The sequence below is a fragment of the Crinia signifera genome, chromosome 4, assembly GCF_055691185.1.
Source record: "Crinia signifera chromosome 4, ASM5569118v1, whole genome shotgun sequence".
NCBI classification, from domain to species: domain Eukaryota; kingdom Metazoa; phylum Chordata; class Amphibia; order Anura; family Myobatrachidae; genus Crinia; species Crinia signifera.
In genome coordinates, this window is record NC_139220.1 from 183,009,718 (window position 1) to 183,069,087 (window position 59,370).

Consider the following 59,370-nt stretch of genomic DNA (forward strand, 5'->3'; position numbering starts at 1 on the left):
TTTGCAAAAAGTTTGGACACCCCTGCTCTAGGTAATACTGTACTAGTGGGTGTATTTGTTGTTAGAAATGGGATTCCAGATAATGGGCCTTATTCTGGTTCATTCTTTCGGATACGTGTATGCACACATCCGACTGATTGAACCGCGCACACACACGGTGAGCGAAGTCACGCCTACAAGGCCACCGATTCCGTTCGGACAGACCAACACATAAAGAGGAGTGGCGAATGAATGCATGTGTGCACACGGCGCTCTCAATGTGGGCACGGACTGCCATCGTAACCTCCAGGGTGCGGACAACCGACCGAACGCCCTCTGATAATTTTTTAAGGCCACAGCACGATTCCGCACGGAACTCATGCTCTAACCCATTACCCAATTATCCAAACTGTAATGTGCTGAGGGGATGCAGTTACAATCCCAGCGTTCAAGATCCCACCGCCAGAATCCCGACCGCCGAAATCCCTACCTTCCTCTGTGGGTGTTCACGACACCCATAGAGGGAGAATAAATTAGTGTGCCTTGCGTTGCCTCACGTCCCCCCCTTGTCGGGATTCCGGTGTCTGGATTTTGAACGCCGGGATTCCCACCACCGGGATTTAGAACCAATCCCGTGCTGAGAGCATAATGGTTGTGTCTGCGTGGAAGTATATGACTTGACACGTCGACTTTTTGTAATTCTGTGAAACTTGAGACTTTCTTTTTTTTCTTGATTGTTTTTCATGTGATAAGCTCTGACCGCTCAGAAACTCGTGCGAGGCGAACGCCCAGTACTTGTTGTCACCACCCACATGCACGCCCCGGTTATCGCCCAGTTTTGCCCACTTTTGATGCCACGCCCTGTGATACAACCACATTACGCCCACTGTGTCAGACCATGCACAGCTTACATTTATTTGGTCGTTGTGTTTGATGGTGGGTGGCCGCACATGCACATAGCGAATGATACGCATGCGCAGTTGGCTGAAAAACGCACTCCGTCCGAATTCTTAGCCGTCTGACTCAATCAGAATAAGGTCCAATATGTTTGTGGCAACATGCCTTTGAAGTATTATTACTTTATATGTTCCAATGCAATTATTATCTATAAAGTCAGCAAATCAAAATTCTACTTGGTGATTTATTTAAGTTAATTTGTTTTCTTTGTAATGATCATTTGTTTCGCAGTTTGTACTTATTTACCTGTTTGGATGTAATATCATGGCACTTTTTTCCCATCTGTTGTGCAGTACATAGCAATAGATTTAGTATAAATTAATTGACAAATAAGATTAGTATATACATTTTTCTTTTCAGTCACCCAACCACTAATGACACCGGGGTTCTAACAATGGACATGTGTATGAAATCTATGCGAATGGACCTCTTTGTACATTATTCACTTATACCTGCGGTAAGATATGTAATATTTCTTCTGTCATAAATAGGTGTCTTGCTATATCTTCAGCATTCTTACTGCATTTAAAACACTGCTAATCCTTATTATGAATAATTCAGCACTGAGGGATCTAAAATACTGTTTACATACAGTAGAAATAATTAAGGTTATACACTGGCATTGTGTTTAGGTAAAGATATCTCCAACACAACCTCAGCACTAGGTGCTCCTCACAAAATGACCCTACAATCCCCTCACTTGCTCCAGTTATGTACGCAAAGCATATTCCTTGATAAATGGCAGCTAAAGGGACTACTGTTATAGCCCACTGCAAATCCATTAACCATGGTTAATTGGATACCAGTTAATACGTTGCATGCTCAATAAACAAATGCAAAGATTGGACAGTTACAAACTACAGTTTTATTAGTCAATTATAAAACTTAACTTTTAATCAGCATATATATTTTTTTAAATTAATGAGCTGTGAGGTATTACAAACATAAAAATTCCATATTGAGGTAAATTCCTGTAAGGTATAGATATATTTTACTTGAATAAACAATGTATGGGGAGTACTATGTCCCCACAATGAGGCATGAGGTATTATAAACAAACCTATATTCGATATTGAGGTAAATTCCTCTATGCAAACTGCTGCGGTACAGTCCTCTTAAATTCCTCTACCTTCTCAAACTTCTGAGGTATAGTCCTCCTTGTTTGAATTAAAAAAATATGTGTAGGGATACTATATTCTAGGGATGGACGGGTATGGATCATTAGGTAACCAGCATTTAGGTCGACAGGGTTATTAGGTCGACATGGGTAAGGTAAAAGTAGATTTATTTTTTTTACCGCAATGACAACACAGTCAACATATCCACTAAAACGTAGTAGCGCATCCCCTCGCATGGCTCGCTGCGCTCACCATGCTTCGGGCACTATTTTATTCTCCCAACATGCCCTAGTGGATAGTAGGGCAGGAAATACCACCTGTCGGCACATGTCGTGTCGACATGGACACCGAAACATAGCACCACGTCCCCTCAAATGGCTCGCAATGCTTTGGGCATAGTGCCTCGCAACGCTTGGCACACTAATTTATTCTACCACCATGCCCTAGTGGATGGTAGGGAATCAAATACTGCCTGTTGGCACATTTTTGCTCATAAAAATAGGCTATAAAATGTACAGTACAAGGTGAAAATTATAGTAATGCACCAATTAGATAGCCATCCTAACCTAGATAGCTAATGTGAGATTTTTGGGGTGTTAATTTCTTGGTCGGAGTTCGCCAGCCTGGCATCTAATTCAGAATCAAAATCATCTTTATTGGCCAGGTATACTTGCGTACAGTGTTCCCTCTAAGCTGTGCGCACGTGCGAGCGCACACAACTCGACGAGCGTGCGCACAGACATGACCACAGAGTGCACAAAGCAGCAGTGGTCCCTTTTTGCAGTTGTGGACTCAAATAATGTGTGTTTCACCCATTAACTACATTGTGTGCTGTGTTTTGAATGTTTACATGTTTAATATCATTTTGAAGTAAAGTTAACACAAATGCTGAACGTCATTTTCCAGTTATATATAAGTGACGCACAAAATTCTACATTTCCTTCCAAAGTTGCACAGCCAAATTCTTTTGCCGCACACAGCCTTCGTAAAATTAGAGGGAACATTGCTTGCGTATGCTTGGAATTTTTTGTGGTAACAGTGCAGCATCAATCAGGGAACACAAAGGAGGTGGGAGAGAGGCATAAACATACATCACATACATTTCACATATATCTAGAACAGTTCGAATTAGTATTTAGTATTTGGTACGTTCAATACGGTTTAGTTGGTGGACAGCTATTGGGAAGAAGCCTTTTGTAGTTCTTGTCGTCTTTGCTGGGATGGACCTAAAACGTCTGCCTGACGGAAGGGGTTCAAACAGGTTGTGGCCAGGGTGTAGCTTGTCGCCAAGATCATTCCTGCACGCTTATTGACCCTGGCTAGGTATAGTTCTTGGACAGTGGGGAGCTCCGCCCCAATGATCTTTTCTGCCATCCTCACCACTCTTTGCAACCTTCGTCTGTTCTCGTTTGCTCCTCCGAACCAGATTGTGATCGAGGAGCAAAGGACAGACTCTACTATGGCAGTGTAGAAGATGAGCAGCAGCTCCTGCGGGATGTTGAATTTCTTGAGTTGCCTCAGGAAGAACAACCGCTGCTGAGCCTTCTTGACAGTTGTAATGATGTTGGGACCCCATTTGAGGTTGCAGGAAATCTTTGTTCCTAGGAATTTGAAGGAGTCGACCCTCGACACTACTCTGTCAGATATTATGAGTGGGTGCATGGCATTTGGTTTTCTTCTGAAGTCCACCACCATCTCCACCATTGTGTGCCAAATGTAGAGCATGTGTAATAACGGTAACATACCCGTTTAGAGACCAGTGCTAGTTTAGTGGTAAGCAGCTACATACATCAGCTAGGTAGTCAGATTCAGTGAATTTGTTTAAAATAATAATTCTGTAACTGGTAATATTATCCTGGCCATACAACAGACCAGCGTTTAGCCATGTAGTTGGTTGGACAGAATAAAAATCACACATGGCGTTTTTTTGGGGTGTGATGTGATGCGCGCTCCCGCACACATCACATCGCACCGCACAGAAAGTCTGTGCAGCCTTTGCTTTTAATACTAGATTGCATCATATCTAGTACTAAAAACAGGCTGTGCTGTAGCACACTGTAACACACTGTATGCTTTTTTTACTAGATCCAATACAATCTGGTACAATAAGTACGGAGTTCATCGCACCATGTATGGACACTCAAGACCTGCTTTTACCGCACTGCACAGTTACAAAGTACACTACATACTATAAATGTACAGAAATCATGAGACAATTATAACCAATTCTGTGTCATTCTTTTGTCTTTGTTAGGTTCTAATTACACTTCTATTATCTTATCTCCAAACGCAAGCAAAGCATCAAAAATCTGTGGACAAATTAGCACTGACCAAGAGATTTGGTATAGTTGTGTAAGTACTGCCTACCCTTCTTAAGATGGAATCAAATAGGCAGGAGTCATTCCAGGATTAGCAAGTGCACATGATGCACAGGGTCAGATTTTCACTCATCAATAGACTGTTCCAAATAAAGGTCCTTATTCTGGTTGACTCGCAAGGCTGTGAGATGCCACCCGTATAGCTTATTTGAATGAGTGAGATTAAGCAACCTGACCTAAGCTTTAATGAAATTAGCAGTTTGACGTGTTAATCATAGGGGCCCATTTATCACTGATCCTATATTCAATGTTAGCGCCCAAGATTGCACATTGCAGCATGAAATCACTGTGGTTTGATGTACGATTAAGCACCCACAGCAATTAGTGCTCCAAAAAGACCCCGTCCCTGAGACTGTGGTGCTGCGTCTAATGCGCATAGATTTATAAATGATTTCTAGTTGTCTATTTTGATTTACTTGAGAAGATAAAGCCAAAAGACTACATATATAAAGTGCTCCTCATTGTTTGTTCATTTATAATATGACCCATTCTTTTCATGATAACTCTGCACTGTTGCATTCAGGGCTGCCAAGAGAAATCCTGGGCCCCGGTACAACAGCGTCACGGGGCCCCCCTGGAGTGGCGAGCAACAGAAAAGAGGTGTGGCCATTAAAGGATATAGGGGTGTGTACCACACCATATACCCTTTATGCAACACAATAGTAGACCCCTTATTCTTGCCCCTTACACATTATGCTACACAAAATTCAAATCGATTACTTCCTGCCCCGTTCGTATGCAGCAGTGTGGATAAAAGCGTGGGGTGGTGGATATGGGTTGCGCCCATGGGAGTAAGGGGTCGTGGCCATGGATGGGCAGATAGCGGCAGGGTCCCTACGGAGGATGGGAACTAGGTAATAGCTCCCATCCTCCGCAAGGACCCCACTGCTGTCTGCCCATCCGTCACAGGGACCCTCTGCCCCCCTGCGCTGCCCAGACCCCTATGCCATACAGCAGGGGTGGCCAGCCCACGGCTCCTCTCCCCAAGATCTGTGACTGGCACGATCATCCCCATTTGAAGCGCCGCCTCTGGAGTATAAGGATCCCAAGCTCACACACGCAGCAGGGAAAGCGGCAACAGTTCTGGCAAGAAGCAGCAGATGCCACTACTTGCAGTATCGCCGAGCTGAGCTGCCGGTATCTGCTGTGTCCCCCAAAGCTACAGATCCGGCGCCAAGAGCAGCTGCATTGTGATGGCCAGCGGTATGTGCACCTGGAGGGAGAGGGGGGATTGTGTCCATTAAACCTCTTTAATCTCATGTGATCCTGGGCAGCATGGTCCCACCCAGATCGCATTCCATATATGATCCGTCATAAATGGGCCCCATGTAGCCTGTTCCCTTCACACACATTGGAGGTCATTCTGATTGACCACAAAGCTGCAAAATTTGCAGCTTTGCGGGTCATCTAAATACCTCAGATTTCACGCATGCGAACGGATGTTTTACATCATCATCGATTTGCAGCTTGTGTGCAGGGCAGTGCGGTCGCCGACCATCAAATGATTTCTCAAGCGCTCGCAGATCTAAGTCAGTCTCTGCTGTCTTAGATCTGTGGCGCTCCTGTACGAGAAGAGGTGGGCAGCTGACATCCGGTGACATCAGCTGCCCTCCCCCGGCACCCACGTCATGGGAGTTCCCATGGGCGCAAACCATATCCACCACCCCACGCTTCCGTCCACACTGCTGCATGCGATCGGGGCGGCAAATAATCGGTTTGCTCGCTCACACAAAGTGGCTGCACATGCACAACATCGCTCCCCTGTGTGACCGTGCGGGGGAGCGAACCAACCTGAATGAGGGCCATAGCCTGTTACACACACACATAGCCTGTTCCTTCACACATACAGTACATAGCCTGTCACACACACACACATATACATACATAGCCTGTTACACACACACATAGCCTGTTCCTTCACACATACAGTACATAGCCTGTTACACACACACACACACACACACACACACATATACATACATAGCCTGTTACACACACACACACATAGCCTGTTACACACACACACACACACACACACATATATACATACACAGCCTGTTCCTTCACACATACAGAACATAGCCTGTGTTACACACACACACACACACACACACACACACATATATATATATATATATATATATATATACAAAGCCTGTTACACACACACACACACATAGCCTGTTACACACACACACACATATAGACATGCATACATACATAGCCTGTTACACACACACACACACACACACACACACATAGGGCGGGATGTACTAATGCTTGCCGCCGCGGAAGTTGTCTTTTATCTCCGCGTTCCTGCGTTCTCGAATGCACTAAAGTAGCGGTGGTTTTGTTCTGCTCTTCAGTAGCCCGTCGGGGAGTATCGCGGGACACCCGCGACGAGACTTCCTCCTCATAGACGGCTGAGTAGAATTGTCACGGCTCACATGCACTAACAGCTGCACTGTTTGCTAAAAGCGATTAAAGCAGTGGGCATTAACGCCACAATAAGCTGGCGAATTTCCTCATTATTTTCTTGTATTATTTGTCTACAGCATATTTATTTGTATATATATATATATATATATATATATATATATATATATATATATATATATATATATATATATATATATATATATATGTAATATTGCCAGCACTGGTACTTGGTGGATGGATAGGAGTATGTAAGGATGTAATTAAGTATTCTTTCATATTGGGTTATACAGAACCCTTTGACATTTTGCAAATCCCTTAAGGTACCGTGACCATCAACAAGTGCGCACTGCGCATGACGGCAAGGAAATAAACCTGCGCATGCGCAGTACAAAAAAAAACACACCATGACGGACGCACTGTCCGCAACTCCAGCAGGGAAGTCTGAAGTTAAGAGCATGAGGCGGACGAAGATGCACCAGGCAAACATAACGCAGCATACAACAAACGTTAGGTAGGCGAAAAAATAATAATAAATTGCGAAATTTAGTACATCCCGCCCTACGCCTGTTACACACACATATATACATACACAGCCTGTTACACACACACATATACATACATACAAAGCCTGTTACACACACACACACACACACACACACATATAGACATACATACATAGCCTGTTAAACACACATAGCCTGTCACACACACATATATACATACACAGCCTGTTACACACACACACACACACACACACACACACACATATATACAAAGCCTGTTACACACACACACACACACACACACACACAGCCTGTTAAACACACATATATCCATACATACACAGCCTGTTACATACATACATACATACACACACACACACACACACGCTTTTTGTCTGTTCCCCCTGTCCATAGCCATGCATTGCGGGCGGCATTACCTTTTGGAACAGGAACTTGGAGCAGGAGCAGGACAGCCATCGCTGACCGGGCTTAGGCAAATTCGGGGGCGTGGCCTAATCGCGGACCCGTGGCCACGCCCCCTTTTAAAAAAAAACCCGATTTTTTTTTTTTGTGTGTGTGTCGGGGCCCGGGCCCAGGTAAAATGTACCCGCCCCCCCTGCCTCTCGGCGGCCCTGGTTGCATTGTCTCAGGTTTTGAGCTGTCATCACTCTTTAACTCCTAATTCTGGAGCACAACTCTCCACGGTACTGACTTGGGTGCTAGTAGCCTCAGGTGAACAATATTGAGCATACACACTGAACAATATCATTAAGGATGTTGTTCAGTGACGTCACAGGGACCCTGCTGAACAGGCAGGTTGTTGGCTACATTGCCAAAATTGACCTGCGTGCTCAGATGATGCATGCATAGTTATCGATATTGAGCATATACACTCCCCTTTTTTTTTATTTTTTAGAAGAGGCCCTTCTGAGCAATATTTTTTATTTTTCAAATAGTGTAGTGCAGGGGTGGCCAACCAGTCAGAGGTAGTGCAGGGGTGGCCAACCGGTCAGAGGTAAAGAGCCCAAATATATCAGTAGTCAAGCTAAAGAGCCGACATCATGCGCGCGCCGAAGGCGCATGCACCAAAAAAAGGGGCGTAGTTTATTTTGACCCCTTGGGTGGGTGTGATACAAATATGCCTCCAATAGTGCAGTGCCATACAGTATATACATATGCCCCCCACGGTGCCAGGAATGCACCACACGGTGCCGGGTATGCCCCTATGGTGCCAGAAAGCTGGTATGCCCCCACAGTGCCACAAACTGCTATGCCCCCACAGTGCAAATTTCCCAGCAGCAGCACTCACCGTTGTTGCTGCTGCTGCCGGGCGGGGAGAGGACAGTCTGGTTTCCCCCTGCAGTCCTCCTGTCATGTCACTGATGGGAGGAGAGCACAGCACACCGCGCGTCTCCTTCCCCCTCACTTCCCTGTGACTGGGCTGTCCACCAATCAAAGCTCGCTGGCTGGCTCCTGATTGGCTGCTGGCCCGCGAGCTCTGATTGGCGGACGGCCTAGTCACAAGGATGCACAGTAAGGGGTAGGAGAGATGCGCAATGCGTGCTCTCCTCCCCTCAGAAGGAGAAGGGATTCAGGGAACCGGCAGGAGGGGGGACTGGGACGGACAGTGGGCGGCGAGCAGCAGTGGGAGCAGGAGCCTCACTTTACAAGGGGGAGAGCCGCATGAGGCTCAAGAGCCACGGGTTGGCCACCACTTGTGTAGTGCATACAGGGCTTCAGACACCCTCAAATTAGACAGATATTAAACTAGCCCAGGGGTGTCCAAACTTTTTGCGACGAGGGCCAGATTTGGTGAAGTGTAAATGTGTGGGGGCCGACCATTCAGCCTGACATTCTTTGAATCATTAATCACATCAGAATGGTCCCCCACTCTGCCCCCATTCACTCTATGTCCCCCAGCCTGCCCCTCCTTCACTGTATGTTCCCCGCTCTGCACCCATTCACTCTGTCCCCCAGCCTGCCCCCTTCTCTGAATAGCCATCAGTGCCTCCATTCATTGTATGTCCCCCAGCCTGAAATCCTTCACTGTATGTCTCCCACCCTGCCCCCTCCCTTCTCTGTATGTTTCCCAGCCCCTTGTGTGAGCAAGAGGACGGAGAGGCAAAGAAGGCAGTGCAAGGACAGGAGATGCTTGGGCTCCCACTGCTGCCCTCACTGTGATTGTGGAGTAGTTTGATATACGATTGCAGCAGCAGGGGTAGGACGCCAAACACATCTGACTGTGGTGGCCGGCACCTCCTCACTGCAGCAGACAGCAAGGTAAAGGTGTGCTCACCGGGGCCCCACCTTTAGTGTCCTGTGCCCGCTTCCAGTTGGAGGCTGCGGGCCGCTTAAAATGACAGCACGGCCGCAATTGGCCCCCGGGCCTGACTTTGGACATGCCTGAGCTAACCTGTGTGCTTTCACAGCACTTAGGACCTGAAGCAGTTGTACACATAATAATAGTGAGCAGGTGCAGCAGCCCCAGTAACTCCTATCCATGGCTCCATCAGATATCACACATATGAGAGCTTGTAACTCCCAATTACATTAGGATTGCACACCTCAAAGTAAGTAATTGATTAGATGCACGTCTGAATTGTCCATTTGTTACTTTATAATGCCTATCGTCTATGACAGGCATGTCCAAAGTCAGGCCCGGGGGCCAATTGCAGCCCTTGCTGTCATTTCAAGCAGCCCGCAGCCTCCAGCTGGAAGCGGGCAGAGCATCAGATGTGGGAAGCTCAGCACAGGACACTAAAGGTGGGTCCCTGGCGAGTGCGCCTTTACCTTGTTGTCTGCTGCAGTGAGGAGGTGCCGGCCGCCACAGTCAGATGTGTTTGGTGTCCTACCCCTGCTGCTGCAATCGTATATAAATCTACTCCACAATCACAGTGACAGCAGTGTTTTGGGAGGGGGGCAGCAAGGGGGAAGCTTGTTCCCATAACATGCATAGTGGAGGAGGGCAGCAGCCCAAGCATCTCCTGTCCTTGCAGTGCCTGCTTTGCCTCTCCTTCCTCTGGCTCACACAAGGGGCTGGGAAACATACAGAGAAGGGAGGCGGCAGCAGGGGGACATACAGTGAAGGAGGGTCAGGCTGGGGGACATACAGTGAATGGAGGCAGTGATGGCCATTCAGAGAAGGGGGAGCAGGGGTAGGCTGGGGACATACAGTACTTAGTGAATGGGAGTCATACAGTGAAGGAGGGTCAGGCTGGGGGACATACAGTGAATGGAGGCAGTGATGGCCATTCAGAGAAGGGGGAGCAGAGGCAGGCTGGGGACATACAGTACATAGTAAATGGGAGTCATACAGTGAAGGAGGGTCAGGCTGGGGGGCATACAGTGAATAGAGGCAGTGATGGCCATTCAGAGAAGGGGGAGCAGGGGCAGGCTGGGGGACATACAGTACATAGTGAATGGGGGTCATACAGTGAATGGGAGTCATACAGTGAAGGAGGGTCAGGCTTGGGGACATACAATGAATGGAGGCACTGATGGACATTAAGAGAAGGGGGCAGGCTGGGGGACAGAGAGAATGGGTGCAGAGCGGGGAACATACAGGGAATGGGGGACATACAGTGAAGGAGGGGCAGGCTGGGGGACATACAGTGAATGGGGGCAGGCTGGGGGAAATACAGTGAAGGGGCAGGCTGGGGGACATAGAGTGAATGGGGGCAGTATGGGGGACCATTCTGATGTGATTATTGATTCAAAGAAGGTCAGGCTGAATGGTCGGCCCCCACACATTTACACTTCACCAAATCTGGCCCTCGTCGCAAAAAGTTTGGACACCCCTGGTCTCTGAGCTCCGTCTCCAGGCAATAACTTTGCTGCAGAAGACACACAAAGATTCCGGTCATGACACAGTATATAGATCTAGCTAGCCCTAGGATCATGTTCTAATTTTTTTTTAATGGTTCGCGTGAATGAGTGTTTAGGGGCCCCTCTGCATTGCTTCTCTCACAGACTACAATGATGTTAAGGTGGCCCAGTGCTTCCAAGTATATATTATCTCTTTCCTTTCTTACATTAGAGTTATAAATATTACTCAGTAGATACAAAGTGCTCCTTTTATTTGTCGCCAAATTCTCAATGCATCTGCAAAGTGTGTGTATGGTGTATATTATATACTTTATTGCATGGGTCTTCAAACTGTGGCCCTCCAGATGTTGTGAAACTACAAATCCCAGCATGCCTTGCCACAGTTCTAACACTCCCTTATAGCAAAACTGTGGCAAGGCATGCTGGGATTTGTAGTTTCACAACATCTGGAGGGCCACAGTTTGAAGACACATGCTTTATTGTTTTACTTAAACTCCAATGCATATTGTGAAAGAACAATTTAATGAAGGCATCTTGTTTTATGTGTTGTATGTTCTCAGGCCGGTGAACTTCATAAGCAGCTATTCTAACAGATGGTCCTATGGGGCTGCATGTGGAGCCACGGCTACAACAGTATTTCTGTTATTCATGAATGTGTATCCAAATTACTTCAACTTCAAAGCTCCACCCTGGGCCACAGGCAGGTATATTTATACTACTTTGTCTACTTACACCAGAAGCAGCCACTCTCAAGTACCAGGCATATCCGAAAAATATTATAATATAAGCCTCCACTTAGTAGAATTACCCCATAAAGCCTAGCAGTCCCAGGCAATCAGGACAATGGGCCTGATTCTGGTTGACTCAGAAAGCTGCGAAGATTGCACCAGATGAGCACCAGAGAGCCTACCGCCCCCTTCCGCCGGTTCCCCCGCAACCATGCGAGGGGAAGTGTTACAAAGACACATCCCCTCGCATGCTGCCACTGCAGGCGAAATCCTAAGATGGTCGCGGACTATCAAAGGATTTCTCCTGCCTTCCTAAATATAAGTCAGTTGACTCATATTTTCGGCCACCCGGATGAAGACAGTGCAATTGGCTAATGTCATGTGATGTCAGCCGCCCTCCACTGGCAGGCATCGGCCCACCCACGTATCCATGGGAACACCCAGCATTTTCATGGGGACGCCCATAAAACGCTGGGCGTTCACAAGGCCCAGCATGGCACCGCCCATGTCCCTCCCCTCTGCGAACTGCCTTGTGAGTGAGTAACTTGCCGCGGCCGTTCACAGTTGGGGCAAAATTCGGATCACTATGAATGATCCAGAATCGGCTCCTATGTCTTGACTGAGAGATACAACCAGACAACTCCTTCAAGGTGGATGTACCCTGCCAGAAGTGAGACACCTGTGAGGTATGTTTGTACAACATGGAGACACAACAGTGGGAATAAAAACCCTGCTAAAAGGATGAAAACTGTGCACAGATGTTGATGCCAGTAACCAATAGGCTAAGCAAAAAAAATAAAATAGGTACAGTATATAGTAAGTAAGGTACCCTCGGAATGATACCAGTTTGGGGCCCTTCTCTCTCCAACAAGCCATAGCACTATATTGTTGCTGCTCACTGCAGATGGCATCGATAGAGTACTTTGGCACATGAACAGTCTACCAACAGATGATCAGCTGAGTGAACATTGGTACTGTGTACAAATCTGAATTAGGCTGTAGGTCTTTTGGAAGTAGGCTTAATACCAGTGTCACAATTAATGTAAACTGACTGCCTGCTTTACTTTTTATCCTATCAAAGAACATGCGCATTGTGCAGGTCTATGTGATGTCATAACAGAGGCGTAATTCCCAGAGGCAATGGAGTCACCTGCCTCCAGGCTCCAAGCCCTGAAGGGTCACTTGCATGTACTGCAGCACCTGTGTGCTCTGCTGTGCACACGCTGCTGTGTAGTTAATTTGCTCTATTCCAGCAGCCCTGCGAACACCTGTAATAGGGAACAGAACAGCTCCAGCAAGCAAAATGGGACCCACCAGTAAATGCTAATTCTCATATATATGACAGGGAAAATTCAGGGGGCCCTAACCTGAAGACCTTTGAGTGTCTTTGAGTGATAATCTGAACATATAATAAAAATATTTTTTTCAAAGCGTACATTCTTTTTTTATTATTGTAAAAAGAATTTCACACAATTTAAAATGTGATTACACAAATAAAATCGGCACACTGTTGAGAAATAAAGTTTGAATTTTAATGTATTAAAGGAAGTCTGGTGATTGCGCTCTTTTGGAAATATTGGATGTATAATATATAGTATATCATAATGAGAAAGTGCTTTGCGGGAGACAGCGCCCTTTCCGAGGCTAAGTCCTGGCATGCAAACATTGTTAAGTCAGAGATAAAAATTGCAAAATATATTGTTATTTTTCCTGGTAAAACCTAAATAAATAAGAAATAGAAGCAATTGTCTTAGTACCTGATAAAATTGATTCCCAATGGTGAAAGTGCTCATCATAAGCATCATGTCCAGCATGCAGGAACACCATCTATACTCAGGGCCAGATTAAAGGAGGGTCATCAGGGAGACAGTCTTGGGGCCCCCACATACTGCTGTGTCAATGTCCTTTACCAGCTCAGCTGTTCATGAACTGTAGCTGCCGAGGATCTCCTCGGTCTCTTGGAGCAGCAGGCGCAGGCGGCACAAGGTCAGTGTCTGTCGGGATTTCAGTTCACCACATCTCGAGACACTGAGCCTGAACTGCTGGCGTCTGCTGCTCTGGTGCACTGCTGCTGTCATATCCAGGTCAGAGTGAGAGTCATTTACACTGTCACATAGGGGGCCCCCAACACCTGCCTTGATCCGTTTTTGCCCAGTGTGTGTGCTTGGCATGTGAAAATCTCTGGCCAGAAAATCGGTTAGTGCATACACAGGTGATGAACCGCTTTCCATACGATTTTCACAGGGGGTGAACCACTTTCCACAGCAGCAGACTGTGGAAAGTTGTTCACTTGGACGGTAAAACAGGCCGATAGATTGCGACGGCCAGCGATGATGCGGGAGCATGCATCAGTGGTCATCGCCCGCCCATACACACTAGGTGATTTTGAGCTCAAAGTAGCTCAAAACGCCAAAAGTGAGTTACTTTGAATTTAAAATTGCCTAATGTGTATGGGCCTTTATATTTAGTGCAATTACAATAATAATAATAATATTTGCCATTGATATATACAGAATGTAGTTATTCAGACTTTCTCTCTGCTCTTATTTTTAGCTTTAGTTTACCTTCTGTCTGCAATGGAGGTTGGGCTGGATTATTATCCTTTCTTTGCCTGCTTATCAACAGACAACAGGCTCATAGGTGCATCCCTTGGATTCCTCTACTCCCTGTGCTGGTAAGTGATATCCCGCTCTCTTTAAACACTGCATAAATATGTTAAAAACCCATTCCATCAGTTAATAAATTACATTTTCTGTTTGCATGACGAGATACAAAATAGTGATGGTGATACATTACCTTACCATGACAGCTAGTTCTAAATGTAGCCTATGCATTAGCCACACAATTTTTGTGTATTTTGTTAGAATATAAATGAAGAAATTAAACAACCATCAGTATTTACATATATAAGCGTCTACATGACATGTACAGTAATACATTTACAGTTCACACAATACAAAAGTTTTTATACAAGTTGCGCTAGAACAGACTCTCGCCACTGCAATCCATTGTAAATGCTGCTGCTAGGCTGATCTTCCTTGCAAGACGCTCATCGTCTGCTGACCTGCTCTGCCAATCCCTACATTAGTTGCCTGTATTTTACCGTATTCCATACAAAATACTTCTACTTGCATATAAAGCTATTAACCATACTGCACCAGCTTATATCTCTTTACTTATCACAAAATATCTCTCATCTCAACCACTCCGCTCTGAACAAGATCTGTGTCTCTCTTCTGCAGGGATCACCAGCTCTCATTCACTATTACAGGACTTTCATCGGGCTGCTCCCACCCTATTATTTTATTTATTAACAGTTTCTTATATAGCGCAGCATATTCAGTTGCGCTTTACAAAAAGAGACCCTATGGATTGCCCTTCCAATCCACACACAATAAGACTCTCCACTACTCTCCAAACTTTCAAGCTTTCCCTGAAAACTCCCCTCTTCAGGCAAGCCTATCATATTTAAGTTCCATACACATAACCCTCTGAGGCACTTATGTATTATATAGCTTCCCTTCTGGACCTACAAGCTATGCTGTTACTAGATGTAAGCTTGCAGCAGGACTCTCTTACCTCCAAGTCTGTCGGTTGTTACCCAGTTTGTTTTATCTCTGTTTACAATTGTAAAGCGCAACGAAATCTGCTGCGCTGTATAAGAAACTGTAAATAAATAAATATCTTAGCTGCTTAGCACTGGTAATTAAGTTCCACCAAACTTTAAATACCTTTACATTTACAGTTCAAACAACTCCATTACTTCTGGGTCCTCCCAGTGTGGATGTAAATTACATTCTCCTTCTTCTGGTTGTGGAAAAATATTGAACTTCACCTCTTCTGATATTCTTCTTCCAGTGGCAGAACTTGCGAGTGGTGGGTCCAGATACAAAAATATACTTTGGTCCCCCACCTCTGCCACACCCCAAGTTCATAATATACCACACGCCTGTATGTGACAGGCAGGGCCGCCAAGAGGTATGCCGGGCCCTGGTAAAATTTTGGTGGCGTGGCCGCCTCCGACGATTAGGCTACACCCCCAAAATACTTAGGATGGGTGAAAAAAACACTCTAAAGTCGAGGAGGGAGTGTTATTATCACCTTCCCCCCCCCCCCCTCAGCAGCAGCAGCACACACCTCTACATCATGTGTTGTGCTGACAGCAGGCTCAGCATGAGCTCTCACCCCTCCCTCACACACCCGGCGCTGCTGCGCCGGGCTCTCCTCCTCCCTGCACCCGGAAGAGGATCAGTGCAGGGAGGAGGTCACAGGTCCGGGCAGCACAGCTCTGTGCTGCCCGGACACAGGTGAGGGGGGGAGGGGGCGGTGGGGGGTCGGCGTAGGGTTGCAGTAGAAGTGATGGCGATGCCCCCCGCCGTGGTAACCCGGCGGGGGATGCTTACAGCATCCCAAAATGCGGTAAAAACCCCGTTAACAAGGTTTTTACCGCATTTTTCGCTTAGTGAATCTCCACCACTGTCAGTTAGACGCTCATGCTGAGCCTGCTGTCATCACAGCACATGCTGTAGAGGTGTGTGCTGCTGCCCGGGAGGGAAGGGGTCAGACCAGGGCCTCTCCAGTAAGCCGGAGCCTGGATAATTAGTTACTGCCCCCCCCCCTCTCGGCGGCCCTGGTGACAGGTAGAGGCAGAGGGTAAAAGGTAGAGGGTAACAGGAATCACTCAGTCCTCAACACAGACATGTGCTATATGGCGAACCTAATGTACATCCCTCTGATGTACCCTGCTGGGGGTTGAAAGAAGAGTGCACTAATGCACAGACCCTAGTCTTTGTGTCCTCCACGGAGGCCTCATGCCTTATCCCAGGATGGCCACCAACATTACTACTTAGCACCTCTAGTGGGGGTGACCAGCTTACATTTAAATATTTAATATCGGTGTTGTGTCCTTAACTGAAGAGAAAGTATTATTATTGTTGTTATTATATTGCCTTATATATTTTAAGTTAATTTTAGTAACATATGAGTTCCTCATTGGCAGATTTTTCCTTGGTTCCATCATTCTTCCTGTAAAAACTGATTTATTGTACTTACCCTACAGGTTTTGTGTGCAGCTGGCAGATGTCTTTGAATGTCGGATAATAAGTCATGTGAGTTTGTGCCATTGTGCATGCTACAATTATGTAACGTAATAAAATCTGGGTGCAGTCGTAATTGTAATGTTTCCATAGCAGCATGTCCTAATACTGTATATAAAGACATCTGACATACAGCTTGCTCATCTAGTTAATTTGAGGGTAATCCAGAAAGTAAAAACCATTTAGCCATTTGGCTATAAAAAAAACAGCTAGATACCTTTATCTATTTATCCACATTTAAGTATTTACAGTATCATGTCTGTCCACCAGCTGTAAAATCCCCTTGTTGTGCTTGGTCACCTCCAGTCCATTGAACATGTTGCTTACTGTAAGCTTCAGTTCATCATCACTTCCAAAACTTTATCCACTCAGTCACTCTCTAGTGAAAAAGGTTAAAATCACTTGGAACAAGGTCCAGACTATAGGGTGGATGATTCAAAATCTCCCAACCCAATCCTGTGACCTTCTTGACAGTTTTGCTCATCCATTACTGAACATTTAACATCACTTTCCCACGTCACCATATACCTGCTGCTTTAATCTACTATAAATTTAGTACATTCTCACATTTTGCACATTCAGAAATTGAATATCACAAATGGTTAGCAATACTGCGGTTTCCTCCCGCAATCCAAAAATATACTGGTAGGTTAATTGGCTCCCAACAAGTGGTAGGGAATATAGATTGTAAGCTGCACTGGGGCAGGGACTGATATGAAATATTCTCTGTAAAGAATATGGGTGCGCTATATAAATAACTGTTAATAAAATAAATAAACGATTACTTCAAAATCAGATGTATTCTGTATTGTACCCTATGGTTAATTCTAAAAATGCGCAAAAACAGCTATAACAGCACACCCCTCTCACAGCACTTATTAACCAGTTTATGGAGACATGAATAGCCTGCATAGCGGGAATGCACAAAAGATATTTACTTCAGGATTACCCTCAAACAAACCAATGTTGGGTAATGAATATATTAAGTGCAGTAATGTACTCCTGTAACATACAAATGCTGAAAACCTCAAAAGTGACTTGAAATAAAGACCTCAAAGGTGACTTCACTTTTTTTTTCATTTCACAACAGGAAACAAATATTGTATAAAAATATAAAGTGCAAGATGGTTGTTTTGAGAATATATAGCAATGCCTGTAATCAAAGCCACTCAGGAAGCATAATGATTAATATCTGAAGCCTCATCTAGCCAATTATGTACCATGAGACCCAAACATATACTGCCCATATGCTGTGAGGTGTTCGTGCTCCAGGGCGGGAGGCTGGAGAAACTTCCTTTAGGAAGTTTGTGTCCTGAGTTGATTTTTTATTGGAAATTCTGTGTTCTGTATAAAAAAAATAGCTTCAGGTATTTATCTACATTCCTTTACTTCCCATACTGCTCAAATATAATTAAACTGGTTGTATTAAGGTGCTGGCAAAATGTCTGTAAAACACATCTGTGGTTCATATTTATTTTATAGTTAACAAAGTAAATTATATTTGCAACGCTCCCCCCAAATAACATTGGATATACACTCACATGGGGCGACTCTACTGTTCATAGTCCCCATATACATCATTTATGAATCTTCCAAGTACGTTAAGATCCTTATAAATGTATTTATTATGGCAAAATGGACATAATTCGGTATTGAGTTATCAATGTTCCATTTGTGCAGTGTGATATACAGGATCTAAAATTCACTTCCAGCTGGAGGACTGATTATGAGGTTCCGGGGGAATTGACCATAGACCTTATTGGGAAGATTCCCAGTAGGCCAGTGCACCTGTGAGGCCACCTGTTAGCCAGAAATTTTTTTTACTAAGATGTGGCCCTGTCCAGAGTAGTGGCCCCATCCTCCTTCTGTCTCCCACACAAACAACTTTTAGCCAGTTCACAGAGAAGAGTATTGAGCGCTACAAATACTAATTTAAGGTAGGGTCCCATGTATATCCAATGAGACATCTGTTGAATGCACAGAATGTGTGTTTCATGGCTCCACTGGGGGAGGGGTGGGGATATTTATGATTTTCAGGGGATTATGGTAATGAGTTGTCTGCTTGATGGAGGTTTTGGGGTCTCAGTGGAGGGACGTTGGGTATTATTTGCAATATAGACGCTTGTGTGTCACAGCAGCTTAAAGTAATGGGGGCCATTAGACTGCCAACGTCTTTCACAGAGGTGTAGTGATGTATTCATCCAATTTTTATGTTTTTTCAGTGACATTTGATTTGGCCACCTGAGGCCACTTCTAGACATTTTTCCAGGGCCACTTTTAGTTCCCAATTGGCCCCTGATGATGGCTATAGAGGGACAGAATATAGGTATTAGTATAGAGGTATATGCCATTGTCCAATAAAATAGAGAGTGATAAACCATCAATCAATCAATCAATCAAACACAGCCTGTAGCATGGCAGATATGAGCTGATTGGCTGGTGGTTTATCACTCTCCATTTTATCACTTTTCAAGCTTAGTACATCTGGCCCATAAAGAGAAGTTTGATTCCCAAAAAAGGCTTAGGAGGGGGGAGTTTGGACCACCAGGCAAGGCACAGAAACAATACCCAGTCTGCAGTTAGATGGGGAAGACAGGGGCATTGAACAGACATAAGAGTGGAGGGGAACACACTGGCATCACTGTTACCTTAATCTCGATAAACATCAAAACATATGCAGATCCCTACTATTCTGACCTTTACCAATCTGATCATCTGTAGGCATCAGTCATCATCATCCTTACACCTGTCCCATCTCTAGCTTGCTGTCTATTTCTGATGGGAAGATTTCTACAAATGTGGGTTACAGCAGCCCTCTCTCATTACAGACAAGATGAAATAAAGGTAGGTTGACTACCCATTGCTGTCGTATCATGTTTGGCACAATTGTTATGGAGTCCTGTTTTATATGCCTAAAACTGAAAGTTTATTCAGCTGGTGTTTAAGTTACACATACATATTTTTCATGTCATTTAAAATAATGTGTTATCACAGGAGGAAGAGGAACCTTTGTTACCCAAACACTTAACAAACTATGTCAGACAGATACTGAAATCTGCACGCAAACCGTGAGTTTTTCCTATGCACTCAGCTGATCACTCAGCCGTCTTATTACTGTATGTCCTAAACAATTATCAAGTTATGCTGCTGTTCCCTACAGCCATACTGATGGTAATTCTATCAACTTGGCACCCTATATCTGTCTGTGTGCCCCCCAAAGTACAATGAAAATACTGTTGAAGGGCACACTTTTCATATGTACTTTGTTTGCTTATATGACGACTGTCAGTCAGGTTATAAAACCCAAAAGGAAAATTAGGATTAATGAATTCAGTACTCAGAACATATTAACTATCTGTCCATCAATATATGAGCCTGACTCAGAGATGTACACTAATGTTGCCTCAGCTGTAAATGTGTATACTGCATCTGTGCGAAGATATTGAAGATATTGAAATGCCCCATACAAATATATCAGTCGCAGATCAGTTGATTACGTTCTGCAGTTACAGGAGCCAGGCGCCACCGTGTGATACTCTCCTGCAGCATTTGGCTCCTGACACATACACCCTTACCCCTGTGCTGCAGGGGTAAGGGTGTTGATGAAGAGTGCGCATCTGGTGTCACCCAATGTCAATCACTTTGTAAACATATCTTATCTGTGAACGCCATGGGACAAGCACAGTGTGACTTAGACCCCTGAACAGTCAGCCGATAAAGATTCAACTGTGTAAAAATTGGGTTTGCATAACATTTTATTTAGTCTAGTTCTGGCTTTGGTACATGCTGTATAAATATGTCAAATTAATGACATTCAGGACTAGATTTACCAAGAGGAGGCTATTGTTAAGATGTAGCTACAATAATATTAAAATGCAAAACATGCCTGCTTTGTATATATTATTATTATTATTCATGACATTTTGCATTTTGAGGTCAATTTGACTAAGGGGTATTCAATGTTTCACGATCATTCCTATCAGCGGAAATATTGGGCCGTCAGTATTCAATTCTGGCTGTTTTCACCAGGATTGCCACTGCAGATTCGGCTCTTCAAAAGCCGGATCTGCATTCCTGGAAATAGCCATTACATTTGCGAATTAACGTTTGTAAATGTGTAAAAAGATTTGTATTTTCAGATCCACGTCCAACAGTCTCCCACCTTTCTTTTCAATATAGGAATGAGCAGATTCCTTCAAGCAAATGGAAGATTTATACGTGGGACCGTTATTTTAAATTCCCCACCCGGATCATAGTGACCGCAGTGCTTTGCCTTACCTGTTTGTACAACGTAAGCCACACACAGAGTACAGTATTACCGCTACTAGTCAGCGTGGCCCACTGTCAATTGGGAATTTGGGAACATTGAGATATATATATATATATATATATATATATATATATATATATATATATATATATATAGGAAGAACAGGCGGCACTCCAAGGATTTGTGTAAAAATTCTGTATTAAAGCTGATAGGACACCAACGTTTCGGGGCCCAAATGCCCCTTTGTCAAGGTGGTGAAAACGAGCAGTGAATGTTTCACCACCTTGACAAAGGGGCATTTGGGCCCCGAAACGTTGGTGTCCTATCAGCTTTAATACAGAATTTTTACACAAATCCTTGGAGTGCCGCCTGTTCTTCCTCTACATACCTACTTATCACGGAGGGCACCAAGGTCATAAGCAGCTGAGGGGTGAGTGCCGGACCGCAAGCCATATTGTATATATATATATATATATATATATCTATCTATATATATATGTATAAATAATTCCTAAGGGAAGAGGATCGTATCAGGCTAAGGATATCTCTGTATGTACTCAGCTAACCATAATATTTCTTCCAGTTTGTCCTGGTAGATTTGTCTCTCTCACCAATAGCTGTGCAAAGCCTGGAGAAATTGATTCTCGAAACAGTTAACATTTCTTTTTCCGGCCAGACGAGATGGTACTTTATGATACTGAAAGGTTAGGTTTTGGAAGTGTCAATAGATATTTTTCATAGCTGTGCAAGTTATTACTACTACAGTATTACATTTGATTTCTATCTCTACAGAATCCTGGTTTTATTCTACCTTTGCGGCAGCCATCACTAGTATCATCTATGTCTTGCATATGCTCTCCTGCTACAGGTAGCACTCTTCTTTTCTGATTTCTCATAGAGTTGTTGTTGCTAAGTTCTAAAATGTCATGAATGAATGAATCAGGCCTTCTATTTATCTTGGCTGGCTGATGTCATGATCCACAGAGCTAAAAGTGTGTATGTTCAGACCATGTTTGAGGCTCAGAAATCTATGTCATGCAGGAATTACCACAGTGTGGAAGTACTACTATTTGGCCATGATTCTGGTTCACTTGCAAAAGCAAATTCTCTCTCCAATGGACAAAACCATGTGCACTGCAGGTGGGGCAGATGTAACATGTGCAGAGAGTCTTGATGGTGATTTGAAGCCTAGTTATATGAAGCTTCAATTCACGATTATTATTTTGAGAGAAAGGTATTTATCCGAGGGCAGACTTTCTATGAAGGAGTGATGCATTTGCAAGCTGGATACATCGCCCTATACAGTGCATTATTGGGATCCCAGACTGCTGCACAGCTCACAGACCTACCTGGCTCTGTCTTACACATTTCAAGAGGAGATGTGCTATGGACCATGCCCCCATAGGATTGATGAGTAGATGGGACAAGTTGTTCTTCCTCTTGTTCTATAGTCTTAGTTCTGTCCAAGAAAACACTGAACTCCCGGGGCTTGGGCTCTATGTTTGTGTATTTATTTATGGTGATATGTTTAAACTTTCCTGACCAATTATCTAATTTAAGTTTGAAATAGCCTATACTATAGACCATCTGTACTGTTAATTAATAATACTTTGTCATACAGTATCTAGTGTATAAAAAAACAATTTTTAGGGCTGTTTCCACTCTCTCAGACTTCCGTACTTACTCCAATGCACTGCAGAGTGGGATCAAATACTGTGTTTCTATGTTTGTTGGGACTTTATTAGTATTTTTCTGTTTACTTTCAGAAAAGAAATTAATAAACTTTATAAAGGTGTATCAGAGATTTCAGTAAAGGGTCGTCCACCTGTTATCCTGGTAAATAAATAATCACATATTACCTTTTACACAACCATGTTTTCTATTTGATGTTCCGAACAGGAATTTCTATAGAACACCATTACATTACTGTTTTATTGCCACAGTGTGTCAGTCTCTCTTCATTTATCTTACTGTCAAACAATAATTGTCGAAGTTCATTGCTCTGTATAGTTTGGGCGAAGCCTCAGTCATGTCATATAGTGACCTTCTGTGACTTTTGTTTCCTGTGTGACTGCAATAGGTGCCAGTCCCATTAATCAAATGTCATTTTCTTGAAACCAGAAAAGAAAGTCTTCTAGATGATGAGCTTTTACTGTACTGCAGGATACAGTGCCATATCCAAGTATTGCTATAGTCAGGGAAGACTGGTATTACTATAATTAGGGATGTCCTATCCATAAGTCTTCAAGAAAATGTGCTACCTTGGTTTGCTTATCACTTGTCAAATCTATCTTCCTTTCTCCTCTTTGCACTCTTTAGCAGCTGGAGTACCACAAGGCTCAGTCATACTGTATGTCCTCTGTTTTCTCTATACACCTCTCATGGCAAACTAATAAGCAATGTCTTATTTCAGAATCTTCTGCATGCAAATGATACCCAAATCTGCCTATTCTCAGATCTCTCACCATCTATGTTGAACCATGTTTCTATCTCCCATGGCTTTACATCTTGTATATCATCTCTGTCACCTTAAACTCAATCTTTCAATAATGCCAGCCAATTAGTGAGCATACATATCTATTTCTGCAGTCAAAAAAAACTACCCCTCATGCTCACTGCCTAGGAGTCATTCTTGACCCTGGACTGTCCTTTACTCCCCACATTTGACTTGTATCATAATCCTATTAAATATATCTTAGAAAGCAGTTTAGATCCCAACAGTCAAAATACAGACAGCGAGATCCCAACAGTCAGAATCGCTATGGAACCCTGGGGGGAACTTGGGGTTATGGCTGGGAACAAGAAGGGAGGTTAGGGTCAGCCAGCTGGGGTAAGGTAAGTTAGGGTTAGGATGCAGGAGAGGATGGTTAGGGTTAGGATGGGGAGGATAAGGCTAGGATGTGGGAGATTAGGGATAGGGATAATGTGAAAATACTTGCCATGATCTGCCAGGATTCTGACTGTCTGTGATCCCAATTGCTGGGATTTTGTACCCAGCCACTAGGACTCATTTCCAGAATACAACCATATGTCGCACAAAACACTGCCATATCCATCTATTAGTTCCTGCATTACTTATTGCGATCAGAGGTGGAACTTGTGGGCTGTAAACGCAGGTACAAAAATATCATTTGGGCTCCCTCCTCCACCCCAACCCAAATTCACAATATGCAACATGGTAGTGGGTGACAGGGAGAGGCAGGGAAAGGCAGAGTGTGACAAGGATAAACAGTGGGTGACAGGAAGAGTGTGACGGGGCAGCAGTGGTCCCCTTAGTCCTCAGATTCCCCGGTGCACTGCACCTGCTGCACCAAGGTAGCTCCGACTCTGATTGCAATAGTCTCCTTACTGGTCTCCCAAAGCCAAAATCCTTACCATACCACTTGGAATAGTCCATTCAAACTATATTGCTGTGTATGTACACTCTCTACCTGGGAATGTATTGAGATCAGGCATTCCAGCTGCATCCCAATAGTATTCCGAGTTGTAGGTATGCTAACCCTTACTACCTGCAGCAGTGCAGCCTAATCCTAACCCCCCCACCCAACCAAACAGCCTAACCCTTGCTCCTTAGTGCCCAACCCTAACCCTCCCTTCTTAGGGTTACAAACCCCCCCCCCCCCCCACACCCGAGCAAACAAGTTATTTACTATATTTTGTTTCTCTATTTCAGGCAGCGAGCATCAGATATTCAGGAAATCAGATTGCCTACTTACTATGGGGTAGGTGACACAGAAAGCCTGCAGAGCTCATTTTGAATTGTATGACACATGATTAATTTTCCATGTGGCTGAATCTTTGTACTTTCTCTAATATTTAAATGCAACAACTAGCCGTGGTGTGTCTCACGTCTGTGCTACTAAATGCGCTACCATCACAAAAAAAAAAAACGGGACGGTCCCACGATGAACAGGACAGTTGGGAGGTATGCAGATATACAATGGCCAATAAAGCACCAAGGGCATGACATATATTGGTGGGTTCACTGATACATAAGTGAAAACCATCAAGTACAAATGGGACCACTCATCTGACAGACAACATTCTGGCTTACTGTATAATAATACATTATTTTTGTCTCCTTTACATATGCTTCTAGGATACTTTCTACTGCACATCATGTTCTTCTTAATAAGCCTTATTATAGCATTCTGGTTAGTTATCCCGATACAGCAGGGAAATGGAATGATGATTCTACAGGTGCTCGGATACACAATGTAAGAAACCTAACATAGCTTGTCTGTATTTCTCACATACTGTTTGTCATACTGCAACTAAAATAAATGCAGGGTTATTTACTTACATCCCCAAATACGACCAATGCCGGGTATGAATTCATATGACCGGCATCAGGAAAATACAATTCGTAAATAGGGCAGATTTACTAATTTGCTGTGTTTACAGATTTGTATTCTCCCGATGGTGTAAGCCTTCGTATTTAGCGACTCATGATGTGGAAAGCTGATTTTGGTAAGGTCAGGGGTGTAGCTAGGTACCACAGTGTCCCCCGTCCCCCCCACAGGCTCTCAGATGGACACCCCGCAGGCTCTCAGATGGAAGCCCCCCCCCCCCCCCCCCCGGTGGGTCTGGGCCAAACTGCCATTTTACTTTCTATAGGGTACAAAGACCAGGGGCACGCAGATAAACAAACCCCCCCCCCCCCCCAATACCTGCAGGTGTCCCCAGAAGAGCAGTGCTTTCATTAAGCAGTGGGGCCGGGAGTGCTGCAGGAGATCTGCCTGGCGTCAGACTCGGTACATAGTCCTCTCCCTGATCTTCCTCCATCAGCTCTGGGCAACAACAGGTCCTCAGACTCTCCCTCCGCCACAGAGACTGGCTTGGGAGGGAGCATCTATGGGCAGCAGCAGCTCATCTCCTCATCCCTCTCTCCCTGCTGCCACTGCTAGCACAGAGCGGCAGCAGGTCCTCTCTCCCTCCTCCAGTCCACAGAGACTGGCTTGGGAGGGAGCGTCTATGGCAGGCATTTCCAACCACGGTTCTCAAGGCACACCAACAGTGCAGGTTTTAGTTATATCCAGGCTTGAGCACAGGTGACTTAATTAGTACCTGAGTGATTCTGATTAAACCATCTGTGCTGAAGCCTGGATATCACTAAAACCTGCACTGTTGGTGTGCCTTGAGGACCGTGGTTGGGAATGCCTGGTCTATGGGAAGCAGCGGGTCATCTCCTCCTCCCTCTGTCCCTGCTGCCGCCACCAGCACAGGGCGGCAGCAGGTCCTCTTCTGCCGCTGCTCTCCCCATCGGAGCAGGTAGTTACCGGCTTAAGGCACACAGGGAGGGCAGGGATGCCATTGCGGTGCACGGCTCCGGCGCCCTATGAGCTTTCGGCGCCCGGAACTTGTGCTCCACCTGCTCCACCCTCCCTATGCCTCTGTGTAAGGTAATCAGGCCCAAGGTTATTACAGAATTTCTCGTATAATTTTGGCTATATCTATTGAGGGTGATGAGTTTCCTGAAATATGTGCAAACCACTGAATTATTTTTTGCACATATTGGGGTTTATTTACTAAGTGCACCTGTCCTGTTCTTCCCTTCCTCTACTTCATCTTCAGTCTCCTCGACAATTTCGACACCTACTTCAGAACTGATGCTGATTTTAGTTCTACCAGCTATATAAATGAACTACTACTACTACTACTAAGATGGGAGTTCTGTTGAAGATGGGATGTTGCTATGGTCATTCTATGATCTTCTCGAAGATGTGAATAAGATGTGATAAGTCGATACTGATTGGTTGCTATGGTCAACATCCCATCGTCAATAAAATTTCTATCTTATTAAATAAACACCATTGAAAGAACAGTTAATGCCACCTAGTGTCTAATATTTGTATGTATTGGATTAAAAAAAAGTGCTGTAATAGATACCTGTAAACATCAAGAATATTAAAATGATACATTTAATACAGAACAGGAAAATTCTACCAGTATAGTTTTCAAGACACCTAGGCATTCTATACATAGAAGATTAACATATTATATTCATATTACTACTGTTCACTTTTTATACTTCGTAGTATATCTTTGGTGTTTCGGGTTTGATGTTAGTTTTTTCTAACTCTATTTCTTGTTGTAGGCTGGGAATAGTCCTCATGGTAGCTGTCACTATTTCCCAGATCCTGGCTGCTCAATTTCTTTTTCTACAAGATAAAATATCACCCACTGATAAGAACAAACCATTGGCCATCAACAACAGGTACTTCTTACTATGACCCTTGGAGGCTGATGTAGAGTGGAACACAAGTCAGTTTTGTGAATAGAGCTTGTGTGTTTTTCTCTGCTCATGACCTGGAGCTGAGCGTATTAAACTATGGGCAACACTAATGGGGCCTACACCTAGTAGCAAGTGTGCAGAGCGATCTGAGCAATGCTAGATCGCACAGGTGGCTCAGCACCCAGCACTGCTTAGCACACACACACACAGAGCGATGTGTAGCGCTGTATTCTGAGCAAGCTGTATTGCCAGTGTTCTCCAGTATAAGAACACTGGTGATGACTAGATTTATGGTCCCTGCTCATTCTTATTCTACCAGCGATAGCAATGTGTGGGGCTGTGCACCACTATCGCTATGGCCCCTACACACACACAGCGATGTAGGGTGATTTTCTAAGCGATCTAGTCAGATCGCTTAGAAAATGGCTAGAAATAGCTATGTGTGTAGTCCCAATAAGATGTACGCAACTGAGTCATATATCCAATTGAGGGTGAAGGGGCACAAGTGGATGCAATGTAGGCAAAAATGAGTGAGCCAAACTCCATTGCCCCGCAGACGTCCGTGAAAGTGGGCAACCTTGGGGCTGAATTGTATAATAGGGGACAGGGCCGTGATGACTCAATAACATGTGCATGATCCTGCACCGCCCATTTATGACTATGCAACACCCCCTATGCTGGAAAATCGATAAGTATGACTAATAATGAAGACTGTTATGACACCAAGCATATGGAGTGAATCAGCACATTCAGTAAATCAGTGGTATTAATTACAGCCAACTTGCATTTAACTATATACTGGCACCTCACAATATATTCTAGCATGTATTCCAATATTTCCAACAAGAAAGCAGCAAATATGTATGTGGAAGTTCTAATATGACAGCAGCATTAGAAAATAGCATTACAGCAGGATATTCTAATACTATTAGCTCATCCTGTCCATCATCTAAAATGTTTTACTAAAGTGAGAGATTACCTTAATCTTCATGAATATATTGGCACTCATTGTTGTGCACCCCTATATGGTGCAACGTAAAATGGTTAATGTTGTGATTGTAATGTATCTCCATGATATGCATTCCTATATCATTCCAGCAGCACAATGCCATTAATGCTTGGCATGGAGTTGCCCCCCAAAATTTGGCGTTTAGAAAAGAGAAGCTTTTTTAGTGCCCATAGTACCCTTTTCATGGGCTGCACCAGGGACAGAATTTAATTGTTGCAGCAAGAGGGTATCAGCTGCCTATCAGCGCTGATGACTACAGCCTCGTACTGCCATTAATTTGCAGAAAGCTGTCAATTCTTCCTGAATCACAGCTGTATGTGAAGTAAAGTCCGCTTCCAGCTAGTGTAATAGGTGCTGTCAGATCCTGCTTGCCTGAGTTCCAAATTAAGAAAAGCAGAGGGAATGGGGACCCCTCTCTCTGACAGGGCAGAGGACGCTGTGTTTCTGCTGTTGGAAATTATTTGTGTGCAGGAGTTGATATTGCAGAGATATACAGGCACGCACCAGTGGATAACTCACTCTTACATGTACACTAGTGGTAATGGAGTGGAGCTTAAGCAGATCTGGATTAGGGATGGCCATAGACCATCAATGATTAGAAAACATCGATGGCTGATGGCCGATGTCTAATAGTTTTGCCATCAATAGGGGAGAACCAGATGGTTTCCCATCATCGATGTCAAGGTTAAACAAATAGTTTTGTTTTCATTTTTCCTGATACACAGAGTATAGCTCCGCCCAGGACACCCGTGCAGCCGGCCCCTATATTTTGATTGGCCCACAGGCCAATCAGTCAGAGAAAATGGATGACAATCTATATGTAAAAACATAGATGGTCATCCATTGCATAGTTATGGACCATCGATGGTCAGTTGCACTTTTGCCAACGATAGTAAACATCGATGGCAAAGGCAACAATGGCCATCCCTAATCTTGATTTTATCCAGCACAACAGATGGTGAGTGTATATGGTTAGCTGTACAGGGAGGCTGAAACCGTTGTCTGGCCGGTATTATACAGGTCTTTCATAGGAGCTAAGTCACTGCACAGTCACTGCACAGTCTTACACAGTAAAGAAAAAAAGATGACATGCATATGTTGAGTAGTGCTCTCAGTGGCCATCTTGGGATATGGCATCCCTGGAAGACAGAGACTAGAGTCTTTGCAGTAGCGCACTCTTCTTTCAACATCCATCCCAAGGTGCACCCCCTGTTCTCTACATAGCACAGGATTGTGTGCAGGATTGTGTTCTTGTCACCCACTGACTCTCCTTGTCTGCCATCGCTACTACTTGTCACTATGTGTCTCTATCTGCCATCGGCTGCTTCTCCCTGTCACCCTCTGCCTCCCCCTGTCACCCACTAGAAATTCTTACTTTGTCCTTGACAGTTGTGTTTTTTTTTTGTCTAGGAGAGGATTTCAGAACTTCAGCTATTTCTTCATGTTCTATTCGGCTGTCGTTGGATTGGGAGCATGTTTGATCAGAGTCATATTGAATACATTGTTGGGTAGCTGGCTGCTAGCAAGAATTGACCGCCCACTCTTCCCAAGAGGATATGAAGGTGCTGATATGGGTAAGTACCATTCATCTTGAACCTACCTAATGATATTGTGGTCCTGAACTTTTGCACCCATACAATTTAAGCTATCATAGTATCACAAGACAGGTCTTCAGGTATACATTAAAAACTCAGTCACATGATTAAACCCAGAAAAGAATATGCCTCCTCGTTGGTAAGCAAATTATTTGTACCCATTCTCAACTTCTCATAGTGTCTTACATTGTGTTTAATTAACATGCTGCTTGGAAACCTGCCTGTCTGCATTAGTCCATTACATGTTTGTGAATTCCTTATACAATTTACTTTGATGAAAATTAAAAATGCTATTACAAGTGAGTGACTTGAGCATCATTCTTCTTATTAAGACTGCACTAATATGTCTCTCGTCATGTCTAGGGACTCGGATAGACACTTGACAATATCTGCATACCAGTATAGGAGAACATCAAATATAGGATATAAGCTGATTATGTTCTGTTTCTTGTGTCCTAGGATATAATACATGGATTGGCATGCTCAAGGTGGACCTCTATCATACTCATCCTGTAGCTCTGTCCTTTTGCCATTTTCTTACACAAGATACCCTGTCAGGAAGACATTACAAACCTCCAGGTATAAATCAAGATTGATTAAAAAAAAAAAAAGGACCAATAAAGAATCCAACAAAAATTTTTTTATCAGTACATCGCTCACAAACATTGATAGTCAAGGAAATTATAGTTCAACAATTTGGCTAATGTAAGGCAATCTAAATATAGGATAAAGCAGTTATAATATCTGCCCACTGATTTTTAATGAGGTAGGAGGTTCAGTTCTGGGGAAATATTATGAAATAATGGAGGTGGGGTCAGATCTGACATCCTAGAGCAAATGAGGGGTCAGTTTTGGTGTTTTATTTTAAATCCGATTATTGTGTAGAGGTCAGATAAAAGCTCTCTGTTGCCAGTAGGCATTGTATGTTTTATAGTTTTTTTTTTTACATAACAGTTTGATATTTTTTAATGACCAAATGCCACCCACATTAGGTATACCACACCAGCACGGCTTTTGTCAAACTCATTCTCTGTTGCAGTGTGCTGGTAGAAAGGCTGCGGACACTTACTTGTGCTTGCCTCCTGGGCTGAAAGTTACCAGCCACTGCTGCATATGCACATAGGCCCTTATCCACATCTGATTGCAGTACAAATTTGTTTGGAAAATGGGCAAAACCATGTGCACTGCAGGTGGGACAGATGTAACATGTGCTACATTTGGGTGGGGTGTGTTGAAACTGAAATCTAAATTGCAGTGTAAAAATAATGCAGCCAGTATTTACCCTGCACAGAAACAAAATAACTCACACAAATCTAACTCTTTCTGCACATCTTACATCTGCCCCACCTGCAGTGCACATGGTTTTGCCCATTTTCCAAACAAATTTATACTGTGATCTGAATAAAGGCTATAGTTTGTGACAAGTAATCAACCTGTATATGCTCATACCTTATAGTATGTGCTAAGGATACAAATGCTAACAGGTGTAAATATGTGTTTACACAGATGAGACCCTGCCTCATCTGTGTAAATATTGCCCCACTGCATACCTCCCAACTTTCTGGTCGACCAACCCGGGACACTGCTGATGTGCGCCAAAATTTTCGGGGGGGGGGGGGGGGGGGGGGGGCTAATTTCAGGGGCGTGATCTATACTCGCAGCTCTCCCGTGAGGCCACACCCCCATTTTGCCGCTATGGGGGCATGACCCAGAGGCTCTGTGAGCCTCTAGCCCTGCCCCAAGCCCCCTGGCTGGGGGAATAGAATAGCGTTTATTCCCCGCTGCTTAGCAGCCGACAGGGGGGAGTCCCAACAGCCCCCCCCCCTCTTTGCGGGACACTGCCGCCCGCGGGTGGGACAGCGGGACAGGCCATAATAATCGGGACTGTCCCGCTAAAATAGGGACTGTTGGGAGGTATGTCACTGTACTCGACCTATGTTAAAATGCCTGTCCAGCCTCTCTACGTGCTAGCAAATGTAAGTGGAAAATTACACAAGTAGGCCTAGACACATATGTCGGTATTCACTATCTGCTCAGAATATGTGCTACACAAGCTGGCATAGTGCTCACTACACATCAGCCCCAGATAGTGCATCCATTTGATGGGTGACAGGCAATGTACGTTTAAGTAATAGAAAATACATTTTAGGTGTGATTAAAATTTATGTAATTTATCAATGTCAAAAGACAGATGCAGCAGGAATATAAGTGGGTTTAGGGAGATCCTAAAACAGCCATTGATATTATAAATCCACTTGAACTTTTGAAATTCCAGGTTGTGAGGTAAATTAGAATTTTACTACAGTAGAGGTAACTGTCAAATGCAATCAATGTAATCTTTTTTTTGGTACTTATGTAGTATCTGGGCGTCCGATTTAGAAATCGGATCGGATCGCATCGCATGCGACCAAATCGTATGCGATGCGATGGTCAAGATTTTTCCATAGGATTCAATGTTAAAATGGTCTGAGTCCATTTTAACATAGAATTCAATGGGAAAAAGGGGTCCTTTTCCTTTCCCCACTATCCAAGTGGGCATGGAGTTGGATATAAACCTGTGGCGAGCGTAGCGAGCCACCGAGCCCGAAGCGTGGCGAGCGTAGCGAGCCCCGCGAGGGGACACAGAATACTTTTTAAGAAATATGCGTCCCCTCGCGGGGCTCGCTTCGCTCGCCGCGCTTCGGGCTCGGTGGCTCGCTGCGCTCGCCACGCTATATAAAATCAACTATATGCCCACTTGGATAGTGGGGAAATGAACAGGACCTTCTTAACATTGAATCCTATGCAAAATCGCATCGAATCGCATCGCATCTGATTGTATGCCTTAAGGTAAGGCAAACAATCACAAAATCGGCAGCCCAGATACTACATAAGTACCCTTTTTTTAATTTATTTTTAAGATATGTTTGGTGGGAAAATTAACCTTTTATCAGAACTGCATTTGGCACTCACATTAAATTTTGTCGGTATATAATAGGATTCAGAGGCTCTTCAAGGTTGGAGGAGGCCCATGTGCAGCCTCCTCCGGCCGGGTTCCCTCCTGGCTACAGCATCCAGGCCGCCCAGCACAATAAAGTCTGAGCACTAGAGCACTCAGACTCTATTGCGCATGCGCAGGCCTCTGGAAAAATGGTTGCCACACCATTTTTCCGCTGTTTCTGACAGCACAGCTGCCTTCATCGGGGTAAGTATTAAGAAATAGGTGCAGTGTGCATGATATAGGCCCCCCCTGGGACTCCATGTACCCATTATAAATACACCACTGATTTAACAATAAAAGTTATAATCCACACAGACTATAATATGTGCTAAACCTTCCCCCTATCTCTCATTATTAATACTTATCCAATTCGTCATGGGGAGGTGTACCTAGGAATATGAAATAGATTACGAAAAACAAAATAAAATTATTCCTTTATTGGGCACCTGCAGACCTTTAGTATTTTAGAAGTTGTCTCTTACAAGTGACCCATAATAACATATTTAAAACAGAACTTTCTTTCATAATTAGAAACTAAAATCAGTGAAATAATAAAATGTGTACAATGTGCTAAATAAGTAAATAAGTGACATTGGTGAAAAAAATACAATAAAAATTAGCTCCGCTATCTGTTGTCTCTGTTATATATTATTCATCTTAAACCTCAGCTTATATTATGCTCATCCAGCATTTTAAGGTGCATACACACTGGGTGTTTTGGCTTATGAAAGAGGTTGTGAAAATCAGCCAGCCCAGAGATCTCCATAGTAGGAGACTATGGACTGTGGTTCACTCATCCTGTTATACAGGACAACAGATGGCAGCGGATGGCCTGCCCATACACACTAGGACATTTTGTGTTTGAAAATAGCTCAAAACGGGAAATGTGAGCTACTGTCAAACCTGGAGTTGGTTGAGGATCCGTCTCAGACTGCTGTGTCAGGACTCGGTGGATTTAAGGTGGTGAGAGCTTCTCAGAAAGAATATAGGATCTGCTCATCAACTAGCTGAATGGGAGTGTTGGCTAGACACCTTTGTGGGGGCGTGGATTCTAACTGCTCAGCGGTGTAAGCCGGGGACCCCCCTCAAGGAGGTTTTGACTTTGCTGCATCTGGACAGCAGGTCGCGGCAGGGGCTGGCAGGCAACTTTTAGCCTAGGGGGCAAGTATAGAGTACCGACCCGAAAAGGGGATGTGGTCACTCAAAAGGGGGAGTGCCATTAAGCTGAAGTAACGTCCATTACACATAATGCCACATACCGTAATGCCCATTACACATAATGGCACACACCGTAATACCCATTACACATAATGCCACACACCGTAATGTTCATTACACATAATGCCACACACCAGAATGCCTCCCTCTGCTTTACTAAACTGGTGGCCCTGGTTGCAGGGAAGGTGGGCTGGCGTGGGCCCGAAAGGGTGCAATACACCGGCTGCACCGCCAGTTGTTCTGCCTCCATTACATACACAGTGTCATACACACAAACACTATTATATACAGTCACACATATATACAATATAAATACATAGTTACACAAAAGTACACACACATGTCTTATACATACAGACACACATACATTCGCACTCAGAGGCGTAACTAGAACTCTTAGGGCCCCATAGCAAAATCTTGCTATGGGCCCCCCTCCCCCTCCATATAAAAAGTCAAGAGCTTCTTTCTGTACTGTGCTAAACAAGCCTGTGAGTCAGGTGAACCCTTATCTCAGGAGTTACCATCTATTTCAGCATCTCTGAATGCCGGAGAGAAAGGGAGGGTATGGCCAGGAGGTAGAGAATGATGGAGGGAGGGATAGACAAGTAGAGTGACAGAATGGGGGGGGGGGGTAGAAAGAGAGAGGGGTGAGAGGGAAGGGAGGGAGGGGACATGGAGGAAAGAGATAGTTGGGGAAAGAGGTGGGAAGGAGAAAGAATAGGGGCAGAGCAATGGAGGGGGAGAGAGAGATAGAGCTTGTTACCTCCACATCGGCGCCGGGAAAACAGCAGCAGCGGATCTCCTAAGTGGCTTCCCCTCCTCGGCAGCAGATGCTCTAATTGGCGTCCCCTCAGCGGCAGCATATGTCTTCAGTGGTGTCCCCTCATATCTGGCACCACCGGGTCTCTTTGCCAGCGCCAGCAGCGCAGCATTCCTTTTTCGCGCCGGGGCTGGTCACCAGGTAGTGACGTTGAGCCCCGGCAGCATCAGGGAGACAGAGGGGAGAGCAGAGGCTGGATAAGCCAGACCAGCTCCTCCCCTTCAGGCAAACCAAAGGTGCTGCTGGCGGAGGGGAGAAGAGGAGGTACGGCGCGCAATGATGGCAAGGGAAGAAGCAGGAGGGACGGCGGCACTGCGGCTACCTACTAAGCAAGGTCTAATGGGTGCAGGGGATGCCTGCTTAGCCCTCGGGCCCCCCAAAGGCCCGGGCCCCATAGCAGTTGCACCCCCTGCACCCTCCATAGTTACGCCACTGTTCACACTCATACAGTCACACATACATAGTCAGATACTTGTACACACAAACCTACATAGTCACACACATACATGAATAAAGACACACAGATTATATAGTGCCCCCTCCTCTTCCCATCCATCCTCACATCACACGCAGGCAGGGTAGATACTGTACCTCATGGAATGTACTGTAAAAGATCCTCCGTCCTCCTCCTCCCTGCCACTCAATGCTTCTGGGGCCATGCGACATCCATCCCATCCATGTGTGTCCCCTACCCGTGGCCCTGCGCACCCACGATTCTGATGGGATTCCTTTCAAACAGATTGCTAGCGATATCCGAATCTGCTTTTCCGGGTAGCGCTTGGAGCGCTGTTATCCCTACACAGACACAAGAGGTACCACAGTAGCTCTAGTGTCTGTCTCCTCGAAGGTGATGGCCATGTTTGGAGGGGCCATCACCTTCCACAAGCGGGCTGGGGGCCGTAAAGCCTGGAAAAGGCAGCGGTGGTACCCTGGACCACCAGGGCTCTATTTGCATTTTATAGTGGCAGCCCAAGACACTTGGAAACCAAGTGGCCCGGGGGGCACAAGGCACCCTGCCCCCTGGCCCAGCCTGCCTCTGGGTCGCGGCCCCCTACTGGGAGTAATCACAATAAATCCAGAAGGTGTGATAGGAGCTATGGCTGAATATAGGACAGTATCCAGGATTGCTGAAAAACTTCTCTTAACTTAGATTTGCCGACTTGACTAATAAAGGAATCCGAGAATTTCTGAATACTACTTATGGAATTTAGGATTGACGAATTGGCTAAATAATGAAATCTGGGGATACCAGAAGAACTCGAATAAACAGAAACTCTCCTCCTTGACATGAGCTAGAACCAAGGACTTCAGTAACAGCAAAGATGGCAGCACCTGATCCTGGGAGCTGCAGGATGAGCACCTCCCGAATCCGCCGGAGACCAGGATGCTGCCTGCTACCCCTGACCACCGGACCCCAGCAGCCAAGTGCTGGATGAGTGCAAGGACCGATGCGTCCGCAGAGGGGAGTATGTGTGGCTGCCCCAGACTACCCGCAAGGCTGTGACAGTACCCGCCCTTTAAGGAGTGGACTCTTGACACTTAGATGGGTTCTTAAGGTAGAATCTATTACAAGGACAGGAGCAAGTACATCAAAGGCATGCACCTAGGATCTCTCTTCAGGACCATAGCCCTTCCAGTCAACTAAAAACTGAAGTATTTTGGGCATCCAAAATTTCACAAACTTCAAATTCGACACCGTGCTCAGTTTGTATTTCTGATGATTTGGCCGGAATTCAAACATCAAAAGGTTTCAACAAAGATACATGGAAAGTATTTGAAATTTGATCACCTCAAGAATCATGAAGGGACCAATGAATTGAGACTTCATTTTCATGGTAGTAACCTTGAGATGAAGGTGTGACGTCTGAGGGTTGAGGCTGACCCTGGGAAGCCTCAGGCATAAGGGCAGGTGTATGAATAAATCTTAGAGCCCGTAAAGGGTTTAAGATGTCCAATATCACATTAAGGAGAACCTGAAGGCGGGACCAGGACAACAGGATAAATAAAGTATAAAGTCTTTATCAAAGTATGCAAGATGACAGCGGCAGCTTGTAATAGACTTTCAATTAGCATATTTATATATTCACACAGAAAAAGTTTGTACTAAATCGCATAAATAATGGTGGGTGCTGGTAATACATAGAGGATTCTTGCTAAGTGTCCCAGCTGAAAACAGCAAGTAGCTGAGTAAGTGGGCCAGCACACCAATGATAAACAAACGGCAATTGTGTAGTTTCACGGCACCTGGCGCCATGAAACTACACAAGCACCAAACAAACAATTCACAGCTTTTAATGCATCAACAGACAGAAATATCCAACATGGTCACCCTTCCATAGATATATGCGGGAAAAAATTCCAAACAGTCAACGATACCGTTTCGGTGTTAGGGCACCTTCATCTTAGACTGCTCAACTAACAAATGACAAAGTCTGGCTATATATAGATACATATACCTCAACCAACATTGAGGAGAGACACCTGTGTCACATCACAAATAATTACCTGCAAGCCGGTAACAATGATCTGCCAGGGGGCAGAAGTCCATATATGGGCTTTCCGCTAGTACAGGCATGATAAACAGCAGGAAGTTATATGCTTCCATCCTGCTGAACCGCGGCATGAGCCACTTGACGTCACAGCGCCTTCCAGAAACAGTCTATTCAGGGGCTCTAATGAGTCCCGCTGGACCGCAACGTGGATTGCATAGCGTAGTTACTTCCGGGCATTTAAATACTGTGTGTTCCTATGGCAACTAAACCAAGCTATTAGACAAAAAACAGCAGAAGAACCAGCAAAAACATTGTGACTGGTCTGCAAGCAATCAATAACGGATAATAAATAAATAAATGAATAATGGTGTTACAAAACAAAAAATAAAAAAGAAATAAACAGTGAAAAAAATAATATTTAAAAAAAAAAGAAAATATCAAAAACGCACAGAATTTATAAGCCCGGAACTAACTAGGCTATGCACTCTACGCTGTGGTCTTGTGGGACACATAAGAGCCGCCTGAATACACGGTTTCTGTAAGGCGCTGTGACATAATGCCGCTCACTTCGCGGTTCAGCAGGACAGAGGCATTGCTTGTAACTTCCTGCTGTTTAACATGCCTGTACTAGCAGAAAGCCCATATATGAACTTCCACCCCCCCCCCCCCGGCAGATCATTGTTGCTGGCTTGCAGGTAATTATTTGTGATGTGACAAAGGTGTGTGTCCTCCATGTTGGTTGAGGCATATGCATGCCTCTATATATAGCCAGACTGTCATTTGTTAGTTGAGCAGTCCAAGATGAAGGTGCCCTAACTCCGAAACGGTATCTATGTTTGATATCTCTGGTTGTTGATGCATTAAAAGCCGTGAATTGTTTGTTTACCATTGGTGCGCTGGCCCACTTACTCAGTTAATTACTGTTTTCAGCTGGGACACTTAGCAAGAATCCTCTATATATCCACACAGGTATCTCAAACTGTACAGTCTCAAACTCAATATGACTCGACACTCAGAGGTGGAGATGATACATTGATGATTAGAACATCGATGGTAACAGTTCAGAGATTGTAATGACCGGAGTGAGTAGAATTGATGACGACAATAGACATGACAATGGAACATGAATGTTACATGAACTAACGATGCTGCACCTGTGGAACTGAAGAATGGATGTTGAAGGACTGTGGTATCGATGTTGGATGAATTATCGATGCTGGAACTGTGGTACTGAAGTATTAATATTCATTAGCATGATATGATGTGACCCATCGATGGGATATTGGAGACAACAGTGATTGAAGAATGAATGCTCACTTATATGATGTGCCATAGACCATCAATAGGGTGTCGGAGACAACAATGACTGCAGGTGAGTTGTAGCAGCTCACCGGAATACCATAACACAGGCGCAGGAGGAAAGTACACTGATGATAACAGTTGGTCAATGTTGGGTCACCGATGGCTGTATCGAAGATGACTTTCTGATAGATGTCTGGTAGAAGCTTAGTGGTACCGATGATAGATGAGCAGTACATACCTCCTAACATGACCCATTCCAGTAGGAACACAATGCTCTGTTCCTGGACATCCCTGTTAATGTACTGTATGATTGCCATCACCTGTTTTGAACAGGTTCATTGATGAGCAAGGTGTTTCACCACATGTGATGACAATCATAAATCAAGAGGGAAGTCCAGAAATAGAGCATTCTGCCCCTCCTGGAAAGGTCATGTTGGGAGGTAAGGCAGTAGCAGTTGATGAAGTTTAGTGATTGCAGACAACAATGGTGAGCCAGTAGAGGACCAGGTAGACAAGAGCGGAAGCTAACTGTTAGAGATGGCAAATCAGCTCACTTAAAAAGGATCCAGTAGGGCAATCCGTGTAAAGATCCGGATCTTTTAGACGGAGCAACAACTCACATTGAAAAAGGGTTAATTTCATAATAATGAAGCATAAAATCTCGCGAGAGCTCGGTAGCTCTCGCAAGATTTCCCCTGTACTTAAATTCCTTAGTAATCACCAGGTGGGGAGGGTGGGTTTATACACACTGAAAATGAAAGCAAACGAATGACGGCTCACCTTTTTCAGGATCGGCAGCTCACTCACTCTTTACAGTGATCCGTCCAAAAGATCTGCTTTATTTGCGAACGACCCATCTCTACTGACTGTAAAACAGCAGCAGTAGACGCTGACTGGAGACAGCTGGAGTGGAAGCTGCTTGGAAGCAGCAAGAGTGGCAGCAGGAGTGGAAACTGCTTGGAAGCAGCAAGAGTGGCAGCAGAAGTGGAAGCTGCTTGGAAGCAGGAAGAGTGGCAGCAGGAGTGGAAGCTGCATGGAAGCAGCAGGAGTGGAAGCTGCTTGGAAGCAGCAGGAGTGGAAGCTGCTTGGAAGCAGCAGGAGTGGAAGCTGCTTGGAAGCAGCAGGAGCGGCAGCGCGCATCGCATTGCACGCTGCTATTGCAGCATGTATGGGGGCCTTTAGGAAGCATAATTGCAGTCCAGCTGCAGCAGGCTGGAATACACAGAACTGAAGAGCAGACATGACAGTCTGGAGAGACACTTTAGAGGTAAGAATAAATATATTTTTTTCCTAGATCATGACAGGAGGTTTCGAGTAGAACACCATATCCGATACCCCTGCTTTATATACTGGAGCTGTACTTCTGTACTGGTCTGCAAATCTCTTGTACCTTGAAGATGCCTTCTGAGGAACCAACTGAACATTTTTTCAGATGCTTGAGAAAAATTGTAAAGAGGAATTCCCTGCTGCTAGATTAGGAAGTTTTGAAAATTTGGGTACTCATGGATGAGTACCATAGACCACAAAGAATGGAGTGGTTTGACACCAAGGGCGAGATGTATCAAATGGAAAATGCGGTAATACCCCGGTTTTACCGCATTTTCCTATGTATCAAAAATGATACCGCAGTGAAGGGTATCGCCACCTTTGGGTGGCGATACCCTATAGAAGCCTATGGGCTTCTTTTCGCCGCCCGCCGGCGCAAACCCGCCGCCTCGCCGACCCCCCCTCTGGCTTACCTTCCTGAAGGGTCCTCCTGGACCCTGGAAGGTAAACCTCTCCTCCCCCTAGTGACGCAGCCGGACGTCCTTCCGGCTGCAGGGGGGAGGAGGAGGCGCCGGGGACAGCTTGCTTAGCTGTTCACGGCGTGACGCCGCGTAAGGGATGCAGGATCCGGCTGGGAGGTGACGGAGACCCCCCGCACACCACATTCCAGGTATCGCGGGGGGCCTCCGTCACCGCACTGCGATGCCAGCCGCATATGTTAGTACATATGCGGTGGCATCGCGGCGGGGGGGGGGGGGGGGCGCGAAGGGCGGCAATGTATTTTAATACATCCGGCCCCAACTATGATACATATTGTTGTGTGCGAACTTCTCCCAGCAGATGAGTGATGGAGTGGACAGCTTTTCATAGTGTCCTGATATGGAAAGCCGCCCCCCCCCCCCCCTTCCCCCTGGAAAAATCAATAAATGAGCGAAAAACGCTCAGTGTGTAGGCACTGAGCGTTTTTAAGCCCAGTGATTTTCTCCATCATCATTATACATACACGCTGGTGGAAAAACGCCTGGTGTGTATGGACCTTAAATGGTAGACTCCTGTGAACCGAATTCCAGACACCTGTGGTAGAATAGTGGATATTGTTACTGCTCAAATACATTGTTACAATGGAGCAACCACAAGAATGTCATTCATCTCAATATGTACAGTGTTTTCTTGAATACATACAATGTTTATTAACAGAATTAGGATTGTTTCATTAACTATTGCATCAGTACACCGCAATCAAATGATAGATTACAGTAGTATCTATACAACTATGCACAGAGTGGTACATTTGGAAACAGAGTGAACATGATGAACTCTCCTTACCTAATATATTACCTTTAAGATTCTGGATGAACATAATATAAGCTGAGGTTTAAGATTAATAATATATAACAGAGACAATTTTATTTAGCACATGGTACACTAATTCATTATTTTGCTTATTTTAGTTTCTAATAATATATTAATTATTATAGATAGAATTATTATGGATCACTTGCAAGAGGCAACAGCTGCTAAAATATTAATAAGTCTGCAAGTGCCCCATACAGGAATGATTTTTCTTTAGTTTTGTAGTATAAAATAGGACCCAGGGCTGCCATTAAAAATTGTGGGTCTGGGACTGACAAAATAGGCAGGCCCTCCCTCTTCCTTGTCGAACCCCTGGCATGCCCGGTGAGACCTCCCGTGTTCGCCGCACTGGCCGCACTACTCAACCTATACAGGTATATTGCGTCAAGTGAAATGCTGACAAATTATACTTGATAGACTGCACTCCTAGGCCCCCTTTCTGTCTAGGTCCGGGACTGGAGTACCCGCAGCCTTCCTCTGATGGCTGCCCTGATAGGACCATATAGTACCGTGGGATTGCTGTCTTCTACGAAAGGATTATTGTCGAATGAAATGGTCAATGAATAATAAATGGAACCCAGAATATAAGTATAGCCTATGTTCTGGATGTCACTACAGTAGCGCTGTTATTTCCCCAATCACCCCTGACAGTTATAGCACCAACATTTATTTAGCCTCCTTCCCACCAACCAAGCGTTGAAAAAAAAATAGTGTACAGGTCGAGTATCCCGTATCCGAATATCCGTTATCCAAATTATTCCGAAATACGGACTTTCCAGAAAGTGAAATTTTTTTTTTTTTTGCTAAAAACTCACTGGGGACATTTGTAACAGCATCACTGGGGACATGATATGTAACTGGCACTATATATGTGCAAGACAATGATTGCTTGGCATTCAAATTCAGTGCTGAGATAGTACACAAATTTTGTTTCACGTTTTGAAACCTTGTTTTTTGAACAATTAAAATATATTTGTGTGTATTTTATGTGGTAATAAAATATATTTGTGTGTATATTATGTGTTTATACAGCATAAATGCAAGATACTTCAAAATACATCATTGAAATATTAAAATATTCCGAAATACGGAATAATCCGTTATCCAAAATTCTCCTGGTCCCAAGCATTTTGGATACGGGATACTCAACCTGTATGTGTTTAATAAATAAGCTTCCTCAACCCCAACCAGGTTATGAGAAGAGAACTGGATCACCAAATTATAACAAAGTGGCTAGTTCCAGATAAGAGGCCACGCAGCAAAAGCCCAACTTTGGACTGTATGGAAAATCCCTATGTCCTGACTGCATAGTATTGTCATAAATAGCTATTTATTTTTGTTGTGTGAGGCAATGCAATTTAAGAACATGGAACATTTGAAATATCTTCTCTAATTTAGATATTATTTTCTTACAGATGTGCTTCAAAACTACAGGAAAAAACAGACAATCAGGAAATGGCACTTGGCTTATACCCTCATTAATAACCCAGCACTGATTCTGAACAGGAAACAAAATACCTGTATTTCTGCTTCCTGTACCCAAAGTCAGGATGTTTTGCAAAGGATACTGACCTCTGTATTGCAGTCCCGTGGCATGAAATGGGTGCTCAAAGAAAAAGACATGGAAACATCAACATATGCTAATGTTCAAATGTAAAGAATCATCTTTGGAAGTGATATAAGCAACCAAGAGTATGCTGTACAGAGAGAGGAATATAGTACTGGTGGCTGATGGTTCAACACAAGAAAATGCTTTAAGGCGATGTTACATATTTCAAACGTTTATGGATACAAAATATTCCCATAATGTATCAGTTTTCTCAATATACTATACTCTACATGTTTCATGCAAAAATGTCAGCCTTTTGTATTGGTTAATAGTAATTGCTACGGTTTTCTCATACTCGGTATATATAAGCAAGTCCATCAGTACTTATTACCACACTGGAACCATCTGCACTCATTACCACACTGGAACTGTCCAGTGAATCAGCAGGTAAAGGTAAATTGCATAGTCCTTGTGGGATTGTCTTGAGGTCACCCAAATGCATTTCGCTGCCCAAAACTGTCAGCTTGATCAAGCTGACAGTTTTGGGCAGCGAAATGCATTGATATGACCTAAGGACAATCCCATGAGGATTATTTATTTACCTGTTGATGTGCTGGATACTTGGTTTCTTGAACTTTATGGAGCCGTTCACCATTTTTTACTCACCTGAATATTATAGCCATGTTTCTAGTGAGGACTTCTGCCATCTTGGATCAATTGGAAGCTTTTTCAGATTCCTACCTCCAGCAGCAACCAGTGTGTTACAACATCCTTTGGCATTTGGACTCCAACAAACAGGGACTTTATCCCATGATCCAGTGCAGGTTTCCACCTATGGCTATATATGGTTATACAGTATATATAATGGTCCTGAGTAATTTTTATGTGCTTGTGTAGCATCACATTAAATTGTATTTTATTCACTTGTCTTTTACATAAACATTTTTACATGAGCGCTGCCTAACCCCTCCTCTTCTCTGTATATTGCATTTTATTGGGAACGCACTACTCCCTCTTAAGCAGCAGCTCACTAGGAACCACACGTAGGAAGCAGTTGGGATTAGCTTCGGTTAATCTTGTTTTTCCTTTTGAACCCATTATCACAGTGGAACCATCCACACTTATTGCCACCACTCTGGAACCGTGAACACACTGTGTTTAATAGGTATTTAATGTTGATAATTATAGAGAGTCATTTATTAGCCAAAAGACACAGGACACATTTAGGTCCTAATATTGGCCCTTATTCTGGTTGGTGCGGTCAGAGCCGCACACGGGGCTCCGACCGCACAAACCAAGGGCCGCCCACCCGACGGATCGCCACGGCCGTCCGTACACGGACGGCTGGCGATCCGCACAAAAATGGTGGAGGCTACGCCTCCACCATGGTGGGAGCTGCCCCCTGCCTTCGATGGTCGACGACCATCGAAGGCAGGCCCGCACGCCGCGGCAGCTCCCGCAAGCTCAGACCACACGGACAATCGTCCGTGTGGGAGCTTGAAAGGGGGCTGAAAGCTGACATCCGGCGACGTCAGCTTTCCGCCCCCATGTCATGGTAATGAGGGCGTCATGCCCTCATTACCATGCATACGCCCCGCGTTTGCATGGGAACGCCCATGAAACGCGGGGCGTACACATAGGGTAATGAGGGGCTGAAGCCCCTCACGCCCCTATACGCCCCCTTTGCGGCGGACGAAATCCGTCTGCGGCGAAGGGGGCTGCACATGCGCAGAATGACCTCTGCGCATGTGCAGAACAAAAACATCGGCGGTACGGCCGCACGCGGGCCGTACCGAGCCGAGTAGAATAAGGGCCATTGAGCCATAATGTTGTGGCATCTTTAGGTAAAGACATTCCTTTTCTGATGGCATGGCCTACTTTTCCTCATTAAACATTCTTTATAAAGTCATGTTACACTGATGGATGCAAATGCAAATTACTGCCAGCCAAGTATCATAATAAAGGGTATTCAACCTAAAAAAATATTTTGGTGCTGTGTTCCACTATCCCTAATAGGTGACTTGTTTCTCTATACCTTACTTACTTTCTCAAAGAAGGTTCAAAGACAGAATGCTTCTGGTAACTAATACCAAGACAGCAGTGACAGTTAATAGGTAAACTAACAAATATGTTATCAGTCCAGTGGCGGCTCCAAAGGAGGGACTGCAGCAAAGTCCATAGATCAAATAGGGGAGCCACACCAACTGTCAGTTTGGAATGGAAGTGGGTGTGGCTCCCTTATTCAAATTTTGGACTGTGCTGTAGTCCCTCCATTGAAGCTGTCACTGGTTATCACAGATTTCTATAATCATTATTATTTTATCCTATTCTATATAAGGATTGTGGCTCATCTGATGAGCAACTTGTTTTCCAGCAGTATGCAGATTTTGTTGTTGTTTATATCTTTACTTCTTTTGTTTTATTTTGTGCTGTTAATTGGGACAAGACCTTTTCAAGAACAACCATGTCACTTTATTGCAAGTTGTACAGTGTGGCTTTACATGCATGTCCTCTTTCCGACAAAGTAAATATTTTCAAGATTTGTCATCCAAAGAAAAAAAATATCGCCAAGAAATTATAATAAAAGTGCATCCTCTTCTACATCATTGGTGGGGCATGCACATAAACTATGGGGAGCTGTTGCACTACCGCTCATGTGCGGTTTGTTGACTGTGCAGGCATGAGTGGTGAGTGCTGACAAAGTTGATAAATTTGCCAAGAAAGCGGTCATAGGTCGCTATGGGTGCTGCTGTTGCAGTCAAAATTGGGGTGATGCAATGCAGGCCTCTGTAGGTACATAATATTAGTGGGTACTGCAAATATTAATTGATAAATAAACTTGTATGACACTAAATAAACCTAAGCAATTAAAAATCTCTGCCTACCTCCATATCAAAAAGCATATGCACCTCATTAGATGTGTTGTATTCTTAAATTATACATTTTGTTTTAAAGAAATAAAATTGCTTTAATTTTGTTTTATAATTTAAGGAAAGATAATAGTGATGACTCCAACTATTGGGCTATCATTTGACAAATCTCTCTTTGACACTCAACCAATATTGTTGTCCATACACCAAATATTCATTTAATGCCTTGTTTTGCAATTGATACCACCCAACTGTCTTTGATGTCTAAAGTGATCTACCAATCTTGGGGAACATTAGTTCAGTGTTTACCAGCTACTCACTGTCTTAATAGATTTATATTGTGCTGAAAGCTCAAGTCTCTAACTCTATGAACACCACCAGCACATGGATTTCCAATGTTGAACCTAAGCCGTAGGTTTCAGTTTGAACCTGGGCTTCATGGTCACAGCCACTATAGCCTATAAGGGGTATTCAATGCTCTGACGGTGAGCTATGATGGTAAGCAGTGCCGATAGCTCGCCGTCAGAGTATTGAACTCCCTGCCCGTTTCCACCTCCCTGGTTCCTTTTGGCAAGGTGAAAACGGCAAGTGTGACCATTAAAATGGCAAGGCTCGCCACAAAATGCAGTGGACCTGCTGCATATGCGGCAAACATTGCAGTTTAAGGGGATACTCGTTGTCTCCTGACGGCGAGGATTCTGGCCAAACATCGAATACAGCAAGGGGGTTTGACAGCGAGGATCGCTTTTCCTTGCTGAAAATAAGCCATCCTCACTGTAGAAAACCCCCTCACCATGGCATTGAATACCGTTCTATGTGTGCACTCATCAATTCCTCACAGCATGGTCTTAGCCCCCTTTTGCAGAGAACATGCCCATTTTGGGAGCCCAATGTGGGAAAGTATGCATTCGGTATCTGCCAGTGATGGTTACTTCGTTGGGGCTGCACCACACACATATACACACGTAGCAGAGATAGGGCCAGATAACACCCAACCATTTGTACCTTTAATCTAGTTTGAGGGGTGGGCAGAAAAGAAGACACAGAGAAAGTCTTTTGACATCATACACCTACATTCATCCAACCATTGATCTGCCACATATTGATGTGCATGTCTGCTGAATCATACAAAATCGGGTTGTGGAGCACATTGAGTTGTCAAATACCGTATGGGATTTCCATGTTGACCAGAATTGTGTTTAACACTCGAGAATCATGACAATTCTAAAACACCTTTAAATTTCTACACATATTAGTGACATGGCACATGCTCACCATAGTAGACAGGGTCAACTTCCTGACAGTTGGTACAACTATTCCACCCAATGGAACAATTATTTCATTATTAGGACTGTGACTGTCCCTACCCAAATCATCTATGGACAGTTTTGAACAATTATACCTACTGTACAAAGATAGAAAGCACATAGAACTGGCGCATCGCTCCACGGGAGGGAAGGAGCTTGGGGGGGGGGGGGGGAGTTGCACCGCTCACCTCGATCCAGGGGGGGGGGGGGGGGCTTCTCCCAAATGCCACCCACCAGTGGCCGGCGCCCCAGGCAAATGCCTAAAGCTAATTTCTTGAGGTTGCCCTCCAATTTTAGGCGCTGAGTAAGTTAAAAAAATCTATAATCAATTCTCTATCCAATCAACACAAAATCAGTATTATTCAGCTGCAGAAGGGGTGGTGTGACTGTGTAATCATACCTAATTAGAAGGTTTTTACCCTACAGAAATGCAGAACACCATCTACAAGACAAAAGGAAAATAAATCCCAATAACTGCACTAATATTTCATAAGGTGCATATATGACTGAATTGATGATACACACAGTTTATATCAAGTAATATTTTTAATAAAATGTAAAGAAATATATACCAAAGTACAATAAACACAATATAAAGAATTAAATAAATAAAAATATCTATAAACTTTTGCTCGTATACAATTTAGGTGGCCACCTATTTTTCACATTTATATACAACTAGGTGATTCATCGCGCCCTACTGGCGCTCTTCACACCGTAGTAAGGGGCTGCACCCCCTTAATTTGTGAATGTTTGTATTGTGAGAAATATGGTTAGAATTGTATGAAAGATGGCCTGTATTGCAACTTGAGTTATAGGTGAAATGTGTTAAATAGAGAGCATATGATTTGGAAGGGGGTGTGTATTGTTTTGTTTAATTAAAAAGCGGTTACAGAGTAAGATGTACATTGATAGTGTGGAGGGTACAGTGACATTTGTGGGTGGGGGTGGGGGTGTGTGTGTGCGTGTTGTTTAGGTGGCGGAGGTCACGACACAGGAAAACAGGAGGCTGGGTAGTGATACGGGTGTGTGGGCATAAGGGGGACTAAAGAGGAGGGTGGGGGACACTGTGCAGCTTCTGCCAGTGGGTGAGGGTCCAGCGTGGCAGCACAGGAGTACAGGACGGTGCCCCTGAGTCAGAGTCAGTATCTCCTCCTACTGGGTGGGAGTTAGGGTGCATGAGAGCAGGAGGCTGGGTGGTAAAGCATGATAGGGGAATGTGGGCAACACAGGGTGAGCGGGTCCCCACTGGCGGAAGTTACGGGGCAGGAGAACAGGAGGCAGGGCAGTGATAGAGGTGTGTGGGCATGAGGGGTAGTAAAGGTTTTTGGCTGTTGCAGAGTAGGGATGGGCATTGGTGCAGACGCCATCGATGGTTGGCATTGATGGCGATTTTGCACCATGCCATCGATAGTAGTAACATATTACTTGGATAACCATCGACTGTTGTAACTATCGATGGTCATCCAATATATCTGACTGAATAGGCCGTGGGTAAATCAGAACTCGGTGGCGGGACTTCCGGGTGTGTGTGTGTGTGTGGGGGGGGGGGGGGCGGAGCTATGCTCCGTGTCCCGGCACCTTAAGAAAATTTGAAACTTGATTGGTTCTCCTTTGCCATTGATGTAGGGAAACCATCTGGTCCTCCCACATCGATGGCAAAAGTATTCAACATCGGCCATAAACCATCGATGATTTGAAATCATTGATGGTCGATGGGCATCCCTAGAACTGGAAGAGGGTGGGGGACAGTATGCAGCTCCCGGCAGTGGGTGAGCGTCTCCTCCCACTGGGAGGGAGTGAGGGTGCATGAGAGCAGGAGGCTGTATAATAGTGGTATGTGGGCAAGACATTGATAAAAGTTGTGGCGCTGGTGCAGAGGACCGTGGGGACACTTCTGGCAGTGGGGGAACCTGCAGCGCAGCAGCCAGGGACGGATTTCCCACCTAGGGGTGGCACCTGCTTGTGGCGGTACAGGATCCCCCATTCTCACAGGGGTATGTGAAATGCAGGAGCGGGGTCGCGGGGGTCTGCTGGGGGGGGAATTGCCGGAAAGGGGTCAGGGGGGTCTGCAAACTGCAGGTGTGGGGGGGGGGGTGCGGGGATCTGCGATTAGCGGGAGGGGGCGGGGGTCTGCATATTGCGGGAGGGGGTGCGGGGGGGCCTTGAATCGCTGGAAGGGGGGGTCCGCAAATTACGGGAGGGTGGTTGTGGGGGTCAGTGAATTGTGGGATGGGGGGGTTGTGGGGGTCCATGAATCGCGGGAGAGGTGTGCGGGGTGCTGTGAATGAAGGGAGGGGGGCGCGGGGTCCGCGAATCGCGGGAGGGGGGCGTGGGGGGGTCATGAATCGCGGGGTGGGGGGCCGCAAATCGCGGGAGAGCGGGAGGGGAGGTGCGGTGAATCGTGGGAGGGGTGTGTGAATCGCAGGGGGTGTGTCACGGGGGGTCGCGAATCGTGGAAGGGGGCGCCGGAGGTGCTTTGGGGTTCCGTGAATCGCGGGAGGGGGTCTACAAATTCCAGGGAAGGGGGGACGCAGCGAATGACGGGAGGGGGAGTGGCGAATCGCGGGAGCGGGCGTGGTGGTGCCTTGAATCATGGGAGGGAGGGCGCGTGGGGCCGTAAATCGCGGGAGGGGGTCGCGGGTGTGCCGCGAATCGCGGAAGGGGGGGGGGGGTCACGGGGGTCCCGTGAATCGTGGGAGGGGGGGTTGCGGGGGATGAGTGACAGATCTGGCTAAATATATAAGAGATTGCTTTCTTTAGTATAATTTGCATGCATTTCTAAAATTAATCAGGTTTAAAAGATAATTATATGAAATGGACACCGGGATATTTTCTTCCAGTTTTGTATATGAGAAAAAAAAATGTCCACTTAATGTGCCAAAATATTGTTATCCAAGTACCGTTATTTGTAATGTTCAATGGATAAAAGATCTCCACTTAGCGCAATACTCACGGACTCCAATTATTATTTGTATATGACGGGGATGGAAACGCAGGGAGACTGGAGGGCTATTCCGTGTAGACTCCACTGCCCTCCGTTCTACTACCTGCTGGGTGATTGTGAATGGTGAGGTGCCGAGAAAGAGTATCTTTGTATCTTTGAAAAAGCTCATACTAGAGCGAAACTCGTTAGTGGATCCAGCACACCTGGGGACAAGGATACATTTGTAGTCCAGCATCACCTCCACACACGCGCCCCAACATTGCTCTACGTTGTTAGACGCACAGCATTTTCAAACTTCATCACACGGACGCTTTCTGCGGGAGCACCGTTGAAGGCGGTGCAGCGGGTGAGAGACACGGCTCTGTCTGTTATACAGGCGCCTGGAATAGCTGGAGGTGAGACCTCCTTCTGCTACATGTGAGAGACGCGGCAGACCGGACTGACAATACACTGCTGGACTCAGGTTGGTCTCTTTCCCGGCACCTCACCATTCACAATCACCCAGCAGGTAGTAGAACGGAGGGCAGTGGAGTCTACACGGAATAGCCCTCCAGTCTCCCTGCGTTTCCATCCCCGTCATATACAAATAATAATTGGAGTCCGTTACATTATAGGGCATCTTACCGCTGGCATGTTGTCTGCTGCTGCCTGGCCATGGAGTCGCTGACTTGGCTCCTGCTGCCGTCTCCCAGATCTGGGGTTGAGGGGTGCGCACAGACACAGCTGCTGGCGGGGATGCGGGGGTCAGCCACTACATAGGTATGGGGAACGGGGGTGGTCTAAGGGGCGGACAAAAATGTAGTGCCTAGGGGCAGCCTGACCCCTAAATTTTCCCCTGTCAAGAGTCCTACTTGCATTAGCAGCAGTTCCAGTACTATACTTAATAAAAGTAATTTATAAATACAGCAGAGTGGATCACAGCAGAGGAGCACACACAAAATTAATAATATATGGAAGACAGACATACCTCCCAACTTTCATTGGTGGTCCAGCCGCCAGATTTGGGGGCGTGGCCTTCAAATTGCATAATTTGTGTGAGACCACGCCCCTATTTAGCCGCTGCTGCTCCTCTGTCTGCGGGAATAGACGCTGTGCGCATGCACACAGCGTCTATTCCCCACCGACAAGCGTGTGGCAGTGGGTACTCCCAACTAAAGTATAATAACAAATGAAAACATGTTTAGTATTGTTTTAAAATGTATCTGGAAAAAAATAAAATACAAAACTAATGTAATAACAGCATTGATCACTGGGACCTTGTGATGAAAAAATAATAATAATGCATGTCCCTTTATGCATTTAATGAGGGATAGATAGTTTTACAATATAAAAATAAGCTGACTAAATGCACACACATATTTTTTATGCTAATAAATAAAAAATTGTGAGCCCACTTGCCGTGCCATTGCTATTACACAATGCCGTGACTCGGATTCGAACCGAGGTTGCTGCGGCCACAACGCAGAGTACTAACCACTATACGATCACGGCGAGCTACTCGGACTCCTGACTGCAGCCGGCAGCAATTGTGTTTTTCACTCCTGCTGGATTGTGACGTCATTGCTTTGTCCTGTACTAATGATCAGACACACTGCATTATAAAGCAGCATTCTGTAACAGCTGATGCTTCCGTTCCCTAATCACCTATTCCTGCGGTTGTTTCAGGCTAATGACCGATCGTTGTATAAAACTGCAGCAGCAGCTAGCTCAGTGATGTGCCTATTTTCTCTATTAAAACTAGGAAATGACGTGTAAAAATGTAATATTCGTATGAAACTATATTCTTTGCAAACTGGGTAATCTAAAAATGTGTTTGCACAAAGAAATCACACTCACGGTACAGACATTTGCAGCAAAGTAATGAAAGTATTAATCCCTGTGACTGTTAATAAAATGCCATGGCCCTTTAAGTATGTGAAGTTCCAAACAGTTAATATAAAAAAATAACAACACATCTACATTTTTCATCCATACAATTAAAACAAAAATTAGGAGCCCACTTGCCGTGCCATTGCTATTACACAATGCCGTGACTCGGATTCGAACCGAGGTTGCTGCGGCCACAACGCAGAGTACTAACCACTATACGATCACGGCGAGCTACTCGGGCTCTTGTGTTGCATCGCTGCCTCCAGTTCTGTTCTCTGACACAGCCGGTTACGTCACAGCTGTGCACTCTGCGCATGTGCGAAACACTCGCTTGTACTGTAGCTGCTGCCATACAACGTCACAGCTGGCCACTCTGCGCATGTGCGAGAGACTAGCTTGTAGCTGCTGTCGGCTCAGTGTTTGTGGGTGGAGACTGCGGGCGCGGCTTCTTGCTTTTAAATAGTGCTACGGTTACCAGCCTAGCCCTAGAGCGAGAAGTTACCACAGTACAGAACAGTTAAAAGTGTCTCCGCTATGTCTGTGTTGCAGGCTCCTCTGCGGAAAGTACGTTTGCCTGGTTGAGCTCTCTGGCTGTGCGTAGTTGTAATCTAGGTGGGGTGTAGAAGAAGTACCCGCATGACGATGTTTTGCAATCAAAATAAAAATGCTAATTTAAAAACGCTAATTTGTTTTATTGAGCATTTAATTTGGCATCGAAGTATAATAAAATGATGTGAGTTTCTGTTTGCCCATGTTCCATATCACTGGGGTCAATTCAATTCAGCGCAGTATGAATAGTATGGGAATGAGATCCTGTAGCAAATCAATTAATAGCACTGTTATGCCGGAGAATGCCGGTTCTTACAATTTAAAGTAAGTATTCAGTTTTTGCATGTAATGGTGATAAGGTTTCTACTGATATAAGACAGTTATAATATACACTGCTTACCAGCCCGGCCACTTGCCAGAACATTAAAACAGTAATGTCAGCATCTGTGCGAACCCAAAAGGAGCAACTCTTGAATTTCTCTGTTGGACACCATTTATTGGCCACCGGTGCTCAAAACACTTGAACTCCCCCTTTAGAGGTGAGGAGCACCATTAGTCTTTAATCTATTCTATTATTTCAACGTTTTTATCATACTTAGAAAATGAAAAGTGAAAAATATGCAAGGTACATTATTTTACAATGTAATAATTTTGTCCAAAAAAGCGTGTGGATGCATATAGGCTCAATACAGTCAAATATCAGCAGCCAAATGTCATTGGGTTAGGTGAAGAAGTGACATCTTTATATATTTTGAGCTTGTGTATTATAATCACGTAACTGATGTCCAAAGTGCTTACAGTTTGCCTCTATTTCGCTTTGACTAAAGATATTTTTCTACTGTTCGAAGTTCAAAATTGAAATGTGTGTAATGCAATAACATGATTTATGATCAGATTAAAATCCAATTCAGATTAGCAATGATGTAATGCATATGCCTTTAATTAATATTGATCTGATTGCGTAGAAATTATTTACAAAGTATCTTTAGCTTGTAAATAGTCTGAGGAGTGTTTTTTAAAGTCAACGCCTCAGTTTTTCTAGATTTAAAGAACACTTATTGTTGGTATCTTTCTGCTGGTGAAAATTATCCACATATCCACAGCTGGCACACTACTACTGTGGGCATTATGTGTAAGGGGCACTACTACTTTGGCCACTATGTGCAGTACTACTACTGTGGGCATTATGTATAAGGGGCACTACTACTGTGGGCATTATATATAAAGGGCACTACTGCTGTGGGCATTATCTGCAGTACTACTGTTGTGGGCATTATTTGTTTATATATTTATATACATGGTGCGATTATCACATGCGATTTGAACTTTTTAGTTCAAATCGAATCGCATCTAGTTCAAATCGCACCATGGGCGAAATGTAATAGGCTGCGATTTTTGGACGAGTTCCAAACTCGCCAGAAATCGCACCTTTAAAAATCGCATTTTTTTACGCTAATTCGCATATGTAATGAGATGCGAATTAGCGGCAAAAAATGCGATTTCCCGCGATTTAGGTCGATTTTTAGTCCTGAAAATGTGCGCATTTTCAGTCCTGAAAATGTGCGCATTTTCATATATGCGATTTTGGTTGTAAAAAAAAAAACAAAAAAAACGGCGTGCGGTCCCCCCCCTAAGCATAACCAGCCCCGGGCTCAAAAAGCCGGTGCTGGTATCATAAAATCAAAGGAACAATCAAGTTGGGGTTCCCTGGATTTTATAAAACCAGCACCAGGCTCAAGGTCCGGCGCTGGTTTCCAAAATACGGGGGACAAAATGACTAGGGTCCCCCGTATTTTAAGAACCAGCACCGGACACAACCAGCCAGCAGGGTAATGCCACAGCCGGGGGAAACTTATTATATAAGCTCCCGCGGCCAAAGCATTAACCCCCTGGCTGGTCAGCATGGGCAGGGGTCCTGGGGAAGTGGGGACCCCCCCAATGAAGGGGTCCCCCCCCTCCAGGACTTACCAGCCCATGCTGATAGTCCGGGGCTGTCCCCGATGCCCCTGGGCGGTGGGCATCGGGCTGATGACTTGTGTAAAAAAAAGGATAAAAACCTTGAGCCCGTAGGTCGGTCCCTGGATCCTGGGTCCGGGCTCCGGGGCTCCAGGGCAGAAGAGTCCGGTTCCGGGGCCTTGGTCCTGGTTCCGGGGCTGGTCCTGGGGTTCCGGGGCTCCTGGCGTGAAGAATCCGGGGTCCGATCCGTGGTAGTCCCCAGGGGTACCTAAGGAGGCAAATCCTACTCACCTGCTCCCCGGCGGCGACCTCCGGTGACAGCGCTGCTCCAGACTGGTACCCGGCTTGAAGGACTTTGCCCGGCGCTGAGATGTTTCCTCTTCGCCGTCTCTGCACAGAATGATTTCTCGGCCAATCAGGAGCCGAGAAAGTCGGCTCCTGATTGGCCAGAAATCATTCTAACTAGAGACGCCGACGAAGTAACATCTCTGCTCTGGATGCGCTGAGATGTTACTTCGTCGGCGTCTCTAGTTAGAATGATTTCTGGCCAATCAGGAGCCGACTTTCTTGGCTCCTGATTGGCCGAGAAATCATTCTGTGCAGAGACGGCGAAGAGGAAACATCTCAGCGCCGGGCAAAGTCCTTCAAGCCGGGTACCAGTCTGGAGCAGCGCTGTCACCGGAGGTCGCCGCCGGGGAGCAGGTGAGTAGGATTTGCCTCCTTAGGTACCCCTGGGGACTACCACGGATCCCGGACCCCGGATTCTTCACGCCAGGAGCCCCGGAACCCCAGGACCAGCCCCGGAACCAGGACCAAGGCCCCGGAACCGGACTCTTCTGCCCTGGAGCCCCGGAGCCCGGACCCAGGATCCAGGGACCAACCTACGGGCTCAAGGTAGGTAAGTATCAGTGTGTGTGTGTGTGTTTTGTGTGTATTAAAGTTTTATTTTACAGGGTGTCAGTGTGATTTTGTGCACTATTTTTTTCACTGCAGAACTACAAGTGCCAGCGGGCCCTTTAATGCCCCGCATGCTGGGACTTGTGGTTCTCCAAGTTCCAGCATGCGGGGTAGGCTTGCTGGGACTCATAGTTTGCCAGTAAAGAACAATAGTTTTTATCCTTTTTTTTACACAATCCATCAGCCCGATGCCCACCGCCCAGGGGCATCGGGGACAGCCCCGGACTATCAGCATGGGCTGGTAAGTCCTGGAGGGGGGGGACCCCTTCATTGGGGGGTCCCCACTTCCCCAGGACCCTTGCCCATGCTGACCAGCCAGGGGGTTAATGCTTTGGCCGCGGGAGCTTATATAATAAGTTTCCCCCGGCTGTGGCATTACCCTGCTGGCTGGTTGTGTCCAGTGCTGGTTCTTAAAATACGGGGGACCCCTAGTCATTTTGTCCCCCGTATTTTGGGAACCAGCGCCGGACCTTGAGCCTGGTGCTGGTTTTATAAAATCCAGGGAACCCCAACTTGATTGTTCCTTTGATTTTATTATACCAGCACCGGCTTTTTAAGCCCGGGGCTGGTTATGCTTAGGAGGGGGGACCGCAAGCCGTTTTTTTTTCTTTTTTTTTGTTTTAACTATTTTTTTACAACAGAACCATGCACAGATCTCAATGATCTGTGCATGTTTCTGATAAAAGCGCCAGGCAGAACCTGGTCTATTTTTTTTGCGATTTTTAGTAAGCTTTACTAAAAATCGCAACCCATTAAATAAGCGACTTCTATCCTTTTTAATGGGAAAACATCTGGATGCGATTTTTAGTCTAACTAAAAATCGCACCTTTAAAAAATGCGATTTTTCCCGCAAATCGCACCCTATAAAATATGCGATTTTCGGGAAATGGGCGAAAACGGCATATTTTGCGGCAAAAATCGCAAAAAAAAAATCGCACCCTATTACATTTCGCCCAACGTTTATTTAGCTTTGCAATGCCATGCATGCACCCATGTAGTCCACATCGCAAGGCAAAAAAGTATGTGCAGGCAGGTAATTTTGTACTAGATTGCATATATCCTGTAATTGACTTTTGTAGAGTAGTCAAAAATCAGGTGTATTGTAGTTCAAGTCTCATGTAGTTCAAATCACTCCCAGTGTACAGTCCATATTGTAAAGCAAAAATTGTATAGCTCAAATTGCACCTAGCATGCATCTCACTAGGGCCCTTATTCTGATCGGTGCGGATTTTTCCGCATGCGGTCGGACCGCCGATGGTTTCCGACTGCGCATGTGCAGAGGTCACTCTGCGCATGTGCAGGCGGTTTCACCGTACCTATTCTTTAGACGCCGCACAGGGGGCGGAGAGGGGCGTGAAGGGCTACTTAGCCTCATTACCCTATGCATACGCCCCGCGTTTCATGGGCGTTCCCATGCAAACGCAGGGTGTATGCATGGTAATGAAGCCGTGACGCATGTGTAGGGGGCGGGCATCTGACATCGCCGGATGTCAGCTGCCCGCCCCCATACATGATTTCATACGGACAAGTGTCCGTGTGGTCTAGGGTGGCGGGCGCTGGTGGAGCGTGCGGCCCTGCATTCGATGTTCGGCGACCATCGAATGCAGGGGCTGCTCCCAAGATGGAGGAGGCGTATCCCCGTCCACTTTCATGCGGACCGCCACATATCCGCGTACGGACGGAGGTGGCGATCCGTATGGAAGGCGGGGATTCGCCTGCACGGTCCTGGCCGCATATTCTGATCTGGCCGCACAGATCAGAATAAGGGCCCATGTGTTGACACTATTACTGTGGGCATTACAGGTTGGGTATCCCTTATCAAAAGTGCTTGGAACCAGAAGAATTTTGGATAACGGATTATTCTGTATTTCAGAATATTTTTATATTTCAATGATGTATCTTCAGGTATCTTGCATTTATGTTGTACAAACACATCAACACACATGAAATACGCACAAATATATTTTATTTATGCATAAAACAAGGTTTCAAAACATGAAACTAAGTTTGTGTACAATCCTTTTCTTGCACATATTTAATGGCAGTTACATATCATATCTTCAGTAGTGCTGTAACAGATGTACCGAGTTGTTCTTTTAGCAAGTAAAACATTTTTTTTGCACTTTCTGCAATGTATGGTTTTCTGAATAATTTGGATAAAAGATATTTGGATAAGGGATACTCAACCTGTATACATGGCACAACTGCTGTGGGCATTATGTGTGGCACTAGTACTAAGATCATAATGTGTAAGGTGTACTATCATTATGGGGAGTATACAATTGGTGCAGAATTTTTGTCTTCTCTACTGATATTGGGACCACTCTACTGATACCATCAAACCTCTTTCTATTTCAAGAAAAACAAAATGAAAAATCACATAGAACGTGCTAGAAACAATGTATAAGAATAAATTATATATTTATTATACTAGAACTCACTGGCCAGTGATGAAAATACACAATTAAATACCAAATATATAAAAAATTAGAAATATAAAAGAAAAATTAATCTAACACTATTCAACACCCAGACAATATTATTAGAAAAGCCTCTGCTAATGAGCCAGAATTTTCTAGTCCTAGCGGTTGTGTATAAGGGCGGCATCCTCAATATCAGATATTGAGGAAGCCGCCGAGTCCCCACAGCCTTAGTGTGGGCTGCCGTGCGAAAATGGCAGATGCGCACGTGCTGGTCCTGGTGCCTTTAACTTACATTGTACAGGCGCTGGGACCAAGATTGCTTCTATGGGGTGTTGCCCAAGCAGCCCGTAGAAGTTGGCTGTATGCGTGGTACACGTGTGCCAGTCACGGCGCCTGTCACTCATCACAGCACAGGCGCCGGGACCGGGACGGAAGAGGAGGCAGCAGCGGCGGCGACAGGGGGGTGCCTGAATCACGGCACCCCCGCTGCAGCCAGAGGCAGCCCCCCTCCCCAATAAGATACGAGCTGTCGCTGATCTTACCGTATTCAATATAAAACACTTCTACTTGCATATAAAGCTATTAACCATAACCAGCATATATCTCTTTACTTATCACAAAATATCTCCCATCTCAACCACTCCGCTCTGCACATGATCTGCGTCTTTCTTCTGCACGGATCACTAGCTCCCATTCGCTATTACAGGTCTTTCATCGGGCTGCTCCCATCCTATGGAATGCCCTTCCATGCACAATAAGACTCTCCTCTAGTCTCCAAACTTTCAAGCGTTCCCTGAAAACTCACTTCTTCAGGCAAGCCTATCATATTTAACTTCTACACGCATAACCCTCTGAGGCACTTATGTATTTTATAGCTTCCCTTCTGGACTTGGTGGGACTGCTATGCTATTACTGGTGCCTGTCCTTGTGTTTCCCTCCTATATCCCTATAGATTGTAAGGCTGCAGCAGGGCCCTCCTACCTCCAAGTCTGTCTGTTGTTACCCAGTTTGTTTTATCACTGTCTACTATTGTAAAGCGCAACGGAATCTGCTGCGCTATATAAGAAACTGTAAATAAATAAATAATATATAGGAAATATAATCTTTTTTTCCACAACATTTTCATACCACCCAACATAATCCATTCCAGGACACACAATGCTCTGTTTCTGGACTTCCCTCCCAATGTATGATTGTCATCACCTGTCATCAGCATGTCCTTGGCTCTGAAACATGCAAGGACAGTGCAAAAATACCCATACATTCCAATAACAACCACCTTGCGCTGAATTATGAATCAGCTTCCTCAGTATTTGCTGTAACCTAAAGCCACCAATCAGACATTGGAATTGATCAGTTGGTGAACTTTATCCTGTGCGA

At 44.9% G+C, this 59,370-nt stretch overlaps 1 protein-coding gene and 2 non-coding genes across 4 annotated transcripts; 1 reads left to right on the forward strand and 2 right to left on the reverse strand.

Moving 5' to 3' along the window:
* Positions 1–1,317: 1,317 nt before the first annotated feature.
* LOC146074712 (stimulated by retinoic acid gene 6 protein-like) lies at positions 1,318–44,471 on the forward strand. 2 transcript variants are annotated; one of them, XM_083183129.1, is made up of 17 exons: positions 1,318–1,393; positions 4,309–4,406; positions 11,760–11,899; positions 14,481–14,601; positions 16,987–17,035; positions 19,745–19,867; positions 20,018–20,091; positions 21,203–21,314; positions 21,877–21,997; positions 22,086–22,161; positions 23,060–23,129; positions 24,967–25,015; positions 25,393–25,510; positions 27,391–27,510; positions 29,948–30,111; positions 30,592–30,711; positions 42,979–44,471. In XM_083183129.1, exons 1-17 carry the CDS (start codon positions 1,331–1,333, stop codon positions 43,218–43,220), a joined length of 1,860 nt encoding a protein of 619 aa, XP_083039255.1. In that variant the 5' UTR covers positions 1,318–1,330; the 3' UTR covers positions 43,221–44,471. The 2 variants fall into 2 exon arrangements, 1 of the variants encoding a protein (XP_083039255.1); XR_014473452.1 differs by lacking the exons at positions 1,318–1,393; positions 4,309–4,406; positions 11,760–11,899; ... (11 more) ...; positions 29,948–30,111; positions 30,592–30,711 and adding an exon at positions 39,639–40,211 and having other exon boundaries at positions 42,979–43,140.
* Positions 44,472–51,655: 7,184 nt separating this feature from the next.
* On the reverse strand, positions 51,656–51,727 carry TRNAH-GUG (transfer RNA histidin (anticodon GUG)). The gene has a single exon. It is a non-coding gene; the product is annotated as a tRNA-His (tRNA).
* A 534-nt stretch (positions 51,728–52,261) lies between these two features.
* Positions 52,262–52,333, reverse strand: TRNAH-GUG (transfer RNA histidin (anticodon GUG)). The gene has a single exon. It is a non-coding gene; the product is annotated as a tRNA-His (tRNA).
* Positions 52,334–59,370: the final 7,037 nt, after the last annotated feature.

What these genes read in the sequence shown, in the direction of transcription:
- LOC146074712 (XM_083183129.1), top strand. Translation starts at nt 1,331, where the DNA reads ATGGACATGTGTATGAAATCTATGCGAATGGACCTCTTTGTACATTAT. An exon ending in ATTATTCACTTATACCTGCG is followed by an intron (nt 1,394 to 4,308) that starts GTAAGATATGTA and finishes TGTCTTTGTTAG; the next exon opens with GTTCTAATTACACTTCTATT. An exon ending in GTCGTCCACCTGTTATCCTG is followed by an intron (nt 23,130 to 24,966) that starts GTAAATAAATAA and finishes TCTCTATTTCAG; the next exon opens with GCAGCGAGCATCAGATATTC.